Source organism: Lissotriton vulgaris, chromosome 9 (assembly GCF_964263255.1).
Source record: "Lissotriton vulgaris chromosome 9, aLisVul1.2, whole genome shotgun sequence".
NCBI classification, from domain to species: domain Eukaryota; kingdom Metazoa; phylum Chordata; class Amphibia; order Caudata; family Salamandridae; genus Lissotriton; species Lissotriton vulgaris.
The window spans coordinates 44966844-45038932 of NC_141697.1; positions in this window are offsets into that span (position 1 = coordinate 44966844).

The window sequence follows — 72089 nt, forward strand, 5'->3', positions numbered from 1 at the left end:
GTAAATATCGCCCCTGTTCACACAACACTTTGCGTGTTAGGAGCATGGCATGGGTGTTGCTGTGAGTGTTCCCACACCCCATGTCCACTGATGCAGTTCCAGATTTACCAGAAATCATAAATCTGGAAATGCGTCAGAATGCTACGCCACCCTAGGGGCGGCGTAGAAAAGTGCAAAAGGAGAAATGTTTTCATTTCTCATTTTTTTTCTCTTTCAATGCGTGCTGCATTCTACAGTACACATTGGAAGTGGAAATCACCTTAATTGATTGTTTTTGTGCAGGGAGGTGCCCCTTCCAGCACAAAAACAATCTCCCCATGACGCAGGCATCCTTGCACCATGATGCAAGGGTGACTGCACCGGCGCATGGCAACAGTTTGTGCGCCACCACAGGGGAAAGCACAGAGATGCAACATATTGTTGTAAATATGCTGCATCCCCGTGCTTCGAAAGTAACACAGCACAGCAAAATGACTTGCGGAGCTGCGTAGCGTTAGTTTATTGTGGATCTGCCCCATAGTATTTAGGGATGCAACAAATCAGTTTATCCCTACCCAGAGAACATTCTTCAACATATTGATTATATCTGCAGGAACCCACGATGACACCAGATGAAGAATTCTTATTTGGAGTCTGGTGGACGGGCATTCTATCAGAAACGTGACGTATATCCCGTCCATCTTCTTAGGAGATAACACACTTATAATAAGAAATACAAGCCTCAGAAATTTAAATCAGCCTTTTAAATCAAAGTAGGCCATGAATAGCCACCAAACCTGAGATAAACCCCTGTGCAGGTCATCTATTCATTTGCCCATCCACAGGGGAAAATACGTCCTTGGCAAAGGCGGGCGGTTCCAGCTTTGGTACCAGGGGCGGCTCCTCCGTTATGGCAGAGGAGTGCTGTCCCCCTGCTGAAAGCCAGCGAGGCAAATGATTAACATTTTATTTTTCATCTTGCAGGCTGCCAGCCAAGCTGAGGGCGTGGAGGGGTGGGGCCATCCATACTGACAATGCAGCAAGAGGGAGGAGCGGAGGGCACTGCTAAGTGATATGTCAGTCTGGCCGGCTCTCTGGGGGCCGGCCAAACCGTCATGCGCACTTATCCTTTCTCCACCTGAACTGTGCTCTACCGCCGCGTGGAGAACCAACACAGGCACCCAGTCCATGTTTCAGGGTCGAACCAGGGCACTCTGACCAATAGTATTCCTAGCATGAGAGCAACGCTGGGATTGGCTCCCGGTCACCTGCGCAGTGTGCATCCGTTCCTGAACATCCGAGAGGCAATGATTGGGAGCTAGGAGGAGGCCATCGGAGCGGCAGGTAAGTGCATTTTTATATTTTTTTATTTCTGTATTCTGTACTCCTGCCCCACCACTTCACAATGCGAGCTGCTGTCACTGTCTGGTACACTATTTATGTGCATACCACGAGACAAGATCACTCAGGTCACCATAGTTATCCTCTCTAAGAAGGTATCTATCTACAGAAACAAACCATTGAACTGTCAGCATCAGTGAGGTTTTCAGCCAGGAACTTCAAGTGAAATCATAGACAACATGCACAGTGCTTCATTTGCGGGCAAGAGGGTTTCCAGCAAGAGGCCTAGAGCCTGCCAGATTACTGAATGTACACGTGTGCTATTTGTGTAGAGCAAACCTAGCGTGAAGGCAGTGGGTGCTGTGTAGTGTTCAAGCCAAAGATACAATCAGCAAATGATTGGAGGGGTAACAAAGGGAGAAAGCAGGAACCTGCAAGAGTGAGATAAAAGGACAGGGAGTGTCTGGTAGTGGATTAAAGACTCATGAGGTGGATTTTTAATCGCGCCAGCCGCGGGCATCCGAACAGTGCTTCGGGCACCAGCACTCTTTTTTCTACAAATTAAGTACTGGTGTGAACACATCATCCCGGATGAAAGCGAGGCTCCTGCTGGGGTGAGATGGGAGAAATGTTTGTTTTGCAGAAACAAAAGGCCCTCTTTTCCCCTTTCCTGATTTCAGAGAGAAGCTGTCAGCCCTACTTTCACTCCTCTTTTCCTGCAGGTAATTCTCTTACAAATACCTCTCTGATGCATTCAGGGTCCTTATAAACATGATGTGCACCTACAAGGCATTGCAAATCGTAGAAAAAGAGCAGAAGAGAGCACTTGTTCGGTGTACTGGTGCATGCTGTGCAGCCTGCTGTGACAGCCAATAGCTAGAGTGTTACATCTGCCAACTACTTCAAAGTCTCATTTGCTTTTGTATTTGCTTCAGTTTGCCACCTTCATCAGACATTCTCGGCTCAGATCGAAATGCCCAATATTATTGTGGATAACAAAAACACATTGTCCCTAGAGGAAACATTTGAGAAATATTTGTAATTTGTAATGATGTCACATACATGAACATTTAGGCTGTATAACCACAGGGAATGTATGCACATATGCCTGAATGTATCAAAACAGTATATTTTTTATTCCACTTGGAGTATCATCAATAAATTAACATCTGGCAACAAACATACTACCGAAGGTCATACATAAATTCACAGTAGTATACATAACACCTTTTGCATGAGTTATGGATAATCAAAAAACCATATTGATGGAAATTAAACACAGCATATAATCATGTTTACAATCAGTGTATTCAACAAGTACGCGAAACTGTGCTGAGTGTCGACGTTTTGGTCCCCCATTGATCTAACAGATCCTTGGGACCATCTTCAGGATGGAAAAGTTGCACATACACATCTAATGTAGTAAAAAACAACATCAATACATGTCATCCCTGTGACTAAAAGAGGTTTTAGTCTGCTCAACACATAAGGAAATCAAAAGTGAAAAAAATACCACTTGTGTAAGCCCAACTACATGAATGTCATGCTGCCCAACCGATATCACCATAAAAGACACGTGTAGCTGGGCTGATCGGAATACGGATTGCGGTCAAGGCGAGGGCTCTACGGACTACCTTCACTACAGGACGATTTATTACGATCAACCTGACTGGCTACCAGTGCCCACATCCTTGCTCTAGTGGTTTACAGAATTGAACACCTTGAGGACAATACAAACCGAGACAGCCCTGAAGAAGCCCCATTGGGACGAAACGCATCGGCTGTAAGGTGTTAATAATTGAAAATAAAGAACTTTGAAAGACAAGAAAACATCATCTTTTTACGACTCATTATAGTGATCATATTGTTGTTTGAAGAATTTTGTGGTGCACCTTTGCGGTTGTTCACTTGAATTTAGTTCCCTAGGGAATAGGCACAGTAACGGTGGGTGCCAGTCAGTGTGCACCCATACCCCAATTGTAATTTGAGGGGAAGACACATTTTTATGGAAAGGAGGTCAGGTGCTGCTAGTAGAAAGGGTTCATCGTTAGGCCTTAGTTTTTACACGTTTGTAGTAGTTCAAGTAAAAAAAAGGAAGCCTTTATCAAACCAACAGAACTAAGAAACTTAGAAACTTAAGAAGCACTCACTCACTTATCGTTTTCAAGGATATCAATCCTAATATCAGTATTCAAACAATGCGTCTTAATGAAAGAGCAAGTACAAAGACATTCATGTGCTAGGACTCCAAAAGACACCTTCTGATAGCTAATAATTAACCAACCGGCTGTCCAGTCACCAGAGTTCCTGTGGGAGGGGTAGGTGTACAGAAGCCTGCCACCGGCGACACTTGAGGTATTCCTCAATCGCTGCTGGCCCCACCTGGACAGCTCGTGAGGCTTGAAAGAGGTATCCCAACGGGAGGTCCCTCATAAGGAATCATTTGAGAACGACACTACACAGGTCGTATACCAGTGTCCTCCCAAACCGGGGGATGCTAGCAATCATATGAGCACAAGGTCCTGATGAATCGCCCTTAGGGCGTGAAACATGTTGACCGTTTTCCACAACAAGGGTTGAATTAAAGGTTTGGTCTCATTGTTCACCACTCCTTAATACCCCTTTATTTTTTAATAAAGCAGTGAGCCTGATCATTAAAAACTTTCTCCACTTAGGACTCCACTGATTTTTTTTAAACACCCCACCACGCTCACTATTGCACCCCTTATAGGCCCCTCACACCCACACACCCGTTGGCTCGGAATAGAAGATCTCCGCTAAAGTGCAGCTTCACTCGCTGCCCGACGGGCATTGCACCGCCAGCCTGCCGTAGGAGCAGGATACCAATGATGACGCTGGACGGTCATCGGCTGGGACAACAGTTGTGGTCCTGCCGTGAGCCTGTGTGAGGTATCCTTACATTCTGAAGAGGGTCTACACCTATGCACTAAACCCCCACTTTTTTATTGAGTGAGAGAGAAGAGAGGCTGAGAAAAAAAGTTTTTTCTTGGCTCTCCCCTGGGGAACTCTGTACAACACTGTTGGTTGCAGCTAATAATTAACCAACAATAGTCACGTGTCTAGTAAATCAGACATCGCAGAATCTGTAGACATAACCAACCAAAAACAGAGATGTAAGCTAAAAAGTGACTTCTAAAATGGAGCCCCTGTTCGGTAAGTACACCCATGTGTGTTAAAGAGTGCAATGCTACTCATGTGAGAAACAAGCCAAAAGATCGTCTGTAAAGTAGCATATGCCATACGGTTAGCATCAAGATGCCTGATAAAGATCAGGGTCAATAACGATAGATACACCCATGTGTTACATAATACAATGCTACTCACGTAAAAGACAAGCCAAGAGATCGCCTGTAAAATAACATATGCCATACAATTAGCGTCCCAATGCCTAGTCAAGATCAGAGTCAGGACGATAACTTTAGAAGCGGACACATGAGGCGCTGGTTGCACTTACTTGTAGACGGAACCAGCCACACTTGGTCCAGGGACGCCCGACTGCAAAGTTCGAGAGTGGCATCTAATCGACAACGTTTCAGTAATAAAGACCAGTCTTTATGGGTATGATCTTTTGACCAATTTGGATTGCAGAATTTTCGCTTCCCTGAAATAATCCTCCCTTTTGGTGCAGTTGCGTCAAAAGGGAGATCATCCCGTAAGTAACGTGGATGGTGGCTGTTATATTTTAACAACGTGTTCCTGGCCGTGGGCTTGGTGTATAAACACATAGATAGAACACCTTCATCATGTGCAATTTTCAAGTCAAGGAAACTGATAGAGCTAGTACTGCTTTCCAAAATGAATTGTAGATTAGGATCTTTCTGATTCAGCCACACATGGAAGTGTATTAATTCCTCATGTGACCCTTCCCACACTATACATACATCATTGATATATCTTAAGTATTTGTGTAAGTGGGAACTGAAAGGATTGTCAACATAAATCACCACTTACACAAAAACTTAAGATACATCAATGATTTATGTATAGTGTGGGAAGGGTCACCCTTTTTTAACCTACCTGCCCCCCTAATCCTGTAACACACCTCACAACCTGACCCCAGATCATTGCCCCAACTCTGGCTACGTAACTGATCCATTGCCTCTGGGAAATCAAATAGAATTGGCAAGACATCAAGGGTCCCCCAATAATTTCCTAAATTAACAAAAAGACAGGGGGACTATGGGCCCGATGTAGGTAAACGCGATTTTCCGATTTCAAAATACCGAGGCGGGCCGAATCGGTATTCTGAAATCGGAAAACGAGATGTAGGAAAAAAATACCGATTGAAAACCGATTCGGTCGGCATCGGTAATGAGAATCGGTACGTTCCGATTCAGCTCGGTCCGAATCGGAAATTACCGAATCGGCCAACAACGAATCGGAAAACACCGAATCGGCTACCACCGAATCGGATATTTCCGATTCGGCGAATACCGATTCGGTAAAAGCCGATTCGGTAAAAACCGATTCGGCAATCATAGACCCATGGCGAAAAAGCCCATAGGAATGCATTGCATGAACCGAATCGGCTTTTACCGAATCGGATAATACCGATTCGGATTTTACCGATTCGGATTTTACCGAATCGGTAAAAGCCGATTCGGCAATAGGCGATTCAGCCAATGAGGTGGCTCCCCCTCCCCCACCCAAACAGGGAGTGGCAACCCTGGCAGGTGCAGCCAATTAAGAAGTTTCTAGAAGTTTCTGGAAAGCCTGCCTGAGCCCAACACACAGTTAGCAGCAGTGGGAGAAGGAGGTTGCAGACTGAGCAGGAGCAGGAGAATATGGCAGATCAGGCAGGAAGCCAGAAGTCCTCCCAAAAGAGGAAGCCCAAATTCACCACCACAGAACTTCAGGTGCTGGTTGAGGAGGTGGTGAGGGTGCACCGCCAGCTCTTTGGCAAGCTGTCCCTCAACGTGCCAGACAGCACCAAGAGGAGATTGTGTGCCGACATCGCCCAGAAGGTCAATGCTGCTGGAGTCACCCCCAGGTCCATTGAGGAACTTAAGAAAAGGTTTTATGACCTCCGCAGCCTCACGAAGAGGAAGCTGGCCGACCTCCAAAGGCAGGCAGGACACACCGGAGGAGGCAAGAACCCGGCGCCACCCCTCACCGAGCTGGAGGAAATTGTCTCCAGCACCATCGAGAGGGCGAGCATCGTAGGGATCGGGACCCTGGACAGCACTGCGATGGCCACAGCTACAGGTAAGAAGCATGCGCATCATGACACACCCTACCAGACACCTCCCCATTAGACACAATGCATAGGCAAACACCAGCACTGTACTGTCACCAACATACAAGAGACAAGCATCATGGTACATGTAGTCAGCAGAAGTTAGCCAAATATGTCAGTGCAGAATCACAAGACAGGAAACAGTGTGACACGGTGTAAGGAGATGCAAGGACATGTGGAATGCCATAATTGTACTGACTGTAATACATCGGCACTCAGTTTACAAATGCTTCTTTGTACCTAGGGGCACCATCAGGCAGCACCACTGTGGCAGCAGAGGGAGCTTCGACTTCAAATACTGCAGTGGCAGGGCCGAGCACCAGCCAGCCTGGCCAGGAGGAGGAGGATGAGGATGAGGAAGGAGACACCCCAGGGCTTGGAATGGAGGGAGTCCTGGTGATTGATTTCCAGGCAGTGCACTCCCCAGTACTGCCCAGCTCACCCCCCTTGCAATTTTCACCATACAACTCCCCTACAAGGCAGACCATTCCGCCGACAACAGCTCCTGCCACAACCGTGGCCTTGCCACCCGTCCAACCTGTCGTGGGAGCAGGGGCTCCGGGACCGGCCAGCACCACACCACCACCAGTGGCACCCCAGCCCACTCAGCAGGCCGGAGGCAGCAGTGCCAGACGCTGTGCCACCACCACCACCACTGCTGCACCAGCACGGGAGGGCAGTGTGTTCCTGGGCCTGGAGGGCCAGATGGTAAAAATCCAGCACCAACAGGCCAAATCCACCATGGCCTGCCAACGCCAGCTCCTGCAGCACAACCTGCAGATGGGGGAGTTGGTGAAGGGGTTCCAGGCTGTTGTGGACAGCAACAAGGAGGTGGCAGCAGGGTTGGGCAGGCTGACCACTGCCATCACCCACTCCTCTGCCAGGCAGGAGGAGCATGAGGTTGCGCGCAGGAGGGATGCCCGGGTGCTCAACCGGGCCATGGCCCGCCTTGCAGCGGCGACCGCACAGCTGTGCCATCGCAGCTCAAATCAGGAATCGGCACTCAGTCAGCATACAGCTGAGCTGACTAGGGGGATGGCCAGGATCACCACGGCCATGGAGGCCATGTTAATATCAAACGCCGCCTCCAATCCTGCCCTGGACCTGGGTGATGCTGGAGACAGCAGCAGCCGCAGCAGCCCGGCCAGCGCTGCTTCAGAGCCAAGGAGGAGCACCAGGCGATCCGCTGATGCTGCTGGCCATTCGGAGGGGGCCGAGGGACACCCCAGTGGGTCTGGAAAGCGGGCCAAAAAATAGGCTGGCAAGGGGGGATGAGCACACCAGAACCCTGGACTTTATTTTCGTTAACAATCTCCATTATTTGATGCACATCAGTGCTGTAACTGTGGTGCATCATTATTAAAACTTTTTTTTTCCAAGCAACATTTAGCTGTCTTTGCATCTGTACTCAGTCAGAAATAGTTCTCAGTGATCTCCTCACGTCTGTATCTGCCATCACATGGCGTACACACCCCAGCTGGCTGTGTCAGTGGCACAGCTTCGTCGTCGTCATAGTCCTCGTAGTCAGACAACTCCACCTCAGTGCCCTTCTTGACCGCAAGGTTGTGTAACATTGCACATACAGCTATGATCTTGCAGCAGGTGATGGGGGTATACTGCCTTGCACCTCCACTCTTGTGCAGGCATCTGAATCTACTTTTCCAGATGCCAAAGGTCCGTTCAACAACATTCCTGGTGCGTATGTGGGCCCGGTTATACCTCCTTTGGCTGGGTGTGGAGGGGTTGAGGTAGGGGGTGAGTATGAATGAGCGGAGGGCATATGCACTGTCGCCTGGAAGAGAAAGGGGTCACATTAGACACATGCATACATGTATTACACCTACCTACTATGTGTTATGGGGGTCTGATGATGTGGCTCACCTAGGAGGTATCCTTCTCCAAAATCGCCAGCCATCAGCCGTGCATATATGCCGCTCTGTTGGAATATATATGAGTCATGGGTACTTCCTGGAAATTTTGCTACCAGGTCTGTGATGGTGCACTTGGCATTGCAGATCACCTGCACGTTGATGGTGTGTGTAGATTTCCGATTGCGGTATATGTATTCGGTGTCCGCTGGTGGGCAAATCGGAATATGCGTGCCATCTATGCAACCGATGACTTGGGGAAAGTGTGCCATCTGGTAGAAGTCCGCTTTGGTTTGTAGCAGTTCTGCGTGGGTTGCAGGGAATGAGATGTATTGGTCCATCCTGTCTATCATGGCGTCAAGGAATATGTGGAAGAACCTTGACAGGCTGCTCTGGCTCACCCCTCCTGCTGCTGCTACTCCACTTTGATAGCTGCCAGACGCTACCAGGTGTAGGCTGCATAGCACCTGGACGTGCGCAGGGATGGCGTGTGCCCTTGGGGTGTGGTGGTCCAAGTATGGCTTAAGGTCCCTGATGAGCTCAAGTATGGTGTCAGAGTCCAGCCTGTATCTCTGTAGGATCTCAGCCTCAGTGAGCATGAACAGGGTTATCCTCTGTCTGTACACCTGTTCATTTCTTAGCCATTCCCTCTGTCCTTCCTGCTGTAGCCGTAGCCGCCTCGCAATGACATAGAAAGCTGCCATCCTGCAAGTTGCAATGCATTTTGGGACTGTTTATATGGGTTGGAGTTGGTTACCACCTGATTGCAATCCATGGTAAATACCGAGTGAATTCTACCGATTTTGAGCCGATTTCGGTGTTTCTGTGCCTCCCTACATCTCCCCAACTGTCGGAATCGGGGAATTTCCCGATCGGAGATTCATACGAATCGGCATGTTTTCCGATTCGGATCATGTCCGAATCGGTATTTTTTCCGATTCGGTACATGGACCGAATCGGTGATTTTCCGAATCGGTGTCACTAACGATTCGGTAGTAGGACCGAATCGGTGATTTTCCGAATCGGTGTCACTAACGAATCGGTAGTAGGACCGAATCGGTGATTTTCCGATTCGGTGTCACTAACGATTCGGTACATGGACCGATTCGGTCTTTGTAACCGAATCGGTGTTTTTCCGATTCGTTACATATCCGATTTTCGGTATGTACGTATCGGATTCTTTCACATTCGGTACACATTCCGATTCGGTTTTCTATCCGATTCGTTCTGTTTTTGGGTCCCTACATCTCGATGGCTGTTTACCGATCGGTAAGGGCCAAAAATCGGTATTTTCGGCCGATACCGATCGGTAAAGCCCTACCTACATCGGGCCCTATGTCTCTGTTGCCCTTCTATTAGATCCACCACTGGCATTTAGAAAAGGCAGTAGGGGCTGCAGGCGTACAATATAGTTCTTCTAGGCAGCTACGGCAGGTCAGTGTCAGGGGGCACACTGGGCAAGCAGCTGCGATAGGGTGCATTGTAAGGACACGGGGAACTTGGCAGAGTCTGCAGACACTGAGAGGTGCAATTGGGGTAGAAGAGTGAAAAGCAGTTTATTAGTTGTAGGTGACATCTAAGAAACAAAGAAAGGAGGCTGTTTGTTGGGGGACATTTAGCAGGGAGCATTTAGAGCTGAAATCCAGGGTTACCTAGAAGGACAACTGAAATTGGGGCTCTGTGTCTGCTAGTACTTGGTCAGGCTATGGAGACAATGCGTGAGGCCTAGAGAGGGAGGGACGTGGGTCAGAGGACAAAACGAGGTGATTAGGTGTTCACTAAGAGAAAGTGTGTGGGTAGCCTGTGCACACAGAGGGGTGCTACTGATGAGAAGGTGCAAAAAGAACAATTGTTCACAGAATGCAGAAAAATGTCATACATTCACCCCAGTACAGAGATCAGGGCCTAAATCCATTGTTTTTTGGCTCACCATACCATTCCCGTTGTGACCCTGCGCCCAATGGGAACAGTTGGGGTGACAAATGCAAAAAGAACAATTGATGGACAGAATGCAGAACAATGTCATACATTCACTCCAGTACAGAGATCAGGGACTAAATCTATTGTTTTTTTGCTCACCATGCCATTTCAGTTTAGATCCAGCCATATGCAAATCAGTCTTGACCCTGCACCCAATGGGAACAGTCCAGCCTGTACTGCCAGGTCCTCCCTAGACTGGAAACAAGCATCCAGGACCGGTTTCAGGCGTTCAGCCCTCATCAGCCAGGATAGCTTGACTCCAGTGGAATGGAGAGAATGGGACCCACTTCTGGGCTTACACATCCCATTCGGGGTGACAAATGCAAAAAGAACAATTGATGGACAGAGTGCAGAACAATGTCATACATTCACCTCAGTACAGAGATCTGGGACTAAATCTATTGTTTTTTTGTTCACCATCCAATTCCAGTTTGAACCCAGCCATATGCAAATCAGTCTTGACCCTGCGCCCAATGGGAACAGTCCAGCCTGTACTGCCAGGCCAGGTCCTCCCTAGACTGGAAACAAGCATCCAGGACCTGTTTCGGGCTTTCAGCCCTCATCAGCCAGGATAGCTTGACTCCAATGGAATGGAGAGAATGGGACCCACTTCTGGGCTTACACATCCCATTCGGGGTGACAAATGCAAAAAGAACAATTGATGGACAGAATGCAGAACAATGCCATACCTTCACCTCAGTACAGAGATCTGGGACTAAATCTATTGTTTTTTTTGCTCACCATGCCATTTCAGTTGGAACACAGTCATATGCAAATCAGTCTTGACCCTGTGCCCAATGGGAACAGTCCAGCCCGAACTGCCAGGCCAGGTCCTCCCTGAGGATTTGTGAGTGAGTACTCGAGACATCAGTGGTAAGAGTAAAGCTGGCTAAGGCTCTCATTTTGAGTCTCACAAACCAGGCAGTGTTCACGCGTGAGCTTTTTTCTTTCGAATCCCCAGCACACCACGCTTGAACCCTCGGTGTTATGCCAGAACACTCCCTGCAGATGCAGGCTAGGGGACGTTTTCCTGTGTGCGTCCTGCCCATGACGACTTTTACGTGCGCCTAAGAGGGAAAACATACAGTCATAGCGTGTGGTAAATATACATCCACGAGACACTCGCTGGACAGACTTCCAAAATTGGGAACAGAGATCTAAAATCATCTTGGAAGGAAAAAAACGACGCAGGAACTTTTTGGGGGTGAATGAACAGGCAGAAAAACTGCAGCCCTCAGAATGAGGATGTAAAGCCACCAATTCAAAAAATCAATCCATGATGCGTCCTTTCCATGGGTTTTCAGGCAGTTTCTGGACAGTGGACTTCTGACTGCTGCTGGACCCGCAGAAAAGGACTCACACAGGTCATTCGGTAAGACAATAATGTGCCTCAGGGACACAAATCCATAAGTCATTATCCTTCAGGGCAACAAGTAACCATGCTCAGCCTTTACTCCGCATCTTGGGCCTCATTAGAGGCCTTGCGTCAGTTTTGCGCTTCCGATGCGTCACTTTTTGTGACGCATCGGCAGCGTAAAACGTGCCTCCTGTTGCGCACTATTTAAAAAGTGACGCATCTAAGCAGATGCGTCACTTTGTAAACCCTTGCGCTACATTATACCTGCGTCAGGTATAATGTATGCAGAGGGGGCGTTCCCTCGCAAAAAGCTTCGTAATAGTGACGCAGTGAAATCTATGAGATTTCACTGCGTCACTTTTAGGATGCTGTTGCGTCAAAATCTTGCGCCTGCCTCACAGCAGGCGTAAGACTGACGCAAGCCCTTTCATATGGGGCTTGCCCCATGCGAAAGGACGCATTGCTGGAGTTGCGTCACTTTTGTGACACCCCAGCAATGCGTCACTTTTGCGCCATACAGATACGTCAGAAATACTGATGCATCTGTAACTCCTTGCGACATGATGCATCATACATTAAATATGATGCATCAGGAATGTCGCAAGGAGTGCGCACTGAGAAGTGACGCATCGCTGCTTTCACGCAGCGATGTGTCATTTCTCATAAATAAGGCTCCTTATCTCTAGCGGGGGTGTTGCTGCGTGAGGGACTTTTAACAGAAGTCTCTTCTTGCCTTCCTCTGGCGCCTCTCCGCATTTTATCACTTGCGATGATACTGCTTTCAGAGTGACATTTCAAGGAGCTCTCCTCGGGACTTGCTCTGCATGTTATCTCTTGCGTGAGTATTGCTGCGTGAGGGCCTTCTTCAGACCCTGCTCCGCATGTTATCTCTTGCGTGGGTGCTGCTGTGTGGGGGACTTTTAACATATGTCCCTTCATGGCTTCCTCGGGCGCTAATCCGCATTTTATCACTTGAGAGGATGCTGCTGTGACCGTGTCTGGCCATAGAGGTCTCCTCGTGCTGAGGCCCTGCTCCGCATGTTATCTCTTGCGTGGGTGTTGCTGCGTGACGATCTTCTTCAGGCGATGTTGCGTAAGTTATCTCTTGCGGGGTGCTGCTGCATGAGGGCCTTTTTTTAAAACAAGCATTGGAAATGCAATAGGTCTCTCAGTAGGAAAGTTAGAGCTATAGGTGTTATTTATTTTTTTGTTTTTTATTTATGTGTTGTTTTTTCTAAATAGCAAAATTAATAGCTTTCTTCTTTACAAAGCCAATAGTTATAATTTTTGTAAATGTGACACCTCTAGCATTTGTAAAGCAACATGTTTTGTATTAACGGGACTTATATGTGACTTATATGTATTGATATAAAAAAAATCAATGGCTTTAAAAAACAATTAATAATTAATACGTAAATAAAATGGATTTTATTTTATATTGCCAATAGCTTAAAGTTTATTAAATATATTTAGTGAAGATGCTGTGGTTGCGATGAGTGAGGGTGAGTGAGGGTGAGGGTGAGTGAGGGGTTGAGGGTGAGGGGTTGAGGGTGAGTGAGGGTGAGGGTGAGTGAGGGTGAGTGAGGGGTTGAGGGTGAGTGAGGGGTTGAGGGTGAGGGGTTGAGGGTGAGTGAGGGTGAGGGGTTGAGGGTGAGTGAGGGTGGGTGAGGGGTTGAGGGTGAGTGAGGGTGAGGGGTTGAGGGTGAGTGAGGGTGGGTGAGGGGTTGAGGGTGAGTGAGGGTGAGTGAGGGTGAGTGAGGGTGAGTGAGGGTGAGTGAGGGTGAGTGAGTGAGGGTGAGTGAGGGTGAGGGGTTGAGGGTGAGTGAGGGTGAGGGATTGAGGGTGAGGGGTTGAGGGTGAGTGAGGGTGAGGGTGAGGGATAGATCAAGGGAAGACCTATCCAGGTTTTGCAGATGGATTTTTCTAGTTCCTGTGTTACGGTGACAATGAATGCAAGAAACAACCTAGAAAGACCAGAGCAGTCTTTTGTACATGCTTGCTGGAGGTGCTGGGGTGTTGATGGCTGGGGAGTGGGTGATGGCTGCTGCAGGCTCGGTGGTGGATTCTGTAGATGGGGCTTGCTGGAGGTGCTGGGGTGTTGATTGCTGGGAGAGGAATGGCTGCTGCAGGCTCGGTGGAGGATTCTGTAGATGGGGCTTGCTGGAGGTGCTGGGGTGTTGATGGCTGGGGAGTGGGTGATGGCTGCTGCAGGCTCGGTGGTGGATTCTGTAGATGGGGCCTTGCTGGAGGTGCTGGGGTGTTGATGGCTGGGGAGTGGGTGATGGCTGCTGCAGGCTCGGTGGTGGATTCTGTAGATGGGGCTTGCTGGAGGTGCTGGGGTGTTGATGGCTGGCGAGGGAGTGATGGCTGCTGCAGGCTCGGTGGAGGAATCTGTAGATGGGGCTTGCTGGAGTAGAAATGCCTTAAAATGCCATGTTTTTAATGTAATTATTCATATGGGACGTCAATGCGTAAAGTAAAATACGGACAGAGTAAATGTCAGGGCGAGCTCCGTTATTTGGCCACATTGTGAGGTGCCCGTTAAATTGCTATGCTAGTTTGTGCATCTATATAAAGCTTGTCCGAGTTTAAAAACGTAATTATCGTCGTTGTCTGCATCCTGCCTGCGTCCACATCCTGATTAGATACCATTACTTTGTAGTAATCTTACCTTGGTTTTACGTTCAGGTCGTATGTTGAAGCGCCGAGTAGTGTTTCTTTTCCTGTTTGTGACCGTCTTCGCATTCCCGCCACTAATAAACTATGGGAAGCCGCCTGTGCTATGATAGAAACAAAAAGCGGACTTTGCCGTTAGGACTATCGGCATATGTAAGCTCGTAGCTGCCATTAGTGGAGGTTAAAAAATTGGTGTGTTTACAGGCAGAGATCTATGTATTTTCGATTAGTGTACTTATTGGGTCAAAGTTAATTAAGAGAAGTTAATTATGAACATAGTATAGTCCGGTTTAAAATTGTTTATAGAAAATTATTACGGCACAGATTGATTTAAAAAAAAGAACAGAAATGCTTTCTATTTTCTATCTCAGCAATACGTTGAATAGGGGATTCATTTTAAACTTTGATCAACGTTTATATCTAGAGATATTGTTCCACCAGCATAAGTCACGGACACAAGTAGTCTAGAGCAGACGCGTCTCGGCCGGAGCAGGGGGCGGAGCAGGGAGAGCGGGCTTTGAAATGCACTTCACACGGCCGGCCGGTCGTGAAACTGAAAGCATGGCCGGCCGGCCGTGAAAGCCTTTGATGCCACAGGGGGTGGAGCGACACCAGCTGGGAGAGTAGGCAAGGCAGGCGGCTGGGGACATGTGCACGCGCTTTTAAGCTCAATGTGCATGCGCATTGATCTTAAAAGTCACGGGCACTGCAAGGAATCGCCACGATTCCTTGCAAGTTGGATAAAGAGTGGATAAGCCACCATAGTCTCGCTTGCTCGATGCGCATGCGCATCGACAGGCGAGACCTAAAAAGGCCATCATGCCTTCGTCTGGCGCTGCTCCGAATTTTGTCACTTGAGAGGATGCTGCTGTGAGAGGGCCTGTTCGGAGAGGTCTCCAGGCGCCTCCCTCAGTCCCTGATCTCTTATGCGTGAGAGGGACTGTTCACAGAAGTCTCTCAGTTCCTCAACCTGGGTGGTCCTGCACACATCAAACAACCTCCATGGAATCAGCAGTTAACAATTGTTAGTATCAACTGCAAACAAACATTGACAAAGACAATCGTTCTTCATCATGGGGCCACTTGCTAGCGGGGTTACTGCACATGATGGGGCAAACCTTCGCTGGTTGCAGCAGCCACTCACAGGAAAGGGCAAGCATCTAAATCCAGTGGCAGTCAGAGGAGAACACACAGGTCCCACCTCCTCTCAATCAATCAATCAATCAAAGCATTTATATAGCGCACTACTCACCCAGAGGGTCTCAAGGCGCTAGGGGAGGGGGGGTCCGCTACTGCTCGAATAGCCAGGTCTTGAGCTGCTTCCTGAAGGCAAGGTGGTCCTGGGTCAGGCGGAGGTGGGTCAGGAGGGAGTTCCAAGTCTTGGCGGCCTGTGGTGGCTCTTCGGATGCGGGGGACGGCGGCGAGGGCGTGGCCGGTCGATCAAAGCTGGCGTGTGGGAGCGTAGAAGATGTTGAGGTATCCTGGGCCTTGGTTGTGTAGGGCTTTGTGTGCGTGGGTGAGGAGACGGAAGGTGATTCTCTTGTTGACCGGAAGCCAGTGCAGATCTCTCAGGTGTCTGGAGATGTGGCTGCGACGGGGGATGTCCAGGATGAGTCGTGCTGAGGCGTTCTGAATCCGCTGGAGTCTCGTCTGGAGTTTGGCGGTGGTTCCGGCGTAGAGGGAGTTGGTGTAGTCCAGACGGCTGGTGACGAGGGCCTGGGTGACCGTCTTCCTGGTCTCGGTGGGGATCCACCGGAAGATTTTACGTAGCATGCGCAGGATGTTGAAGCACGACGAGGAGACAGCGTTGACTTGTCTGGTCATGGAGAGGGAGGAGTCCAGGATGAAGCCCAGGTTGCGTGCGTGGTCTGTTGGTTTGGGTGCGCTGCCCGGGGGGGGCCACTAGGAGTCGTCCCAGGCGGAGGGCGAAGATCCCAGGATGAGGACTTCCGTCTTGTCCGAGTTCAGTTTCAGGCGGCTGTTCATCATCCACTTGGCTACGTCTGTCATCCCTTCGTGTAGGTTGGCTCTGGCGGTGGCGGGGTCGTTGGTGAGGGAGAGGATCAGCTGGGTGTCGTCGGCGTAGGAGATGATGTTGAGGTTGTGTTGGCGTGCGATGGCTGCAAGGGGGCTCATGTAGACGTTGAAGAGGGTTGGGCTGAGCGAGGAGCCTTGAGGAACGCCGCAGATGACTTCTGTGGCTTCTGATCTGAACGGGGGAGGCGGACTCTCTGTGTCCTTCCGGGGAGGAACGAGATGATCCATTCCAGTGCCTTCTCCTGGATTCCGACGTTGCTGAGGCGCTGTACTAGGGTACGGTGGCAGACAGTGTTGAAGGCCGCGGAGAGGTCTAGGAGGATGAGGGCCGCTGTTTCTCCGTTGTCGAGCAGGGCTCGGATGTCATCCGTGGCTGCGATCACGGCGGTCTCGGTGCTGTGGTTGGCCCGGAAGCCAGACTGCGAGAGGTCGAGGGATCCGTTCGTCTCGAGGAAGGCGGCCAGCTGCTTGTTGACGGTCTTCTCGATGACTTTTGCAGGAAACGGGAGCAGTGAGATGGGGCCGTAGTTCTTGAGGTCGGTGGGGTCGGCTTCTTTAGTAGAGCGCTGAGTTCGGGGTGCTTCCAGCTCTCCGGGAAGGTAGCGGTGTCGAAGGAGGTGTTGATGATGTCCCGCAGGTGGGGTGCGATGACAGCATCGGCCTTGTTGAAGACGTGGTGAGGGCAGGGGTCTGCTGGAGATCCGGAGTGGATGGAGTTCATCGTGCGGATGGTGTCTTCGGTGCTGATTGGGGTCCAGGCGCGGAGGGTGGTGGTGGGGGGCGGTGGTTCAGTCGTGGCTTGCGTCGGTTGATTGCTGAAGCTGTTGTGTATGTCCGCGATCTTGTTGTGGAAGTAGGAGGCGAGGGAGTTGCAGAGGTCTTGCGAAGGGGTGATGTCGTTGTTTCCGGTGTTGGGGTTGGAGAGCTCTTTAACGATGTTGAAGAGTTCCTTGCTGTTGTGTGCTTTGCTGTCCAGTTGTTCCTTGAATGCAGTTTTCTTGTTGGCGTGGATCAGTTGGTGGTGTTTTCGGGTGGCGAGCTTGAGGGCAGTCATGTTGTTCAGTGTTGGGTCTCTGCGCCAGGCTTTCTCGAGTGCTCGGCAGTTCTTCTTGGAGCTCTTGAGTTTGTCGGTGAACCATGGGGCTTTCTTGCTGCCGGGTCTGCTAGGCGGGGTCTTCAGAGGGGCGAGGTCATCTGCGCAGTTGCTGATCCACTTCGCGAGGTTGGTGGCCGCCTGGCTTGGGTTCGTTGCGCTGGTGGGAGGGTTCATGCTCAGGGAAGTCGCAAGCTGGTCGGCTGTGATCTTGTTCCAGCTTCTGCGTGCAACCTGTTGCTGGTGGTGGTGGATCGTGGTCCTTCTGAAGCTGAAGTGGACGCAGCTGTGGTCCGTCCAGTGGAGTCCTTTGGCGTGGCTGAAGGTGATGTCCTTGCTGGATGAGAACACGGGGTTGAGTGTGTGTCCGGCATAGTGGGTGGGGGTGGTCACCAGCTGCTTGAGACCGAGGTTGGCGAGGTTGTCCAGCAGGGTGGTGGTGTTGCAGTCGTTGTTGTTCTCCAGGTGGAAGTTGAGGTCCCCGAGGAGGGTGTAGTCAGCGGAGAGGAGGGCGTGCGGACTGATGTCGTCTGCGATGTCTTCGCTGAATTGTGTGCGTGGTCCCGGGAGTCTGTAGATGAGGGTGCCTCTGAGGGTGGTCTTGGGGTTGATGTGGATCTGGAAGTGCAGGTGTTCGGCGGGTGCGAGGGTGTCATCGGTGTTGATCGTGATGCGGATGGTGTTCCTGTGGATGATGGCGATGCCTCCTCCTGTCTGGTTGACGCGGTCCCTCCGTTGTAGCCGTGCGGGATGGCGATGGCGATGTCAGGTGCTGAGGAGGTGTTCATCCAGGTTTCCGTGAGGAAGGCGACGTCTGGGGCTGTGGTGTCGAGCAGGTTCCAGAGCTCGACGGCGTGTCTGTGGATGGAGCGGGTGTTGAGCAGGATGCACTTGAGGTGGTTGCTGCTGGTGCTCGGCTTGGTCAGAGCTGGTGTAGTGCAGGTCCGGATGCAGGTGAACTTGCAGGAGTGGCAGCAGAAGGGTCCGTGGGTGCGTATTGGGGTGGCTCGATAGCAGCCCGGGACACGACCGGCGTTGAGTGCGTAGAGTTCGGTGGCGTCGTAGGTCCGGCGGGTGGGCTGGTGTCTGCGGGAGCCAGGGGTCCTGGCACTGGGCGTGGTCCAGGCGCGGACGGGTGCAGACGGGCTTACCTTTGGCGCGCCTTCCGCGCACAATCGGCGCGCCCACTGCGCGTCAACGCTGCACGTGAGCACGGTCGCCATTTATGGCGAAGTGCAGGGAGGGAGGAGCAGCTGGGAGGCGGGAGCGGGGAGGGTACAGAAGGAAAGGGGGCGTGTCCACACTCAGGGCGGCGGGGAGCGGGGCGGGTGAGCGCAGGAGGCACTGCAGGGGACACTGCACAGGGGGGACAGCAACACAGCAAAAGGAACAAAAATAGGTATCAAAAAACAATTACAATACAATTACACTCTAAACAGAACAGCAAAGAAATGCAGGAGTACGAGCGACGGCGGGGGCGTGGCCAGGAGGAAGGAAGGCTCAGCGAGGCTGAGAGCAGCGACATGCGGGGGGCACACACGACAGCTGGTGGCCGTGCGGCGCGGGGGGTGTCCTAAGATTAGGTCTCTCCAGGCGACCAGTTGGAGTCAGAGGAGAACAAACAGGTCCCGCCTCCTCTCCAGAGGACCAGTGGGAGTCAGAGAATACACAGGTCCGCCTCCTCTCCAGACGACCAATGGGAGTCAGAGGAGCACACACAGGCCCCTACTCCATTCCAGAAGACCAGTGGGAGTCAAAGGAGAACACACAGGCCAATCTTCCTTTCCAGAAAACAGTGGGAGTCAGCAAAGAACACACATGTCCCGACTCCTCTCCCGACGACCAGTGGGAGTCAGAGGAGAACACACAGACGCCTCCTCCTTCCAGAGGACAGCTGGGAGTCAGAGGAGAACACACAGACCCCTCCTCCTTCTTTCCAGAAGACAGGTGGGAGTCAGAGGAGAATACACAGACCCCTCCTCCTTTCCAGCAGACCAGTGGGAGTCCGAGGAGAACACACAGGCCCCTCCTCCTTTCTTGACGATTACAGAGCGACAAGCAGACCACCAGGTTTATTTATGCATTTATTTATTTATGCATTTTTATATAGCGCGGACTTTACCCGAAGGTGTCAGAGCGCTTCACAAAAGGAACAGAAATTAAACATAATAAGAAACATTACAAAAGAACAGATTACAAAAGCATACGTTACGTTACATAAGGTAATAGTGACATTTGTGAGCAAACAAAATACATGAGGTAGTAAAAATTGTGAGCAACCAAAAATACATGAGGTAGTAAAGGTAATAGTGACAATTGTGAGCAAACAAAATGCATGAGGTAGTAAAAATTGTGAGCAACCAAAAATACATGAGGTAGTAAAAAGTGCACAGGAGGAAAAAGTGACAAGTGTGCAGTTACAAGAGAAAACAAAGTATAATATGAGGTATAATACTGCAATAGGTTCTAGACACTCAGGCACAAGAACAAGCCTTATGTAGGCAAAGGTGGCACTTGTGCAAGTATCAAAGGTAAAAACATGTGAGAGGTAGCAAACTGTGTGTTACAAGGGCAAAGTGGTGTGTGCATGTTACAAAAGGGAACCAAACACAAGTACATGGAAAATACTCCAAAGAGGCAGACACTCTAACCCCAGGAATACACTGGGAAGGCACTTCCATGGTCATGGAAAATAGAAATTATCAGTAGTGGGAAGTCTTCCTCCAAATAACAAGAGGACGTGAATTACTTTTGGAGGTGTCTCTGGAGGAGGAGAACTTTGAGGTCCCTTTTGAAAGCCTGGGAGGAGGCGGTGGTCCGGAGCTGAGGCGGAAGGGAGTTCCAGATTCTCACTGCGTTGCCTGAAAAGGATTGGACCCTTGTTCTCTCCTTCTTGAAAGTGGGAGGTTCAAGTAGTAGATTCTCCGCATTGCGTGAAGGTCTAGAGCCTCCAGAGAGTTTCAGTTTATTCACCAGGTAGCGAGGAGAGGAGGAGTGCAAGGCTTTGTGGGTGATACAAGCGGTCTTGTAGATAGCTCTAGCCTCGAAGGGAAGCCAGCGGAGGGTGGATAACATCTGTGTGATGTGATTGCTTCTTTTGGCCCCATAAATGAAGCGAGCTGCTGAATGGAAAACAGACTTAAGTGGGGACAGGTGAGATTTGGGGAGGCCAGTAAGAAGAGAATTGCAGTAGTCTAGTCTGGAGAGGACCAGCGATTGCACCAGGGTTATAAGGTCTTGCTCCGGGAAGAAGCGTCGGATTCCCCAAAGAAGGCGCAGTTGGTAACAAGCAGATTTTGCAATAGAATTGATGTGGGGAGTTAGATTGAGTTTTTTGTCTAGAATGACTCCAAGGGATTTTGCGCTGTCAACAATGATGGGTTTATTGTTTGGTAGATTCATCTGATCCATCCATGATTGAACCGGGGGAGGGGAGAGTGAGGAGGAAAAGAGGAGGAATTCAGTTTTGGAGGGATTCAGAATCAGTTGATGAGTTGACATCCAGTTTTGGATGGAGTCCAGAGTAGAGCTTAGGAAGGAGAGATCATGAGTGGAGGCAACCTTGAGGTAGAGTTGAGTGTCATCTGCATAGAGATGATAGTGAATCCCGGATTTGCTTAGGAGGTTTCCCAGTGGTTCTAAGTAGAGATTGAACAATGTGGGTGAAAGTATAGAGCCTTGAGGAACACCCTGACCTACCGCCACAGGAGAAGAAAGACTGTTCGCTATTTTGATCATTTGGGATCTGTCAGAGAGGAAGGATGCAAACCATTTAGGCACAGTGCCCTCCATGCCCATTCTCTGTTGAAGGATATTGAGGAGGGTGTTGTGATTGACAGTGTCAAAGGCTGCAGAAAGGTCAAGGAGAATTAGAAGACAGGACCCCCCCGAATCGAGTATCCTCAGCGCGTCATCAACCACTTGCAGTAGGGCTGTTTCAGTGCTGCAGTTTTGGATGAAGCCAGACTGACAATTGTCAAGAAGATCATTGTCCTTGATATGGCGAGAGAGTTGTTTTGCTACACATCTTTCTGTTATCTTCGCAAGGAAGGGAAGGTTAGTGATGGGGCGGAAGTTGTTGAGGTCCTTCGCATCAGCAGTGGGCTTTTTAAGCAGAGGGGTGACCTGCCCAGTTTTGAAGGAGACAAGAAGGGAGCCTTGCCAGAGGGAGAGGTTGATCAGAGTGGTCCAATAGGAAAGGGAATGGGTATAGAAGTCCAAGGCAATGGCACTGGGGATAGGGTCAAGAGAATGGTTGGAGGGCTTTGTTTCGCGTATGCACTTGAGAAGGGCATCTTCAGATATGGGGTCAAAGCTCTGCCAAATGGGTAAGGATTTGCGCTCCTCTGGAGGTGTAGGATGAGCGACCTGATCCACAAGTGATTTCACTTTTTCATCGAAGAAAATAGCGAAATCCGCTGCTCTCTTAGTAGAATCCTCCACCTCGGAGGATTGGGGAGAGCAGCTCGGAGTCTTGATGAGATCGAATAGTTTTTTGGGTCTATTTTTGGCGGAGTCAAGGAGGGTTTTGAAGTGCGCCGCTTTCTCAAGGAAGATATGCTTGTGGTACTTGGATCTTGCTGTGCGAAGCATGGCTAAATTGCCTGTGGAGGGCACTTGCCTCCATTGCTTCTCCAGGAATCTTAGCTGCTTCCTTTCCTCATAAAGGGATTTGTTGAACCAAGGTGCTGAGGGAGTGGGCCTTATCCTTTTGCTTTTGAGTGGAGCAACGTTATTAATTTCAGCTGCAAGAACTGTCAGGCATTGGGAGGTGAGATCGTCAACAGCTATGTTCCGGGCTAGCCTTGGAAGTGATAGCAAAGCTGATTCACAGAGGGGACCGACATCAATATTTTTGGCATCACGGAACCAGGAGATGGCCCTCTTGGGTTGGCCAAGAGTTATAGAGTGTGAAAGTTGAAGAGAGAATGGGATGAGGTGGTGGTCAGACCAATCTACTTGGATTGGGGTAGAGGTAGAAAGCATGCCTGCTTTAGAAATAACAAGGTCCAGGATTGCGCCCTTGGAGTGGGTTGGTTCAATGCAGTGTTGGATAAGATCATTTGTAGAGAGGAAGGTGGCCAGAGAGTTAGCAGAGGAGTCTTGCGGTACGCCCCAGTGGAGATTGAAGTCACCCACGAAGGTCTGATTGTCACTTTGTGTGTATTGGTCGCTGATGAAGTCAGTGAGATCTTCTATAAACGAAGGGCCACTACGAGGCGGGCGGTAAATGATATGGAATCTGAGCGGTGGACGGTGTTTCAATTAAAGCTCAAGAGAAAGGCATTCAAAGGTGAGGGAGGAACTGATTGGTGAAGCCTTAAGTTGGAGGGCGTTTCTAAAGATGACTGCAACACCTCCCTCCGTGTTGTCAGTTCTCGTCATTCCTAAATATGGAATAACATGTGGGTAATAGGATATCAAACATAGAGTGAGAGGTATCTTTGAACCAGGTCTCGGTGAGGAAGAGCATGTCAAGTTTGTGAAGGGTGATGGTATCGGAGATTTCAAGCTTGTGTTTTACTGCAGATCTGCAGTTGTGAAGCATACAGCGCAGCTCTGTCAAGACTCTTTTGGTGACGGGGGCACTGGGGCTCTGAAGGGTGATCGGGATATTGTACTTATGTGGGGGTGCTCGGGAAGGTTTAGGTGGATGCTTTGTTCTGACAGAGGTGATGGTCGGAATAGTGTAGATAGTGGGGTTGCTAGGGTATGTCTGTTGAAGGAGGGTGGCGTTCAAGGGCTTGTGTGAGTTAAAGACGTTTGCAGACGAGAGGTTGGGCTTGGCTGTAATGGGGTGAAGGGCGAGGTGCATCTCATGGGAAGTTGGGAGGGAGTAGAGGTGCATGGATGGGTGGAGATCTTAGAGCATAAAAGTGAAATGGCAGCTGTAAGCTGGGAGATGGAGGTGATCAGAGAGCCTAGCGTATTTTCCAGTGAGAATGAGGCAGAGCACGGAAGGTTGGGTGGCTCGATTGAGACAAGGGGGGTGGTATTGGTGGTGGGAGGCAGGGAGAGGTGGGGGACAGGAGGTAAGTTGGGGAGAGGTGGGGGGCAGGGGGTATGTTGGGGTGTGGGGTTCACAGGTGGAGTAAGTGAATTGGGCGTTAAGGGAGAGTTGTCATTGTTGGTGTTGCAAGACGGAGAGGAGTTAAGGACAAATTTAGAGGGAGAAAGGTGCGGAACACGGCGGTAGGGAAGTAGGAGGGGGGAGGCCTGAGTGGCATCATGGGAATGTAGGAGGTTTGGGAGGAAGCGAGGTGCAGTGGTTGTGGAGGTCCTGTCAGTTAGGAGAGGTGGCAGTGAGGGAACGGTAATCTGGCAGAGTGAGGGGGATTGAGAGAGAGGGAAGTTGAGGAAGGGAAGTGGTCCTGCTGGGCCCGAGGGAGGGAGATGGGAGGGGTTACTAGGAGGGGAAAGGGGGTAGTGCAGCAGTACTGGAGGAGTAGGAGGGAGGAGAGAGATGCAGTGGGAATGTGGCGAAAACGGGATGAATGGCGAGGGGATGAAGGGGTGGAGAGGAGGGATGGAAGGAGGGATAAGGGGAGCATAGGGAAAGTTAATTGGGGGAGAGGGTTGGAGGAGAGGTGGACTAAGAAGGGGGGTGATAGGGAGAAGTATGGGGGAGGAGAAGAGATTTGAGTATCGCGATAGTGCAGATGGGACGAGGACGTATTAGCTAGTGGTAAGGCTGAAGTCATGTGGGAGGGGACATACTGTGAGGGGGGAGGAATAGGAGATGAGGTAAGTTGGGGCGGGGAGGGAAGAGGGCCGACCTGTGCTTCTCGAGAGTGCAGCCAATTGGAGTGGGGTGGGGTTGGCGGGGGAGAAAGGGAGTAATGGGTGGAGCTGGAAGGAGAGACAGGGGGAAACCCGGTTGCAGAGGAGGGGAGTAAGGAGGGGAAGAGGTGGTCAAAGAGCGAGAGGCAGGTATCTTTGCCTTGGATCATGACAGTACCGTTGTTATAGAGTGAGATAGTGAGGTAGCCATTGAAGCACTCAGAGGGGGAGATTTTTAGTTGTTTCCTATAAGGGATAGAGGAGGAGGAGGTGACGTTGAGGGAATTGTAAAAACTGTTGGACCAAGAGGGGGTGTCGCGAGTGAAGAAAATGAAATCGTTTTTGAGCCTCCTAAGAAAACCATTGTAAATTTGATCAACAAAAAGGGAGTCCAGGAAACGTTCAAAAGTGTTATGCTTCAGTCGTTTTATTGTAGCTTTAGACTAATCGGGAGGATAAATGATTTTGTAGCAATTGGCTCCAGACTTAACTCGAGAGGTGGCCATGTTGGGAGGATGAGGCGAAGAAGGGTGGGGGAGGGATGAGAGGGGTGTTATTGGGAAAGCGGTGGTGAGGAGAAATAAAAGGGCAAAAAGGGGGGCGCATAATCCAAGCGTTTATGGTGAGATAACCGAGTTAATGTGCCGTCAGGGAAGTGAGGTGGGAATTTGTTGGACCCTTCATCTAGGAGCAGGTTCAAAGGCATGGAGATCCACCTCCTCTGTTGGGGTAGAATTCTGAGCGGCCATAAAAACAAGTAGCCCCAAATGCCAATTCAAGAGTCAGCAGATAGTCTTTCTTCTCTGTCCATGCAATGCGTCCGGTTAGACCCAGTTTCAGTGTCGTCCATGAAACCAAGACATTACAATGTACTGGGGTAACCTATAAAAAAAAAGGGTATGAGTACAATACAATACAATAAACAATGGTCCCAAAGGAAAGTGAGGATAGAACAATTAAATGGCACTACCCTGAGTTAAAATTCAAACAGCAAAAGCAGGGAGAGAACATATGAGTCAATAATCATCACACAAAACACAATGCTATTCCAAAACATAGATTTCAATTTATATTCATTATTTTCATACATAAGTTGCACCAAAAAGCCATAACAATGTGCTCAAGAAAAAAGAGAAGGAAGGCAGGGACCCATAACATCAATAAACGTATTTAATCGCAGTCTGTCCGTCAAACATTTTTTACATCTCAAATATTCTGCGGCAAAATTAAGACAATCCATGCAATTCAAAATATGTCCAGGTATTGACACATCACTGGGGTGAGGCGGCCAGTTGGTGCCTCACTTGTGGGCCTTCTTCAGGACAGGTAAAATATTACCGACAGGAGCAACCTATCAAAAAGGAAAGGGTATACTTTAAAATCAAATAAAATGTAATGCGCATGTAAAATAACTCATCTCTGCTGTTTACCTGCAGAACTTTGTTTATACACTCTAGACTCGTTTGCTTACAAGCAGTCCTAAGCCTGGAGGGTGGAACAGCCACAAGCTGTGTATGTTTTTCCAAATTACTGTGGCAATTTCTTTCTAAAGAAAATTATAAATCAGCATTGGAACTTGATATCTTTTTTGTAGATTAATTCCCAAGCCTCCTTTGCTGAGTGGATCCTGGGTGTTGTTCAACACGAGAACTTATAACATCTATCACATGGTTTGCTCTAATTTTGTGAGGAGCACAACAGTTCTTATAATACAATATGTATTAAATTGAGTAATGCATGCCCTTCAAAGCTATAAGAATTCACAAATTGCACATTCGTCATAACTTGCGCGTTTGAGTATGTTTACTACTTTCCGCATCCACAAACTACATTTTTGTAGTAACTTAAGTCCCTACCTGCATTATTATCAGTGGTTGGCCACATGTAGAGCTGGACTTTCTACAAAAGTGTAAGTTACTACAAAAGTGTACATTACTAAAAAAGTAGTTTGTGAATACAAAAAGTAGTAAACTTACTCAAAAGTATAAACTTACTCAAAAGTGTAAACTTACTCAAAAGTGCAAGTTACCTTTGTGATCAAGTAACTAAGGGGCATATTTACAAAGAAATGATGGAGCACGGAGCTGCAACAAATTCGGCAGCACCATGCTCTGCCTTTCCAAGCCGCAGAGATGCGATGTATTTACAACAATACAGTACACTCCTGTTTTTTCTCTAGCACTAAAAATAGCTGCATAACACCAATCCAAACACCCTTGCGTCATAGTGCAAGGGAGCATGCATGGCAGGGAATGATTGTTTGTGTGCAAGAAGGCAATTTGCTTTTTCTTTGTATGCTACTTTCTGCAGAATATTTAGAACTAGCAAACCGTCATCATTTAATTATTGTTTGTGTGCAGGAAGGGATACCTTTTTGCACATAAACAATTGTTAATGGAATTTTGCTCTTTTCATGTCTGCTGCAGCACACATAAAAAAGCAAAAACGAGGAGGAATAATAGTATTCCTCCTTGTTGCGTCATTTTAATGCCTGCTATTGCATGTCGTTAGTTTTTGGAGCTACCACAGATTTACAGATCCATTTAAACTGGGGGCAGCATCAAAATGCCATTGGTGTTGCGGAGGAACGCCCACAGCAACGCCCATTGCATGTCCCTTTCACGCATACACCTATGTGAATGGGTACCATATTTACAAAGCACCTTAACGCCACTTTACAAGTATGATGCAGGACATTACGCCACCGGAACTTCAAAAAAAGTGACATTCCGGTGGTGCAATCGCCTTGTGAATATGCAACACCCTTGGCTTGCAGCCCACTGGGTCATTCACCCAGTTGGCACTGTGCTGCTTCCAGCTCCATGTTGTCTCCAGCTGCTTTTTTCCCTGGCCTACCTCATAGTTTCCAAGGGTCAGTTTTCTTTTCCTCTCAGTGACCTCACTTGCACTTGCATTCTGTCCCCACCTGTCAAGAGGCTCTTTCCTTTCCTTGGCCTGCTCGTGTTGCGGCCCTGGACTCGTTAGTTACAGTGACTCATGCATGCCCGCTGGGCAACAGAAACAGCGAACCAGAGTATCACTGATTGAGATGCATGTCATCTGCATATTTAATGAAAGAAAATCTACATGAGCAGCCAATGTACTGGGACAAGTAGAAATAATAGAACCAAAAGTAAAAAGAGGATTTAAAGGGTAGAAATCTACATGGTTGAACGTAGACCTTCGAAGAGCGCACTGAAATGACTGTTTCCCTCTAATAAGTTGATCACTTACCATTCCACGTCCATCTTCATCCCACATACCCTCTCCTCTACTCCATACTGTAATAGCTGCTCACGTTCAAGTCCTTTCTCCCTCTCCACCTCCCTCCACCATCCCCGTTGCAGCCCCTGGGTTTCCCCTTCCACCCTCTTGAATCCCACTAGCTTATACCCCCTTCCATCTGTATATATATATATATGGGAGCAAGGGCACAGCCTGTGCCGGAAACGCGTTTGACGAGGCTTTGCACCCTGCATGCACGAATAAACTTCATCACGTGAAACTATTGCAAGTCTGGCTGTGGCGTCATTTTGGTGTCCCGTTTTTCTTGTCTGCACGGAAAGTGCTTTGGAGACAGATTGGAGTTCATTTATTTATATATATATATATATATATATATATATATATATATATATATATATATATATATATATATATATATATATATATATATATATATATATATATGCAAATCCAACCTGTCACCAAAGTGCTTCGTGCACCGAAGGGTACGCAGACTACAAAATCAGCACTCCAAGGCGATGTCGATACTTTAACTGCTGGTGTTTATATATATATATATATATATATATATATATATATATATATATATATATATATATATATATATATATATATATATATATATACATATATATATATATCCTAATATAATAAAGAGAGAGCCCAAACCTTTGAGGCGGGTAATCTCAGGAACCACAGCACCAATCACAACACCCAATACAGCGTTGGAAAGGGAAGTTGCAGCAGAAGGACATAGGCTATGCAGACGCCCACCATATACATTTAAAAGGTAAAAGAACCGTGCCAGCAAAGTAGTCCCTTGTGGGTGTGTCTGCGTTGTGCTGTGGGCTTGTGCTGGGGGCGTGACAAAGGCGGGGGGCGTGTGGTACGTTCCGCTCTTCACGCCATGTCTCATATCGTGTGCTAATCCCACCCTGCTCCCTTTAAATACCCCTGCACCCCATAATCATAACCCACCCTTACTCCTTAAAATACCCCAACACCCTTAAACACTAACCCATCTTAACCCTATAAATATGCCCTGTACCCCAAAACCCAAACCTATCCCTAAACCCTAAAAATACCCCTGTACCCCAAAACCCAAACCTAGCCCTGAACCCTATAAATACCCCTGTACCTCAAAACCCAAACCTACCCTTGAACCCTAAAAATACCCCTGTACCCCAAAACCCAAACCTAGCCCTGAACCCTAAAAATACCACTGTACCCCAAAACACAAACCTACCCCTGAACCCTAAAATACCCCTGTACCCCAAAACCTAAACCTAGCCCTGAACCCTTAAAATATCCATGTACCCCAAAACCCAAACCTACCCCTGAACCCTAAAAATACCCCTGTACCCCAAAACCCAAACCTAGCCCTGAACCCTAAAAATAACCCTGTGACCTGAAACCCAAACCTACCCCTGAACCCTTAAAATATCCATGTACCCCAAAACCCAAACCTACCCCTGAACCCTAAAAATACTCCTGTACCCCAAAACCCAAACCTACCCCTGAACCCTAAAAATACCCCTATACCCCAAAACCCAAACCTAGCCCTGAACCCTAAAAATACCCCTGTACCCCATAACCCAAAACTATATCTGAACCCTTAAAATACCCAAACACCCCAAAACATATACCTCAGTACCCCAAAACATATACCCCTATACCCATACTTACCATATCCAAACATTAAAAAAATCTATGCTTTTACCATTCATGCATTTACAACGAATTTCGTTGTAAATGTATGCGTGGTAAAAGCATATAAAATGTAATGCCATGCGTTATAATGGCATTGCGGAGTCATGGTACTTTCGTAATTAAAGTATGAGGAGTGATGGTATGCGGAAAGAAAGTTGCGGAATAATGGGTGTTTACTCTCCCCCAGTAAGTACATTGGTGGCACGGCGGCCCACATCTCCAGCAACATACTCATATTTTTTCACCACCCATTTGAAAAATGCACAGGTCTCTCTCATTGATGGTGGGCACTGACATATACTTTTAGACACACCTCCCGCCACAAGTTCTAGAATTGCGAACTTTCGAGCTGGGGAGCTACGTTCGAATCTCGGCATCAGCTCAACATCCTGTGATTCCAGGCAAATCGCTTTGGCTCCCCGTGCCTACCACAAAAGAATGTGTTCTTCTGAAATGTAAATTGTGCTCATGCCATGTTGTTGAGTTCGCGCTATATAATATTGCAAGGACAAATAAGGTAGGGAAACTCAAGTTCACACACTACTGAACGCGCACTCTTAAGTGCATCAGCAGTGCACTGTGACAGATAAGAAATGCCATCAAAATGAAACCCTACAAAACAATATACTACTGGCCGGCAGCAATTCATACCCAGACAACGTCGGGACGGGCTCCTAATATATATATCTATATATAAATATGTATTTTAAATGCCCTCCAAATGTTGAAAGCTGTACAAAACATCTCTGGTTGAATATTTGTTGCATGTATGAATTAATCGAAGATGTTCAATAAAAAGACTTATAAAAAAAACATAGAAATTCACTGAAAAAGCCAGAAGTTACAGGGACATTGTAGTTAAGAATTAGCATTTAAAAAACCTTCAATATTCACTGAGAAAAACAAAGTTTGCAGGGACGTTATAGTTAGGCTCAGGTGTCACTCGTACAAAACCAGAGAAATTCAAACGTAATAATTAGAGAGCTAACTATAACTCATGACCCCCCGCAATATACTTCTTATGACCTCATCGGAGCGTTTCACAGGCCTGTCACAAAACGAAATCCTACAAAACAATATACTACTGGCCGGCAGCAGTTCATACCCGGACAACGTTGGGACAGGCTGCTAGTATATATATATATATATATATATATATATATATATATATATATATATATATATATATATATATATATATACATATATATACATATATATATATATACATATATATACATACATATATATATATATATATATATATATATATATATATATATATATATATATATATATATATATATATATATATATATATATATATATATATTGCGAAATACCGCATCTCAATGTCAGCAATCAGCCTTTCCTTCTCTGCCACAAAGATTCTTCAGACACGGACCAATTCAGTGCAATTTCTGTTTATTGAAGCAGAGTATGCTGCATTATATATAGATATTGAATACCAGTCCAAACTTTCAATCAAGAGCAGCGCTGACTCCGTGAATTCATATCCAAAGTAAGATTTATTCTCAGTTGCTGCTCAGACATGTTTCGGCGGTTAGCCCCCGCCTCGTTCACTACATCTGCTCAAACACATATGTCAGTTTCTATATACATACACACAAGCAAATACAACTGGAATCCGTTGCCATAGTAATTCTGTCATGACACTCCTGACAGACATAGAAGAGTTCTTTACATTTTTCACGAGTCATGGTTCACTCCATTACTATTGGTCACAGTGCCTCCTGTTTAGCACATATGTTCCTAGGACAAATCTATATACAAAATAATATGCAACAAGACAGATTAAATTAAATTAAATACACAACCGGAATTAAAATAATACCGTAACAATTAAAAGTCATTGTATGAAAATATTTGATTTGTCAAAACCGGGTGTCTACGCAGAGAACAGACACTCAGGGGTCTAATGGCATTAATGGGATATTGATTAGGTACCCCAATAAATTCCTCATTTGTAGAGAGCAACAGATATGAAATACACCTTCACCATGTCAGTGACATGTAGTTACCCAGTGTGGTATTTGCGCAGTCGTCTATAGTTACGCCACGTGGTCTAGCCACATTGCAAAGGTTTGAATACACTGGAAGGTTATGTAAAGTCTGTAAGCTTGATTCCTCTTGCGGTCTATTACATAGAATGTATATTACCTCATCTCCAAGTGGACAAGAGAGGCTAAGCTAGTTGTGGACGGTTTGTGCTAAATATGTAATACTGCATGTGTCGTATGTCTCGTGGTGCTCTCACTCTACGTGATTCATATAAAACATAATAAAGTTATAACTGTGAGTTATATTAAACAAAAAAGTGTGTTTAACCATGACAAATTTAGAAAGTGCTCATATGCACAAGTGTTGAAGGTTCAATTTACTAGTGAATCGCAGATGTTTCTAAGAGTTGTACACGGGTTCGGGACAAGCAGACTGGATTTACAAGTGTACATTAAGCGCCTCATCTGCGTTCAACCCATTAGGTATCTTAGAGTCGAGCAAGATTATGTATCTTGACTCTAACCATCGCAATGCTAGTTGATGGTTACCTCCCCTGATGTTTTTGGGTATGTTGTCAATCACGAAACATGTCAGATCTTGAGTGTTTCCTTCGTGTTGTGAGTTTATATGTCTGGCTACCAGGTATGCCTGATCATCATTGGTTATCTCCGGAGGTGCTGAAGGATTCTCACGTGTACTTGGTGGATTGTACTTCCCACGTATATATATATATCACAGCTTCGAACATCCACGGACCATCTGTCCGTAAAGAAAGCAGCACACGCAGGGGGTAGTTCCACGTTAGATTTTATTCGGGAACTTCACAGCATACGACGCGTTTCGCCAGAGGGCTTCGTCAAGATATGCAAAGAGCGGAGGCGCTCAACTCATTTAAATCAAATGTCTTATGGTCTATAGGACTATTGTTGCCCATCATGGGGGGGATAACAAGCTTCCATGCTTCACTGACTGTGAAATTTGTAATTATGTTCACTGATTGTACATGCACTTAAGATCGGGCTAAACAGGGATTTACCGCTCCATCTTAAGATGGCCGATCCATTTGTAATTATTGTTTAGTCCTTTTTTGATCTCCATTGTAATTGCGGAAGTAAGACATTTGATTTAAATGAGTTGAGCGCCTCCGCTCTTTGCATATCTTGACGAAGCCCTCTGGCGAAACGCGTCGTATGCTGTGAAGTTCCCGAATAAAATCTAACGTGGAACTACCCCCTGCGTGTGCTGCTTTCTTTACGGACAGATGGTCCGTGGATGTTCGAAGCTGTGATTAATACAAACGGGCACACCCCCGTTCGGCGTGCACCCGCTCACGTGTGCAATCGGCTGGTGTTTGGAGCTCTGGAAATATATATATATATATATATATATATATATATATATATATATATATATATATATATATACAATAAAATCCCAAGACTCCCCAACCTCCGAACGGCGATGGAGAGACACACAAACTCCAACTGCTGTGATTTTGGTTATTTTTTATTTATTCTTTTATGCTTGCTGTGCTCCCACATCCTGTCATTACGTGTTTCGGCCAGCCAAGCTGGCCTTGATCACATGTATGTATTTATATATATATATATATATATATATATATATATAGAGAGAGAGAGAGAGAGAGAGAGAGAGAATACATAATGAGCTATCGTGCAATATGGTCCAATATTTTAATTTGTGCACCACAGTTGCACCACTTTTTGTGATGGAGAGGCAGCATAAACAATGCGTCACATTGCGGCCCATTTACAACGTGAAGCATCCAGGGAGATGTTTCACATTGTAAAACCCTGCACCATATTAAACCTGCATCAGGTATAATATATGCAGGGTGGGCGTTCACCGCATCAAAGTCTCGCAGAACTGATGCAGTGAAATTTACAACATTTCACTGCATCACTCTATGCCTTCACTGTATCAAAATCCCTATGCCTGCTAAGACCAGGCGTCAGGAATGACAGAGGGCTTTTTGAATGGGACTACTATGAGACCCCACGCAAACGTTGTATTATTCCTCTTCTTCGGCAAATGGGCCTGAGAAGATGTAGGCCCGCGCTTTTGGCTTTACAGTTTTTAGAAACCCAATTTGTTGCTAAGTCAATAGCCTGTTTTTTAAAAGCATGTTCGAAAATCCGTTAACAATTACCTGAGTTAACTGCGTAATTTTCATCAAATAGATATCAATTTGTCTTTTTTATACTGAAATGTTCTTAACTCATTTGTGAAAAATGCGTATGTGACAATTTGTTTTATACGTGTTCCGATGTAACGTTTTTTACTATGCACTTTTTATGATTGTAAAAAAAAAATTCAATCGAAATAAAGACTTTTGATTATGATGAATGGGACTCACCTATCTGTTGTGATGCAGTTGTGTCACTTTCATGAGCAACTCCAGCAATGTGTCACTTTTGTGCCAACAGATGCGTCAGAATTCCTGACACATCTGTTAATCCTTGCGCCATGGAGCACAGTATTGTAAATACAGTGCATCCATGGTGGTGCAAGGACATTTGGCGCAAGGAAACTGACACATCTATGCAGATGCATCCGTTCCTTGCAAATGAGGCCCCCTGCCGCTCCACATAGATTGTCAAACAACCTGTTTGCATTTCTCAGGAGGCGATTATTAGTGTTGAAGAGGAGCGATGGTATAACCACTAGCAGGCTTATATTCAAGCGGTTCCCTTTGACCTTAGCGAGCACTTGGTATGCGCGCGGCAGTGTATCCGGCCTTCAATAATGCCGTGAGGACAGATCGATAATGGAGGCCACAGAAGAAGACCGCGGCGTGTTCTGCTGACGGGCCCGCTCTACAGAGCTTCGGAGACGGGCTGCTCATCAAAGGGTCTTCTGACCGACCATCCAAAGACAGCCTCGTGCTATTGGTTGTGACAGTTCTGAGCGGTTCCACCGTGGAGTGTGAAGACCCCGTGGGCGTTGAGTCTACGGGTCGCTTTGAAATGCTGATGGTGTTCTTTTGCAGCCTGCATGGTGTGGGCTGCTTATATCTCAAGGACAGTCTGTCTTCTCACATGTGATCAATGCTCTCCCGTGCCTGGGAGTGTGAGATTTCTCAGCCTAGTTCTACCTTCTTGTAGATTCTCTGTAGGAGTTGCGCGGGCGATGGAGTCGGGCCTCCAGGTAGATGCTGACACAAGGTAAATGTCGGCACACCATTTTACATTTCCTCATCAAGCATTTTTTCCTGTTTACTGTGCTGGAGGAGAAGCAAAATTGGTTAGGGTGGAAATGCAGCAAATGGAACGAGAAACTGGTTGGTAACGCATAAACAGAATTAAAAACAAGCATTGGCAAAACCAATAGGTCTCGGCCATGGTAGAGCTCTGAGCTATTGCCACTGTCAATGGTATAGGTTGCATAGAAGCTCCAACAAAGATCACATGTTCCTGTGCATTTCACTGTAGAAAAGCAGATATTTGATTGCCCCAACACAGTCTATACGGGCGAGCACGCTGCTGGCAGCAGAATTTTCACCAGGACATTCTGTTATTGTTGTGGTTGTCACCTACAGCTGTAGATGGTGTTGTGAGGTCAGAGGAGAAGCTGGGATGTCACTCAGAGGCATTCGAGCAGCCCCTGCTGTATACCAATGGGAAGTGATGCAATGCACTAAGACACACGAGCCGCTAGAGGGCAGTGGACACGGCTAGCAAAGTGAAAAATAAACAAAGAAGTATGCAGTATGGGGAGAGGAGGGGCCGGCAAGCAATAAAAGAGTAGAAAGGCTGTGAGTAGACCGGTGTAGGGGGGTTGAAAGAGGCCTCAGGGACAGTGCAGGCATGGGGGTATGCGGGAGAACAAGCATATGACTGAGAGACCAAGGAAACATGCAATTCATTGGAGTGCTGAAACCTAAAAGAAAAAGTAGTTCTATAATGTGAGTAGTGGAAGGATACAAGTCATCCAATCAAAACATGGTAACAAAAAAAAGTAGAAGAAGAAATGCTGCAGGAGCAGAAGAGACAAGAATGAGGGGAAAAGGCATCAAATAAGGACCAGTAAACTAAGAAAGCCATCAATCATGAGCAAGAGGCTGGCCCAAAGCCCACACTGTACTGCAGAAAAAAGGTCTTCAAAGAAAGTCAGTTGAAGTGGTCTGTATTTGATATTTATAAATGGCACCAGCTTTCAATAGCGCACAGAAATCACGCATTTTGTCTCTTTTACGAATCTCTGGACCCTCCTGTTTGTGGACGGAAAAGGTCGCCTGCATGGCTCTGAAGTCTGTGCACCTCTGCTCTGCATTTCCTGCAACACGTCTAATGGTTTTTGGATTTTTGTCCTGAGCCCTCACCAATTGTATGTGCCCCGGAAGCCCACGGTAACATGGACTGCAACCAGAGCGGCCCAGTGGTCAGGAGGGACAAAGCAGGAGCATTGGCCTTTTATGAACACAACTACTGTCAGCAAACCAGGCTCTGGAGGACCGACAGTGGTGATACCAACAGACTGCAGCCGCAGAACAGACCTCTGCATCAGCCACCTGCAACGCAGAATTGACTGGCCTCCTTGAAGCTGGTCTGAGAGTCCAATGCGATCAGGTAACGCATTGGGCAAGGGTCTAGGCAAAAACAAAGAGTACAAATGGACTCAGGAATGTCAGCAAGAATTTGATGGTTTGAAATTCAATGCTACATTTACTCAATTTATGTGCAGTAGATGTGAGTGGGAGTGTGTGCTATGTGTGAACCCATTAGGATTCCACGCACCTGTGGAGTCACTGACAAAAGCTGGCAACATCTGCTGTGCACCCAGAGTGGAGGCAGGGACTGTGGTGAGCCTTTGGTGAATTCACTTTCTAGATGACTTTACATGAACAAGCATTGCTAAAGCCAATAGGATGTGCCTATTTTGGCCAACATGCTTTGCAATGCTTTTTCCCAATCCTGTGGAGCTTCATCACAAAAAAATGTATGATGACGCAACATGTGTATGAGCGCATATGCGCCATGGTGCTCCTGGTATCACATCCCACAGGTGCATGCATATGTGATAACATATGAACGGGCATGAGTCACGTCACATGCTGGGCCCTAAAGTGTAGAGATGGAGAAGATGCTGCAGCACCCCAAAAAAACCTGCCAAAAGGTAAAAAAGAGCAAAGAAGCAGCCTTTAAAAAGTGTTTTTATCTCTTGACTGTGTTGTGCTTCAAAGACTCAGATCAAGCGTGAGGCAGTGTCTGATAAGTTGTGGCTTATTCTTTTAACATGGAGATTGCTGTTCACTTTCCCTTTCTCTAACTTTAAGGGGCGTGGAATTTGTAACGCAAACCAAGTGCCAGGTTTGCTGGGTAGAGGGGGTGTGAAAGGAATGGCTCTCAAATATTTTCTAACACACAATATCCTTTAAATAGTTACATATGAAGTGCACAAATATTTCAAAGCATATCAGCAGTAAGGAAAGCATAAATGAGGCATGTTGGATTTTCTTATTCTAAAAGAAACAAAGATTTTAATAGGATCACAAAGCAAACCAGACACTTTACTTTACTGAAACCCAATTCCCCTATGTCTGATGCAAATTTACTGCCCATTTCAGGAGGCCTTTTCATTGGAAGATCTGAAGTCTGTGCATGTCAGTACTCTACCGCACCATGCATTAGTCATTTATACAAGATAATGTGCTCCAACAGATACTTCTCCCCTACAGCTTTCCTACTGAACGGCCATGGCTCATTTGCTAAACTGCGTAACACTTGGATTTTTCACTGTTCCTTTGACCTCAGTGAGGTAACATTGATGGCTGAAGCCCCACTCTGAAAACTGGTGCATCACTATTGCTGGCATAACATGTCTAGGCAATGATGCGGCCACCATTGTATTCTTTTTTAGGTCGAGGACTGTAGGCTGCGCTTGCGCAGTCTTGGTCCGAGATTTAATGTTTCTTAGTATGGGGGCTTGAACCCGCCCCTCTTTTTCATTGGCTGGCTTCCTAAACGGAGGCCAGCCATTGGAGGAGAGGGGTGTCACTCTGTTCAAGCCCCGAATTTTTCCGATTCGGGGGCGTCTTTTTTCTCTTCTTTCTTGTTTTCTTTCTATCCTCTTCCCATTGGCTGGAATTTTACCTTCCAGCCAATGGGAAGAGGTGAGAAAGAAAACCACGCCCCCGAATCAGAAAATGACGATGCTTTCTCCGAGGCATTTCTGCCTTGCCTCAGAGAAACATGGTGGTGCTGCTTGGTTTCCCGCCCGCCTCTCAGCCACAGGATTTCACACAGGCAGCCGAGGAAGTCTCCGAGGGACTCCCCCCCTGAGCCGGTAAGTTTTTTTCTTGCCTCCGGTTCCCTGATTGTGCCCGTTTTCTAGTTTTTGTGCCTCTGTTTCCCTGCTTGTGATCCGGTTTTTTTGCCTCTGTTTCCCTGATTGTGCCCGTTTTCTTGTTTTCGTGCCTCTGGTTCTCTGCTTGTGATCCGGTTTTTTTGCCTCTGTTTCCCTGATTGTGCCCGTTTTCTTGTTTTCGTGCCTCTGTTTCCCTGCTTGTGATCCGGTTTTTCGTGCCTCTGTTTCCCTGCTTGTGATCCGGGTTTTCGTGCCTCTGTTCCCTGCTTGTCGTCCCGGTTTTTCGTGCCTCTGTTTCCCTGCTTGTCATGCCGGTTTTAACTGTGCCTCTGTTTCCCTGCTTGTCATCCCGTTTTTCTGTGCCTCTTTTCCCTGCTTGTCATCCCGGTTTTTCTATGCCTCTGTTCCCTGCTTGTCATCCCGGTTTTTCTGTGCCTCTGTTCCCTGCTTGTCATCCCGGTTTTTCTGTGCCTCTGTTCCCTGCTTGTCATCCCGTTTTTTTCTGTGCCTCTGTTCCCTGCTTGTCATCCCTGTTTTTCTGTGCCTCTGTTCCCCCGGTTTTTCTGTGCCTTTGTTCCCCCGGTTTTTCTGTGCCTCTGTTCCCTGCTTGTCATCCCAGTTTTTCTGTGCCTCTATTCCCTGCTTGTCATCCCGGTTTTTCTGTGCCTCTGTTCCCCCAGTTTTTCTGTGCCTCTGTTCCCTACTTGTCATCCCGGGTTTTCTGTGCCTCTGTTCCCTGCTTGTCATCCCGGTTTTTCTGTGCCTCTGTACCCCCTTTTTTTCTGTGCCTCTGTTCCCCCGGTTTTTCTGTGCCTATGTTCCCTGCTTGTCATCCCAGTTTTTCTGTGCCTCTGTTCCCTGCTTGTCATCCCGGTTTTTCTGTGCCTCTGTTCCACCTTGTCATCCCGGTTTCTCTGTCCCTCTGTTCCCCCTCGTCATCCCGGTTTTTCTGTGCCTCTGTACCCCCTTTTTTTCTGTGCCTCTGTTCCCCCAGTTTTTCTGTGCCTATGTTCCCTGCTTGTCATCCTGGTTTTTCTATGCCTCTGTTCTCTGCTTGTCATCCCGGTTTTCTGTGCCTCTGTTCCCTGCTTGTCATCCCGGTTTTTCTGTGCCTCTGTTCCCTGCTTGTCATCCCGGTTTTTCTGTGCCTTTGTTCCCTGCTTGTCATCCCGGCCTGCTTGTCATCCCGTTTTATTTGTGCCTCTGTTCCCTGCTTGTCATCCTGGTTTTTCTGTGCCTCTGTTCTGCCGGTTTCTCTGTGCCTCTGTTCCCTGCTTGTCATCTCGGTTTTTCTGTGCCTCTGTTCCCTGCTTGTGTTCCTGGCCTGCTTGTCATCCCGGTTTTTCTGTGCCTCTGTTCCCTGCTTGTCATCCTGGTTTTTCTGTGCCTCTGTTCTCCCTTGTCATCCCAGTTTTTCTGTGTCTCTGTTCCCCCTCGTCATCTCGGTTCTTCTGTACCTCTGTTCCCTGCTTGTCATCCTGGTTTTTCTGTGCCTCTGTTATCTGCTTGTCATCCCGGTTTTTCTGTGCCTCTGTTCCCACGGTTTTTCTGTGCCTCTGTTCCCCCGGTTTTTCTGTGCCTCTGTTCCCTGCTTGTCATCCTGGTTTTTCTGTGCCTCTGTTCCCCCTGCCATCCCGGTTTTTCTGTGCCTCTGTTCCCCCTCGTCATCCCGGTTTTTCTGTGCCTCTGTTCCCTGCTTGTCATCTCGGTTCTTCTGTGCCTCTGTTCCCTGCTTGTCATCCTGGTTTTTCTGTACCTCTGTTCTCTGCTTTGATCCCGGTTTTTCTGTGCCTCTGTTCCCCCGGTTTTTCTGTGCCTCTGTTCCCTGCTTGTCATCCCGGATTTTCTGTGCCTCTGTTCCCCCGGTTTTTCCGTGCCTCTGTTCCCTGCTTGTCATCCTGGTTTTTCTGTGCCTCTCTGTTCCCTGCTTGTCATCCCCGTTTTTCTGTGCCTCTGTTCCCTGCTTGTCATCCTGGTTTTTCTGTGCCTCTGTTCCCCCGGTTTTTCTGTGCCTCTGTTCCCTGCTTGTCATCCCGGATTTTCTGTGCCTCCGTTCCCTGCTTGTCATCCCGGTTTTTCTGTGCCTCTGTGTGTGTGGCTCTGTCTGTGTGCGTGGCTCTGTCTGTGTGTGTGCGGCTCTGTCTGTGTGTGCGTGGCTCTGTCTGTGTGTGTGCGTGGCTCTGTCTGTGTGTGTGCGTGGCTCTGTCTGTGTGTATGCATGGCTCTGTCTGTGTGTGTGCATGGCTCTGTCTGTGTGTTTGAGTGGCTCTGTCTGTGTATGTGTGTGCGCGGCTCTGTCTGTGTGTGTGTGCGTGGCTCAGTATGTGTGTGTGGGTGGCTTTGTATGTGTGGCTCAGTGTGTGGGTGCAAATGCAATAGGTCTCGCATTTGCGAGCGATTAAGCTATTGGCATTGTAAATGACAATGCCATTTATTTATATGTTTTAAAAACAAAAAAATAAATAAAAATAATGTCATGAGCAGTATCAATAGCTCTAACTTTAAAAAATGCCGAGACCATTGCATTGTAAATGCTTGTTTACTTACTGAGCCAAGGTGGCTGATGCTACTTGGAAAGGTAAATAACAAAATTAAACTTTACTGTGCAAAAGCGCTTTACGGAAAGCAGACTCGTCCAGCCGCAAATGGAAGCTGCCGGACTGCAAGGGATGAAGGAGCAATGGAGCAGGGGGTGGTGAGAGTGGGTGGGGGAAGAAGCAATGGGAAGTAGGAGGGTGCAAATAAAGACATTTAAAAAACACAGGGTTGGAGGTGGAGGGAGCAGCACAGTTCATGGGGGGTGCGGACAGGTTTTAAACAGACTAGGAGGCACACAAGGGATGCAACAAGTGGGGGAGGAGGGAGTAACAGAGAGCCCTAGGTGAGTATTTGGGGGGTATGCAACACACGAGGCACTGCCAACAGGGTACTGACACAGGCAGATTTGTGAACTAGTGATGCAAGGACCCTGACAGGAGGAAACAAACAGGTACACAAACACGCATGCAATAACACTGACATGGGGACACTGACTCAGAAACACTGATAGATCCCTCTCCAGGACTAGTACACTTACACAGTGATGTTTCCACACATGGATACTGGCACTAACACTAGAAAGTGACACAACACAAGGGCACCAGCACAGAAACACAGAAAATGTGTCGTTGACACCATTCAATTAATAACAATAGTTGTTATAAAAATGCGCTAAGAAATACATCTGCCACACTTTTATCGAAAGCTTCTCTGAGGAGGCATGCACACCCCCATGCATTATTAGTTGTATGTTCTATTTAACATTCATCAAGATTTCTGGGCAAAGGTCCTTTAAAAACACCATTTGACACACATTCTAAAAATTCCAGATGTTCCTGACTTACTGTGCTTTAAAAGGCAACATTTCATGCTAATCAATTATCACGAATCTGCATAAAGGGAGAATAATACCAAAACTTTAAAAAACACAAAAGGTGTTGTATTTTTCAACACCTCACATTAGCATGGTATTTGTAAAGATGTTGTGCTGGGGAGGAGACACATACTATATCGCTCCTTTTATGCTGTATGTTTGTGCTTGAGCTCATCTCCCCCAAACATCTGCCTCTGGCACAGGAGACTCTGTGAACCCATCTTCCTGTTTTCTTCTGGAACATTTACCCCTCAATCTGCCCGCAATAATACCCACTGTTGATACTTATCTGTCTCGCTCAGAAGCTCTCTTACACCATCATATTGTTTGGGCGAGGCTGGCCATTATGGCTACATAACATAACACGTGCACGTTCACCCAGAAGGGTATCTTGGCACTGAATAACAGATGCTTATTGTTACCCAATCCAAGGGTACCTATTTTATCAACCTCAGAAGGATAAAAGGCTGAGTGGACCTGCCGGGATGTGAACCTGTGACCATGCGGTCGAACCCAGGTCCCTATAGTGAACGCATTGGTCCACTAGGCTACCAGACCCAGCAGGTTAACTCTGTTGGCTGCTCTTTCACATATGTACCTCTGGTGCCAAGCATCATGTGACAGACACATTAAAGGGTTTTGCTGCACTTGAACTGAAGTGAAAAGAAGACAGTGGCTGGGATTGTATCACTGTGAAACTTTGCAGATTCTAGCACATGTCCACCTGCACCTATACTGTAACCAACGACCCACACCGCAACTATAAATGGGGCATGTTATGAGGACTTGGACAGCTACACAGCTATTGTCAATGATAGTGGCCCCACAGCATATGGGTGAAAGTGGGCGTTTTCTAATGAATTGATACAACCATTTCCAAAAGCATGTCTCACCAACCCTAAAAAAAATCTAAAAAAAAATTGAAGCGGAGAATATGAATGACATGGTTAGAAATTCTTCTAGCTGTTCAAGGAGTTGGCTGGGCCGATAAAAACAGTCTGGGCACACACACACCTACCTAGAGAGAGGAGGTGTTTATTACAGACGTTATACTCACTTTGGAGAAGGGTAAGTTATAGCAGAAATGGACCTAAAACCTGGTGACATGTGACAGCCGCCTCACCTTCACCCACCTTCGTACCTCAGCTCCCTCACCCAACATACCGACCCTCACAGCACCCAAGCCTCTCAAGTGCATCCTACTCAACGTACGATCCCTCTGCAAACACGTCACTGAGATCTCGGACCTCCTCAATGCCGCCTCGCCCGACATCGCCTTCCTGAGGGAAATCTGGACAAACTCCAGCTCAGCGCCAGACATCGTCACCGCCATCCATGACGGCTTTAAGAGCATCCGCAAGGACCGTCAGGTGGAGGCATAGTCATCGTTCACAAAAGCTTCCCCAACCTGACCACCCACTCAGACAAACCAATGTCCCAAGTGGAACATCTCCACTTCCAGATCCAGACCAACCCGAAAACCACCCTCCGCGGCACCCTTATCGACAGATCACCCGTTCCCCGTACCTCTTTCTCCAACGCCATTGTCGACCTCATTGCACCCCAAGCCCTCGTATCCACCAACTCCATCCTTTGTGGAGACCTCAACTTCCAGCTGGACAACCAAAACGATCCCAATACCTCCTCCCTCCTTGAGAACATCGCCAATGTATGAGTTAAACAGCTAGTCAACTCTCCCACGCACACAGCAGGACACACACTCGGCCCCATCTTTCCCGCAGGAAACAGCATCTCCTACAGCCACAATACTGGACTCCTCTGGACAAACCACCAATGCATCCACTTCTCTTTCAACAAATCCACCGTACAGTCGCACACCCACCATTTACCCTGCAGAGGCTGGAACAGAGTCACAGATCAACTCACCACCTTCCTCAACAACACATCACCACCGACATCCTCTGACGTCAACACCACAGCACGCAACCTCCACCAATGGATGGCAAACTGCACCGGCACCCTTATCCCCTCATGATAGCCACTGGCAAACAACATGTCAAGAAAGCAAGCTGGTTCACGGCAGGGCTTCAAGAGTCCAGGCATACATGTAAACGGCTTGAGAAGACATTGAGGAACAGCAAAACCATGGAAGCCCACGCCGCCTTCAAAGCAGACACCACCGCACAACACCACCCCATGAAACCCATAAGGAATAAGGCCCTTCAAGACAGGATCACCAACGACGCACACAGTAGCAAAGAATTCTTCAGCATCATCAAGAGTTCGCCAAACCCAACAGCGAGGCCCAGACGTTCCACCCTCCCAAGACCTCTGCAACAGACTCAGCACCTTCTTCTACCACACGATCAAGATATCTACTACAACTTCGACACCCAGGACCTCAACAACCCATGCTAACCCACCACGACGACGCTGCACAGCTGGTCCCAACTCACCACAGATGACACTATAAAGACCATGAATAGTATCCACTCTGGAGCACCTTTGGACCCTGCCAGCACTTCCACAGAGCCGCCTCCACCATTGCACACGATATATCTTGAACCATCAACTGCTCCCTAGAGAGCGACACCTTCCCGGACGACTGGAAAAATGCCGAGATCAACTCCCGCCCGAAGAAACCCTCAGCAGACCTGATGGACCTCAAGAACTTCGTGGCCATCTCACTGCTCCCCTTCCCAGCCCAAGATGTTGACGCATTTGCGTCCTAGAAGTGACGCAGTGAAATCTCATGGATTTCACTGCGTCACTTCTACGAGGTTTACTTGAGTCAGAACGCCCACCCTGCATACATTATACCTGGTGCAGGTATAATGTGGTGCAGAGGTTTACAAAGCGACGCATCTACCTAGATGCGTCGCTTTGTAAATATGACTCGACATGGCGCATTTTTTACCCTGCAGGGGCGTCACAGTGACGCACCGGCGGCACAAAGGTGACGCAAGGCCTCATAAATAAGCCCCTTAATCTCTCCTAAAATAAAATGAATGTGTCCTTGTGTAATGCAACAGGTGCTAATGCTAATGTAAAGCGCCCTGATAACTTCGGGTCGAGTTCACGCTATATAAAACTGCAAAAAATGTTTTAAAGAGAAAAACAGTTTCATAACGAGAGTCTTCCTTAAGCTGTGATTAATAACGACAAACAAATGCAGTGTAACCGGCTCAAAACGTGAAAAGAGTCTGGGCAGGCAAGGCAGAGCAGGCAGCTGGTGCCGGGGTGGCACGTGCCCCTGGGAGGACTTAGCCCACTTCATCATGTCGTATCTATTCCCGGCCCAGGGACGAACGAAAACAGATTATTGCAATCATAACAATAGCAAAAAATAGCATCCGGGCCGCGAGGGAAGCCGCGAGATTCCTGCTGCCAGGGGGCAGGGGCAGCGGGCAGTTGTTGGTTCCATCCTGGAGGCGACGGGAGACGTGGCGCGCGCACGAGGATTGAGGGAACGGGGAAGGGAAGAGGCGCGCGCACGAGGATTGAGGGAACGGGGAAGGGAAGAGGCGCGCGCGCTCACAGGGACCCATGAAGCATATGTGAGTCTGCACCGGGGGCGCGCGGAGCCAGACTGCATATTCGCATATAGGGCAGAGCTGGGTTCGTGAAATTGCATCAAAGTTAAATACTTTCAGATACATTTACTCCAATAGGAAAATATTTCTCCCGTTAAAGATTCCCTTTGCCTTCTTCTCCCCTACCATTTTTTTGGCCTGGGTAAAAGGATTTACTGCTGCCCTCCATGCCAGCGAATTTCTAGGGTCATAGCTACCAACTTTTCGGATGATTCATGTGTGAAATTTACATGGTTTCAGCCTGTGAATGAGTGTCGTTCCACTGCCAAATGCGTGACACTTAGAGTGACACTTCCTCGTGAGTAAATCAAAGCAACGACTAGCATTTGTATGTCTGTGTGAATTTTATATTATTGCACCCAGACATATAACACAATAACCAATGTACCTCTAAAGTCAGAAGAAGTGAAAGTGAAAGGACAATTTAAAGAGTGCACAGCTACCCCTGGGCCTCTCCCGGCGCTAAGGACCCACAGCTACAAAGAAAACACCATGGCACAGTGGAAATGAACGTTTCCAATGCTTTCCGGAACTGTGCATCGTTGTGGATGCCACAAACTTTACGGGGTATCTGGCGCGAGGCATGAGCGGCGAGAAAAAAGGACAAGCGCCTCTCTTCAAGCGTCTAATTCTAGGGACCAATGGGAAGAGCTCAAAGCCCTCTGGATGGGTGTAAAGGTGATACAGGGGGTCTGACTCATAAAATAATTGATGTACCCAGTGCTTACGTTGTAAAGGAAAGAGTGTTGGTGCCCAGGCAGGGGCAGTTAAATGTCTGCATGCTGAACACCCAGGCTGAGTAGTTTTAGTCCACCTCATGCCTCTTTAATCCATTGACAGACACTCCCCGCCTGTCGATCTTACTCTTGCAGGTTCCTGCTTCGTCCCCGTGTGCCACTTACTTCGTCTTTCTTTTCTTCCGTCTTTCCAACCCATGGGCCTCATTTATGAGGCTGTGCGTCAGTTTTACTACCGTTGCGTCACTTTTTGTGACGCACCAGTGGCGTAAAAATGTGCCTTGTTGCACCATATTTACAAAGTGACCCATCTAGGTAGATGCGTCACTTTGTAAACCCCTGCGCCTGGTATAATGTATGCAAGTGGGGCGTATTGACGCAAGGAAGGGTCGTAGAAGTGACGCAGTGAAATCTATGAGATTTCACTGCGCCACTTCTAGGACACAAATGCATCAATTTCTTACGCCTGCCTCACAGCAGGCGTAAGACTGAGGCAGGCCCTATCACATGGGCTTTCCCCATGTGAAAGGGCGCATTGCTGGGGTTGCGTCACTTTTGTGACACACTGCAGCAATGCGTCACTTTTGCACTTACAGATACGTCAGAAATACTGACGTATCTGAAACTCCTTGCGACATGATGCGTCATACTGTAAATATGACGCATCATTGGTATCGCAAGGAGAGCACAATGAAAAAGGACGCATGGCTGTTTTCAAGCAGCGATGCGTCACTTTTCATAAATGAGGCCCCATGTGTTTTCCCTCTTTTGCATTTTAAAAACAACTAAAGCAGAAAAATAAGGTTGGTCCTCAAAAATGTGTGCCAGTGTCCCCCATCGGCAACCAGCAACTCAAATTAAGCCCTGGATATACCAGCACCAACGGTTTAAATAATATTCTCTTCTTGATTGGTAACCAATGCAGTGACGTGAGGTGGGACGAGATGGATATCGGATGGGGCAGTTTAAGCTCAAAACGAGCAGCCGCATTCTGTACCACTTGCTAGCGCGTGGTAAGACAACTCATCAGACCCAAACAAAATGTTAGCGTAGTCCACCCTTGAACTAATCAAAGCATGGGTCAGCCTTTTCCGAGACTCGAGTGGTAGCAGAACGAGAAATTTCTTGATGGAACTAATCAGACCAAAACATGAACCCAACACTGCTGAAACCTGCGGCTGGAAAGAGTTGTTGGTCGAAGCTGACTCCCAGATTACCGGCCACCACGGCAGGCAGGTGACGATGGCAGCGCATCTGGCCAACAGCTCTCCCACCACAGGGTAGGATCAGTCCCAAACAGAAGGATTTCCGTCTGACCGGAGTTACATTGCAGGTTGTTGTTCCACATCCAGTTCATCAATCAATCAATCATTTGTAAATCACACTACATACCCACGAGGGTCTCAAGGCGCTGGGGAGGGGGGGGCGCTACTGATTGAACAGCTCCCAGGCAGGACTTAGAGGACTCCAGGGCTGCCGAAGAACAATTCTCACTTGAGAGGAAAAGCTGTGTATCATCTGCATAAGAAACTATCTTAATACCAAAGGTCTGCCAGCGGGGAGGGCCATAGGAGACATATAGATATTAAATAAAGTTTGGCTCAGACATTAGCCCTGATGCACCTCGGGGTAAGAGCCGTGGAGGCAGATGAATAGGGAGCCATCCAGACAGAGTGCCCTCTGTTTTCAAGGCAGGAACAAATCCGCTCCAATGCCGGCCTCCCTCTTCAACATCTGAGAGGCGCTGCGGAAGGATGGCATGTGCGACCGTGTCAAATGCCACAGAGAGGCTTAATAAAATCAAGGCAGCATGTTTTACTTAGTCCAAAGTTAGCTTGATGGAATCAGATACCTTCAAGAGCGCTGTCTCAGTACTATGTTGTGGCTGGAAACCCTAATGGGAAGGGTGACATAGCCTGAATTTCTTCAAGTAATCTGAAAGTTGGATAATATTCGTTTTCCCAATATTTTGGAGGTGGTCAGTAGAGGAGAAACTGGTCTACGTTCGGATAGATGACATCTACCTGCTCTAGGCTTTTTAAAAAAAGGAATCACGTTGGCCTGTTTCCAAATGAGTGAGGCCTGTACCCTCTGACGGGGACGTTAAAAGTTGATTATCGACTGGATGAATAATGTCTATTGCCTGAGCTAGTATAGAGGGAGGACAGGATTGGTTTGCTACCCTGACTTACAGCTCAGGAGGAACTTTTTTTACTCCTGAAGGGAGCCTGATTTAAATTCGGAAAGAGCACAAGTGGATGACAAAGTCCAACTGACCATGGTGGCCTCCTAGAAGATGACATAAGCAAAGGCTGAAGATTAAGCTGTATTTTTATGTTTTTTTCTTCAAACAAATCAGCTAGCTTGGTACTCCGGTCCGAACAGGCCATAATCAATGGAATACATGCAGTAGGCCGTAGAAAGTTTATATTAAATTTAATAATTACCCACGGCCTGTTAGATGCTGCAGAAATTTTGTTCTCAATGTAGGTACTTTGGGCTACCCAAATCGACACATGATATTCTTGAAGGCTTCTTCATAGATAACCATTGCATCCTTATTTATGCTGTCTACAAAACTCAGAATGGATTAAGAGGGCAGATTATCCATCTCAAGGTGTTTGTTTTAATTTCAGGCCTGACACAAACTGGATGGGTTGGGAATCTCCTGCATGGGTGCATCCTTACTGAGTCGGTGGAAGGGAATAAGAAAGTGGTCTAACCAAGTAACTAACCACCATAGGATCCCCGATTACTATTGCGATATTAGAGAAAATATGGTTAGTGGCGTGCCCTGCTGAATGTGTGGTGGCAGAAATACACAAAGTTAGATTGATAGAAGCTAATATCTCTATTAACCTGATAGTTAAGTAATTGTTAGAGTTATCAATAAGCCAAACCTGTTTGTATTGCCAATGCTTGTCAGTAGCATCAAATGAATGAGTAAAAAAAGGTTTTGTTCTGAATTAGAATTACAAATGCTTTAAGTTAAAAGTATTGGACTGTGAATTAAACATTCCTAAGGTCTGTGGAAGGGGCGTGGTCTACAGAGCGCTTCCTTCAGCCATGTTTGTACATCCATGCTGTCCTCTGCAGTTTCTCACTCTGATTGCGACTTTCCTTCTTTCTCTCCCCACAGCTTTCTGAAATTCTCCATCTGCATGTCTCACGCGTCATCTCTTTCCTCTTCATTATTGTCCTCATACTCTGTCCTTCTGAGTGCACTTCCTTCCGTGCCCCTCCCCCTTCAAAGTGCTCTCGCCCACCCATGACCCACACTCTCCTCACCTATAAACACATTTCCTTTTCCTTTGGCGTTGTCAATGTTTCAACAGCTCTGTACCTCCTCCACATGCTTTCAGTAAAATGGTTCTTACGTGTTGGTTTATGAATTCCCACAAACTTGGAAGCTCAGGTATTCATTATCCACAGGAGTAGAATAGCACACATGGAGACTTCTGTGTGGGTCAGTCTATTTACAAATGCTCAACCAACTTTCCTGGCCTGGAAGCGGGGTCTTGCACTAAAAAATCGGGCTTTTTGCACTTATGAGTCTGATGATGTACACTCGCGCAATAAACAGACCACGCAGTTTTAAGCGTAAAAGGCCATTTATTAGACCAGAACTGCGCATAACAATAATCAACAATAACAGCAAATCCCCCAATCATACTTCCCCCCATTCGTTTCATTCATCCATGTCATCACTGAGCCCTAGCGGCTCCAAACACCCTTCTCTTGTCCGTCAATCACCCTTCCAGCCCCCAGTCATTGCAAACTTCCAATCAAACTTCGGTCCGTCCTGCCAAGTCCCCCCCCAAGGGATGGGTATGCCCGCTCTTGACCCCCTATCCCTTCGAAACCTGCCTACCGCAACTCTGGCCTAAACTGGCAACGCAACAGACCGTCCCAAGAACCACCTCCAATTGCCGGGTGGGTGGGCGGCCTTTCGAGCTCCCTCCCGATGGTGCCAGGCGCAGAAAAGAGGAAGATCCCTTCCTCCCCCGCGCTTAAGTACCCACCCCCTAACTCCTCCCCTTCCCCTGCCTGGACTATCCCCTGCGCGAAAGACCCCGGGGAAAGACTAGTCTGCGACTCTGCTTTCCCCGGGGCCCGGCATCGCGCAATAAACAGACCACGCAGTTTTAAGCGTAAAAGGCCATTTATTAGACCAGAACTGCGCATAACAATAATCAACAATAACAATAACAGCAAACCCCCCAATCATACTTCCCCCCCATTTGTTTCATTCATCCATGTCATCACTGAGCCCTAGCTGCTCCAAACACCCTTCTCTTGTCCGTCAATCACCCTTCCAGCCCCCAGTCATTGCAAACTTCCAATCAAACTTCGGTCCGTCCTGCCAAGTCCCCCCCCAAGGGATGGGTATGCCCGCTCTTGACCCCCTATCCCTTCGAAACCTGCCACCCAGTGGACCCCCTGTAGGGCGGTACACTGCCCCACCCCCCCCACCAAGGGGCCGTCCGTCCGTCACTGCAACGTCACTCCCTCCGGCACCAAATCGACTCGTTCCACAACTTGCTCACCACATCCCTCAGCTCCATCATATACCACGCATTCCCCAGTTGAGACAGATGCACACCGTCCTCCCTAAAAGCTAAAGGCTCCTCCAGTCGAATCCCAGGATGCGAAATGACTTTCACCCCCCTGTCCACACAGTACAGTCTCATTGCCCGATTCAGTTTCCTCCGGGCCTTTTCAATAGCCCCGTGTTTCATGGCCCCCCTCCAAACTTTCCGGGGGACCAGCTCCGTCCAGGCAATGCAGGCCCCCGCCATCCTTGACTTCAACACATCCAAGTCCCTCTGCATGAGTTGCAACAGAGCCAGTCCAGACAATTGCACCAGGTCGTTCTCGCCCAAATGAATGATCAACAAATCCGGGCATCCCCTCTGTGGGACCATCTTCGCGAGCCAGGGCAGTAGTGCCCCCATCGCATTCCGCTCTTTCCCCACCATTTCACCTCGTGCAATTGTCCTTTCAGTCCCAGGTTACGGCCGTAAACCTGTTGGTCAGCGTACTTGGATGCCCAGTGCACAAATGAGTGCCCAACGATCCACGTCACCGTCTTACCACCCGGGCCACCCACGCAACCTACGGAGAAAAAAGATGTTAGAACAGGCAAACAAAACAGTGCAACACCAACAAACCTGCCTGGGACCCCAACTACTTCCTCACATACCGCTCGCAACAGCGCGACTTCCAACGACCAATACTCCTGATCCTGTCCCAGGACCAACCCAGCCGGGCTGCCGCAGTCGCAGCCCCAATACGGAAAGAATGAGTACCAAAACCAGCTCCATCCACCCCCAGGCGTCCCAAAGCCATCCGCAACACCGCCAGCAACTGGCCAGCCGACACTCTCGCACCAGAAGCATGGCGAAAAATCTCACCCCCCCCCCGCGGGCCCCCCGCCCCGCAGAAGGAGCGCCATTCCCGCACCGGGCAATCCGCCCCACCAGATTCATTCAGCCACACCCACGCACCACGTCCCACTTGATCAGTCTTCGAGCGGCCCAGCCATATCCCCAAACGCCCCGCATCAACCCGCACATCCTCAAACAAACGTCCGGCCCCCCGCCTTGTGCCCAGCAATTCAGACACCCGAAACGCCCCAAAAAACATCCACACCATGCACAGGCGAAACAGGCCCACCTCGGCCCCGTCATAGCAACACTCCGGCAACACCCCAACCAGCCGGACCAACAGGTCAAACGTCACAGCCTCCCGCAGGCGCCCCCTCCCAGTGCCCCTCTCCCGGCCCCACCCCCGCAACATGCGAGCCAGCACCACATCCTTGGAGGGATCGAAACCCAAAAACAAAACGCAATAAAAGGAAATGCCTACCAATTTTCCAGAAATCGTAGCAGCAGTCAGGCCCGGTCCATACAAGAAAGCACATAGCCCCTCAAACCCTCCAGCACATCCGACTCCCCACTCACCACACCATCCACCATCCAGCCCATAAAAGAACTAAATTCAGACCATGCCAGTCGATATGTCCTCCTCGTGGACGGGGCCAACAAACCCTCCACCAGACCAATCATCCTCACTCCCCCAATGCCCAGATGCCGGCCGGAAGCTCGGTCTTGCAGGCGTCCGCTCCCGGCGCCAGATGTCGGAACCGCTGCCACTGCGAACGAGACAACGCATCCGCAATGTCATTATTCGCCCCAGGGACATGCTTGGCCCGAAACACCACATTCAACTGCAGACAAGCCAACATGAATCTACGCAACAGCCTCAGCACTCGCAGGTCCCTCGCCCTTTGGTTATTCACAAGGTCCACCACCGTCATGTTGTCAACGTGAAAGAGCACTGTCCTGTCCCGAAAGCCATCCCCCCACACCACCAGAGCCACCAGCAAGGGGAAGAACTCCAGAAAGGCAATGCTCCTGCCTTGCTTGATCCAGGAGGCCGGCCAGCTCTCCGCACACCACCGACCATCCCAAAAGACTCCAAACCCCGCTGACCCAGCCGCGTCAGAGAAAATCTGGCATTGCCACACCGCCCTCTCCTCATCAAACTCCAAAGGCACCCCATGGAAATCCTGCAGGAACGTGATCCAAGTCCTCAAATCCGTCCGCACCCCCAGCGAGATCCTCACCCGGTGATGCGGAAGCACTGCCCCCGACATGGCCATGCCGAGCCGCCGACAGAACGTGTGCCCCGCCCGCACCACCCTGCATGCGAAGTTAAGGAAACCCAGCAGCCTCTGAACCGCCCGCAAAGGAATCCGCCGTTCCCCCACAGCCCACTCCAGACACGCCAGAATCTCCTTCACCTTAGTCGCCGGCAGGCGCGCCAACCATTCCACCGAGTCCAGTTCGATCCCCAAAAACGTGAGGCAACAGCTGGGACCAGCCGTCTTCTCAGGCGCGAGAGGCACTCCAAATTGCACAGCCAAGGCCTGGAAACGCGACAGAGCCCTGCCGCAATCCCCCGACCCCGCCCTGCCCAGAAAAAGGAAGTCGTCCAGGTAGTGAGTGACCTCGCGGCACCCGCTCACCCGCACCATGACCCACTGCAGAAACGTGCTAAACAGCTCAAACAACGCACAGGAGATGGCACAACCCATGGGAAGGACTTTGTCGACATAGATGGCACCCCCGAACTGCATGCCCAAGAGCCCAAAATCCGCCGGGTGAATCGGCAAGAGCCGGAAAGCCGACTTGATGTCACACTTCGCCAGCTCCGCCCCAGGACCACATGAACGCACCATCCGGACCGCATCGTCCACCGACGCATACAGCACCCTCGAGTCCTCCTCTGCAATGAAGTCATTCACCGACCTCCCCTCCGGCCAGGACAAGTGGTGAATCATCCTGAACTCCCCCTCCTCCTTCTTCGGTACCACCCCCAGCGGGGAAACGAATAGGTCCGGCAGCGGCCAATCAACAAACGGCCCCGCAACTCTCCCTTCCGACACCTCTCTCTCCAACTTCGCAGCCACCACACCCGGCAACTCTTTCGCCGACCTCAAATTTTCGGCCCACCGCCGCTCCCTGGGACCCTGGTAACCCACCCGAAAGCCTTCGGTGAAACCCCAAAAGAGCCGCGCCGCGGCCTCGCGGTCAGGATAGCACATGAGCCACGGGGCCATCGCCTCCACCTTAACCGGAGTAGGCGCCCTTCGGGCCAGGCTGCCCCCGTCCCCTAGCATTCCGCCACTGTTCAGAAGGGGTGGCGAGCGAGAGACATTGAGTAATGGGGTGCTTCCCTCCGCACCTAGAACACTCATGTTTGAATTTGCATGGGTACCTTGAGCAGAAACCCCCGACTGTAGCTCCAACACACCCCCGTGGTGGCCCCGCCCGGTTTGGGCGGCTGACCGGACACAATGGTGCTGGGCACAGTTCCGCCCCCCGCCCCGCCCTGGGCGGGACGCGTCGGAAAAGACCGATACAACACCGGTAAACCGCTGGCCGTATGTGTAGAGGCAGACGAGTGAGAAGACGCCATCCACTGCATCCAAAGCTCCTGATCCACCTCCCCCCAGCTCTTTTCCGGATCGGCGCTGACACGGGCCCGAAACTCCTCATCATAGCTTAGCCATGCAAAACCACCAAACTGCATCTGGGCCTTACGAATGATATCCATGTATTTGAACAGCGCAATCGCCCGGTCAAGATACTTCTGACAATAGACGCTAGCATATATCAAAAAGGCCGAAGTCCAGTTTTCCATAGTGATCGGCACCCTAGGCCGCCTCGTCAACTCCCACTCCTCTTCCTTGGAACCCTCCTTCGCCTGAACATCCCGGTGCAACAACTTAAAAACATCCACAAACTCATGTTTCCAAATCTTCTCCCTCATTTTCTCGGACAAATGTGACCCCAACGGCATCGCCAGCCCCATGTAAGGCATTTTCTTCGGGACCTTCACCCCCTTTTCATCTGTCCCATCACTTTTGTCAGTTTGCACCCCCAAAGTCACCGACTTACCATCCACCTTCTTACCATCCACAGGTGGACCGCCCGAAGGCGCCCCCCCTCCCTCACAGACCCATCCCCCACTCCCACCGACCTGCAGGCCCGCTTCCTCCCCTCCCCGCCCCGGGGTGCGTCATCCCAAACCGCCCACCAGGCACTCTCACCTGTTGGTGCCTCCGTCCGCTCCCGGGGCCGTCCTCTGGACTCCTTTCCACGGGCCTTCCCAGTTCCAGTCTTCTTCCGCGACCCGGGGTTGACCTGCAACACACCAAGGTCGTCAACCCCTGCTGCGCGGCCTACGCCTTCCAGGTCATCCCGCACCTCCCCTTCTTCCAACTCCTCGCTCTCTTCGCTGTAATCCAGTTCAAGCATCGGTTCCTGATCCACACCTCCACTCGAGACACACTTCACAGCACGTTTCACACCTTTAGGCACACACTCGCGGCCACGCGATCCGGTGGCGCCACCAGTAGCCGTTGCCCGATCCCGCGGAGGAGGGACAGCCGCCGCGGACTGCCCTACTTCTTCCGGCCTGCGTCTCGGAGCCGTGGTGCGCCCCGCAAGGCCCCCCTTGGCTCTGCCGACAACCGCCGACTTGGATCCCCTCCCGCCCCCCAGGTCGCTCGAACCTGGCAGGGCCCCGGCACCATCGGGCCTCAAAGCCGTGCTGGCCGTCCCTACCCCGGCCGCGCTCCTGGTAAGGTGGGCGGCCGGGCCTGACTTCCTCAACCTCGCCTGCCGAATCTCCTCCTCCTGCCTCTCCGCCTCCCTCTCCTCCTCAGAGGTGGGGGTGGGAGGCCCCTCAATGTCGGCGCCCCACACCGAGCCCACTCTGGCCCTCGTCTCCTCAGCCCACCTGACCTCCTGAATCTGTTCCAAGATACGCTCCCCTCTGGACCTCTCCTCCCAGGAAACGGAACCCCAAATCGGGGGGGGAGGGGCTGCCCGTGGCCAAAGAAGTCTCCCCCCCCGGGGGAAGAAACCCACCTGTTGGAAACCCTGTACCCAACCAGGGCCGCCAATGGGAACCAGAGCGGGGGAAGCGCTCCTGCCCACCGTAAACCCAGGCACCAGCGGCCGAACCACAGCCGGTGTGCCCGCCCTAGAGCCCCGGGACAAGTCAATCGGGCCCCCCCCGGACCCCACCCCTGAGTGGCGCAAATCAAGCCCAGGCCCATCCCCACCAAAAGGGGCCTCCCCCAAGCGGGCCAAGGGCCCGGGGGCCCCACCGCCACCCACCGTCTCGTCCAGGCCCGAAGCAAGCCCGGCCTGGGCGTCTCCTAGCTCCATCCCCCGCGCAGCGCCGTCCGGCGCCAACAGGGGACCGTGGAGCGGAAGCGCATCAGGCACGCCCCTCACGGCCGCCCCCGAGGCCCCAGGCAAAAACTCCAACTGGGGGAAGGGGCGCGCGGAAGTCGTCCAGCGCTTCCCGCCCCGCGCAGTATCCTTAGGAAGACCCCCCCCCTCCTGACCCCCGGGCCACCCTCCTGAACCTGGTCGTCCTCCAAGCAAGCGAAAACCGCCGCATGCACCCCGGCCGAGGCAGCCCTCGTGCCTCTGGTGGCCTCCACCCAGGCCTGGTCCATGACCCCGGGCCTAATCAGGTCCTCGCGGCCGGCCCTAGCGAGCAGTAACAAGGCCTCACGGACCTGTTCCGCAGACACACCAGACATTCTACCCGAATCAGCAACAAGAACAGGAAAGCAAGATAAACCCCAGCTGCCGTAAAACAGCTCCGAGTACAACTCCAAAAGTAGCACTAGGCCTCAAACTACACACTAACTACAACTCCTTTCGAGCTCCCTCCCGATGGTGCCAGGCGCAGAAAAGAGGAAGATCCCTTCCTCCCCCGCGCTTAAGTACCCACCCCCTAACTCCTCCCCTTCCCCTGCCTGGACTATCCCCTGCGCGAAAGACCCCGGGGAAAGACTAGTCTGCGACTCTGCTTTCCCCGGGGCCCGGCATTGCGAGACGTTTTCGAATGAGGTCGAGCGACAGAAAGATGGTGCAGTGAATAGGAAATGGTGGGTAGTTTAATCGAGCATCAGGCCACACGCAGCTGGGATAACGGGGCACAACAAAGTGCAAACTGAAGGGGCATGAGGAGAGTGTAAATGGACAAGAAAAGAAACATTTTAACAGACCGCAGGTCAATTTACATAGAAGGTCTTTAATCTGCAGCTAAGAGTTTCTAGAACTTACAAGCACTTAAGGCAAGACATCTGGGAGGCTGTGACAGCTGCAGGCTTCCCATCGAACTGCACAGACATGTTTATGAATTATTTTTTCACTTCTAAGTGCTGTCAGTTATGTAAGGTGAAATTCCCTCGCTTTTATGCTTTGGCACATTTGTATTTTATTTCTCCAAGGGGAATTTTTGCTCCCTTGGTACAGTCCTTTGGGTTACATCCCCCCAGTTGTTTTTGGAGGTTCTCTCACCTTCCCACCCAGGAAATTCCTGCTAATGCAAATGCTCACCATTATGGGGAGGTCCTGGAGAAGATTATGAGAATTCCTAAACTTGCCACCGAATGCCCGCCTTGGAGCGCCCACTCCCACTTCCTGAGTTCATGTGCAACATTTCCCCAGTGTAGGGTAAACCAAACCATTACTGAGTGAAAGTTGTCCATACGTGCTTACATGGGTGAGTGAAAGGGCCCTCAAGAGTGGAAGAGGAGAAACATGAAACATTATAAGACTGGGAAAAGCTACATGTAGAATAGGAGGAGCGGTAGCAGAGTACCGGCTGATAGGAAGGTAGGGGGGGGTCATCTATGGACCGGCTTTAGCACTGGAGGTGCCTGCTGCGACAGTCAATCTTGCCCCCCTCCGTGCCGCCTCCTTGCCCCCCTCACTGCCACCTCATCTCTCTATAGCTCCTCTCTCAAATATATATATAATTTGTTTTCGAGCTCTGGTAAAGGCTGGCTTTACTAATCCACTCAGCTATCCACATAAAATACAGATCTGTTCTTTGCAGCCGGCATATTAACCCTCTGTGCTACCTTATGGTAAGTTAAAACTGCCAGCAGACAAAACTCTGACCTTTCTCTCTAGCAAGAACATTAATCGAAAGCAATTGTATTGCAGATTGAAAGCTTGACACACAAAGGACTTTGCAGCTGCTGCTTTTAAATGGTAAGTTTTGCTAAACACAGCCCCCGTCTAAGTTCTGCGTGCCCTAAAGCCAACCCTGGGTTGTTTTGAGTGTGGCAGATGCTGGCCCAGCCCCAAGAACGTGAACATCTAGTTGAGGGCGGGCCTTCCGGCACTGATTTGTGTCTCTCTGGGCTTGCTGTGTAAAATGTTCGTGCGTACAGTGAAAAAGCTTCCCCAAAATGAGAAGCTTTTTGGGTTGTTCGTTTGGGGTGATGTTTCTAAAAAATAAACACTTGCCCTGTGGGCCATCATGACTTGGTCCCCCACCACGCTTTCCAATTTCACCATAAGTCGCTCCACCGTGTCATGCTGGAGCTCTTACTCTGAAAATATCTTGCCAAAGCCGCAAGGAGGCTGGCAACGGTGAGTCTTCCTCTAATGGGGAAGGCTTGGCAGCCCGTCCTTCAAAGTTTAAACGACTCCTCCAGGGTCTATAGGGTGCCTCTTTAGGTTCCCTGTGAAGATGGTGAATGAGGGGGTGGCCTTATATTTGAGGGGACAGCGGTCCATACTTTAGGATCCTTACGCTGTGAAATTCTTCTTCAAAGGTGGAGTCTTGTTAATGAATGAGACAAAAGTGGCCGCTCAATGCCGTGTTCATGCCTACAAGCTCTAATGTAAAAAAAATGTAAATCCAGTATTTGTAAAGCGCAAACAGCTACCCAAAGGCATCCTGGCGCTGGGGGCCGTCGGGAAGATTAAGCGAGCTATTGCCCAGAGTCACATGGTGCCGGGCTGACCTGCCACCGGTGCTGGGGATCGAACCGTGAGCCCCAGATTCCAGCAGCAGTTGCCCTGGCCACGGTACCACACCTCTTTCCCTAACCTTGCTGAGAAAGACGTTGGCATGGCAGAGCACATCAGAGCACCTGTCCCCCACCCCCAGGTTATCGGAATTGGTTTCCCACAATCTTCAGTTGAAATTGGTCCTGATGGGGTTTTAAAGATCTAAGGGGTGCTAAGGTCTGTAGTGGCCTCAAATGTCTAACGTGTACTCAAAAGGTGAAAGTATAGACTGTGAGGGTGAGAGAGCAAAGCAGAAGTGAACCCATCAGCCCACCCATTGGCGGAACTTCATCATCTGGGTTTTAGAAACACCAGCCTGGTATCCACTAGGTGTCTCACCTTGAGAGGAATGTGAGTACAACAGCTAGTGTATGATACACCAGTGATGGACATCTGGGTAGTAGTGTATAAAGGGCTGTGGGAAGTGAAGAACGTTGCAGTGTACAAAGCATATGTGCTATTGAGAAAGTGGTGAGATAAAATTGACTAGCATGGTGCCTAATAAACCTTTATTCAGACGGTCACCATGGTGCCAAGATTAAAAGCAGAGTGTGAATGGATGTAAGCATATATTACCATTCATAGGTGAATCAATCAGTCGACATGTTTCAGCCTAAGAAGGCTTTTTTCAGGACCTAATTAGACACTACTGCAACTGTGGTAGTAAAGAAATATCTGAATGTCTAAATATAAGGGTACATACCATGCCAGTGACAATAACCTACCATTCTTGTGTGGGTAAATTGGTAGGAGATGAAGTCATGGTATATTGAAACTAACTTCTCCCGCAATTTTGCTAGGAGATGGCCTCACCTCGCCTGGCGCTCGCTCAGGACAATGAGGCCCTGCTCTGTCCGTCGGTACCTCGAATCCCTTCTGAGTCGAGGGTCAGGGAGTCAGAAGGGATTCGAGGTACCGACGGACAGAGCGGGGCCTCATTGTCCTGAGCGAGCGCCAGGCGAGGTGAGGCCATCTCCTAGCAAAATTGCGGGAGCAGTTGGTTTCAATATACCATGACTTCATCTCCTACCAATTTACCCACACAAGACTGATTTTCGCAAAATGGTATGTATCAAACAATTTGGGTGCAAAATAAGGAATCGCAAAATTTGCCATTCCTTATGTTGCAATTGCATTTAAGGAATCGCAAATTTTGCGATTCCTTAAATGCAATGTATCAAGGAAAAAAAAAATCAAAAATGCCCTTAAGGAATCGCAAATTGCCACCAGCTTCTAGTTGGTGGTAAGTTGCGAATTCTTTAAAAAAAACATTTTTTTGAAAATCCAATGGTGCCATGTGACGCTCATACATGCCCTTAGGGCATGTATGTGCGCCACATATGCACCCATGCAGATTTCAGGGGTGCAACAGGGTGTCCTTTGGACACCCCCGCACCCTTGAAGATATTCTCAATTTGCGATTAGCAAAATTGCGAATCGCAAATTTCTCCCTTCATTCCTTTGGGCCTCCTGGCCCATAGAAATGAATGGGAAATTATTCCTTAATTGCGATTAGCAATTTGCTAATCGCAATTAAGGAATTTTAAGGAATCGCTAAAAAGAAGCGAATTTCTACATACATACCATTTTGTGATTTCTAAATAGCGATTCCTTAAAAAGCGCTATTTAGAAATCGCAAAACGGGATGTTGATACATGGCCCTTAGTCTTAAGTTAGTTCTGTGAATCGGGCCCCGTCTGTTTCACTCCCCTTTTCTGGTTTCACCCTGTCTGCCTCACCCTGTCGTGAGGCAAAAAAGGTTAGCGAGGGTGTGGCAGGGTCTCTCCTTGCAGAAGCTGAAGGCGGAGAAAGGGCAGGTTCTGTCTGATGCTTTTTGCCTCCATATTTGTGCGTGCGTTGGCGTGCGTGAGAGAGAGAGAGGGCTCGTGGTGCTCAGGAGTTTCAGCTGATGTAACTCTGAGTCAGTGCAGGAGTCTTTACTCCCACAATGGTGCATTCGGCATCAAGGTCCCGTAAACGCCGTCTTTCGGTCGGCCATCTTCATTCACTGCTCTCTTCACTTGTGTCAGTTGCTTTTTTACATCTGTTCAGCAGCAGAGATGTTTTAAAGCATGGGCAAAGTGGGGTCTGGCCCGGGGCCCCCTCCTTCCAGGGGAGCTCCTGATACACCCTGCTCTGTTCTACAGGGAGTCCTCCCCAGGGGACCTTGAATAATTCTTAAACAGATTGTTTTAAATACCGTTGTATTTAAAATACCGTTGTCTCTTGTATCTTTTTAGACCCCTGGCAGAGCCTTGCGCTCTGCCAACAAGAACCTCCTGTCCACTCCCCGGACGAAGCAGGCTAGATGGGGAGGGAAGGCCTTCTTTGCTCTTGCCCCGAAGCTCTGGAATCTCCTCCCTGACAAGCTCAAGGGCCTTGCGTCTCTTGATCAATTCCGCAAAGCCTTAAAGACCTGGCTCTTCACCAAAGCATACCTCTAGTTTCCTCCCTGATCTTTGCTCTGCTTTCAGCCGTTCCATCTGATGCGCCTTGATGCCCTTGGGCAAAGTTGCGCAATACAAAACTTTTTTCATTCATTCATTCATACTTTAATTTACTTTTAATGTGGGTGGTGTCTACTCCAGGCATCTTGCAGAGAAATGTTGTGTCCGTTTCATGCAGCATCCATAAAAAAGTTCCTTTTAGATCAAAACGGAATCTTATATGTGAGAAATAGGAGGTTGTCACAAAGAATATTTGCAGTAATATTAGTGCACTGCCGCTGTTTTACAATATTAAAAACACATCATTATCCCTGAATATTAGATGTAAACATATTTAAAATGTGGATGAGTGTGACTGTGCACTGTCAGTGACCTGGCCGAAGAGGGCACGAACGAGCTGAAACTGGATAATGAATTCACAACTGTTCCAAACAGGGGCCCCTTAATATACGTTTGGCCCAGGGCCCCCAAAAGCCTTAAGATTCCCCTGCTGTGCAACCTAAGGCACGGGCACTGGGTCAGCTCACTTCTGCCATTGACTGCGAGTGAGGGATTTGACAGGAAATCCTGAACTTTGCTGCATGACACAAATAAGAAATGAAACAAATATGGACAGCCCTATCCAGGTCCAAGTGCAAAACCTACAGATGACGTGTCACCCACACCCAGGGTGGGTCAGGGATAGAAAATAAGCCCACTCACCAGACTAAAAGTGGCAACCACTAGTGAGTTAGATTGCAAAAGCAGTGGCCCATGTTTGCATATCAGGTCAGCTTTAAACTTGCAAAGAGATGCTGTATGGGTGATTTGCACGGAATGGTAAAATGCATGCCTTGGTGCTTGTTGCAGGCAATGTTTGTGGTAATATCAGTAAAAACAACTCTAAAAAGCAGCCCACTGACCCTGAAACAGGCCCGCAAACAGCCAAAAAACAGGCCTGATTTCAACCTCCCCCCCCACCTCTCCATTACCAAAGAAGGAGCTTTCGGAAACTTTTGAAAACTGAGAAATGACAGTTTCACTTCACTCTTTTTTATTTTCAGCACAAACAAGATGATTACTCGGTTGTTGGGAGAAAAACCATCCCCCACACGCCCACTCAGAAAGCAGAGCGTGCTTTCATGTGCTTCTAGAGGCAGCATCACTCTGTAGCACCGCCGCAGCGCACAACGCAGGGGAGCACGCGGCAGGGACTGCAGTGCCGTGAGGCGGCCAGGGAATAGTGCCGACGAAGAGGCCACAGAGGGGAGGGCCTGCCTGTTAGTGTAAGAAACACTAAACTACTAATAGGGCACAGAGGGCCTTAGGACCTCAGTAAAGACCCAGCCCACACTACCAGCCGGCACCAACAAGCACGCACAATCACTGGTTTGGAATGAACCAGTGAGCAAGCATTGGCAAAGCCGATAGCTAACACCTTTGAGACCTATTGGCTTTGTCAATGTTTTTTAGTCACGCTGTACGTCATCCACAGCAGGTTGAATAAAAAAAGAAATGCCTATGATGATGTCATTGTGTACGCCTGCCACCACGCACACGCTCCTACGCAACGATGAGAGCGTTTTGTATTTGTATTTGCTCATCCAGTTGGATCAGCAAATAAAAAGAACAAATGCAAGAAAATGTTTTTTTTTTTGTAAGCACGGGTGCGGGGAGCAACACAGTGGGGTTGGGTGGGGAAGAGAAGAAACAGATGATAGCAGAGAAAAGGGCTTGTGTGGGGGAAGTATTACAGAGAGAGCAGGGTTATGGAAGCAGCATGGAGGAGGTGGGGAGGCCAAGCAACGGGCGACAGAGAGGTGGGTGTGGGTAGGGAGAAGCAACACAAATGGTGAGGGTGGGGAGGAGAGAAGGAACTGCTAAGAGAACAGCATGGAGCAGGTGTGCAGTAGCACAAATGGTGGTGAGTACACTAGGGCCAGCGCAACATGAAGGGGTGGTGGGGTAAAGCACATGTGTGACCGACAATAACATGGATTGCAGGGAGAGTGAAGAACATGAGGGAGACCTCTGGGAAACACATGCGCTCCGATGGAATGTTTGACCTTCAAAAAATGTGGGGGCAGATTTACAATTACTGGGCATGCATATCGGCAGGGATGCGCCAGTAATTGTGCGCCGCAGCTCCGCCACCCTTGATGCGCCGCATTTACAATGCTGCGCACCATGGGGCAAAAACGACACAGATGCGTAACGCATCTGTGCCGTAAAAGCGGCGCATTGCTGGAGTTGTGTCGCAAGCGCGATGCAGCTCCAGCAATGATCAGGGGGGCCCTATGTGCACAATGCTGCGTCAATCCTTTCGCCTGCTTCAAGCAGGCGCAGGGTTTTGACGCAGCATGGGCCCAAAAGTGACTGAGTGAAATCTTGTAGATTTCACTCAGCCACTTTTGGGAGGCATTCCTGCGCAGGAACACCTCCCCCTGCGATGGTACGCCTCTTCTGGTGCAGGGCTTTACAATGTGACGCTTCTGGGAGATGCGTCAGGTTGTAAATACCCAGCACCATGGTGCGTCTTTTGCGCCGCCGCTGCATCACAAAAGTGACGCAACGGCGGCGTAAAAGCGCCTCAAGGGGCTTGTAAATCTGCCCCGTGGTGCTTCAAAAACAATCAGAGGTAGCATAGAAACCAGACAGTCAAAAGAGATGGTAAAGAGGCTGTGCTCCGTGGGCGGGACAAACACAAGATTGACAAGCTGAAAAACTAGAGTTACAGGAAAGGCAACCATTGCTAAGCACAAAGGAAGGGCTCCTGGCCCCTGTATGTTCGTGGTAAACCCCTCCCCCGTATGTTTCGCAACAGAGGCAAGTAGTTGAGACCTAAAAATGAACTAGCTGTTAACACTAGAGTATGGATTGCACTGTCAATCTCTGATAGAGGTCCCAGTCTGGAGATAAGATGTAAGTGACCTGCTCCACCACCCAGCAGACCCTTCTTCCTTTTAAATTAGTGTAATCCTTGCTCACCTTGGGTAACAAGGCCTGATTTACAAATGGAGTCTTGGAAGAGGTGTGCAACAGTGGCACTCAAAGAAAAAAAGATCTGAAGCTCACCCCAGGTAAACTACTTTAGAAAATTAGCATCGGAGGTATACTAATATGAAGAAAACGTAACCCATAAAGGAAATGATGCAGCACACTAGCAACCAAAAACAATGTGAATCTAAAGTCCAATGTAGAAGCAGCAGCGCACCGCGAATATTCACGAAGCCTCAACAACGATGGATGAATGTGTTTTCTAAAACAGCACCTTAGCTGGGGGTGGAGAGAGGGCCTGGCTCTAGTTCTGTTTCATGGGTTTCAGGTTGATTAAAATTGAATGTTTTCTGGGGTGGATTTGTAGGGTGTTTTAATTTGTCTTTGGCGAGACAGCAGCTGGGAAGATTTAGACATATCCCATATCATCACTAAACAACTCCTGCTGATGAGGGACTGTGGACCACTCCCAGAGATTTAGCATCATATCCTGGAACATTCATGGACCTAAGGACATGATCACGTGGAATGATGTCCTAAAGGTGATACACCCATCCCGTGTCTTTATGATACAATAAAAAAGAGCCACCTATTGGACACCAAGGGGCAGATTTACAAGCCCCTTGCAACACATTTACGCCGCCGTTGCGCGGCGGCGTAAACCATGCACCATGTTGCGCCTTATTTACAACGTGACGCATCTAGGGAGATGCGTCACGTTGTAAAGCCCTGCGCCACATTAAACCTGAGTCAGGTTTAATGTATGCAGGGTGGGCGTTCCGTCGAAAAAAGCCTCGGAAAAGTGACGCAGTGAAATCTACAAGATTTCACTGACTCACTTTTCCGACGCTGCTTGAAGCAGGCCTAAGGCGTGACGCAGCATGTTAGGTATGGGCAGTCCCTGAATATTGCTGGAGTTGCATCGCGCTTGCGACATGACTCCAGCAATGTGCCACCCTTATGCCATCAGATGCGTCACGCATCTGTTTATTCTTGCGCCACGCCATTTACAATGCGGCGCATTTTGGTGGCACAAGGGTAAACTTGCATGACGCATCTTACCTGGCGCATCCCTGCTGATATGCAGGGATGCGCCAGTCCTTGTAAATCTGCCCCAGAGTGCACATTTCATGACGCTACTACAGCTGCATGTAGGTATCTCAACCCAGGTTCTCTATAGGTCCTCGGAGGGTAGATATGACACTTTAGAAGTCCTTCATTCTTACAGATACTAAGGTGTCATGATTGAAGGTGTGTTGGGGGTACACCCAGTATATTCATGAATGTTTTGTTCCCTCTCTGACGTCACAAACCATCTTGACGGACCATGATCATTGGTGGAGATTTTAAGTTGATTTGTCCGATCTGCCTTATCAGTGTTGAGTTACTCTGGCCATCCAAATTATTAAATACCCTAACATGTCCTCATCTAAATGGCTGCAAGTTGCAACAGGTGATATAGGGCCAGATGTAGGTGGCCCATTACCGGTCGGTAAACCCGAAATTTGGTAAATTTCAGGTTTACCGACCGGTATTGAGCCATTTGCTATGTAGATGAGATTCAGTAAATACCGAATCGGTATTTACCGATTCTGTATTTACCGAATCATCATTTACCGATTCGGTATTTACCGAATCGGTAAATGACATGTAGGAAGCACTTTGAAGAGTGCTTCTGTGCTTTAAGGATTCGTTATTTACCACCAACTATTAGTTGGTGGTAAATAAGGAATACCTCTGTAAATGCAAATCTGTGCATTTACACCAGTGCCATGTGGCAGACATACATGCCCTTAGGGCATGTATGTGTGCCACATGTGCACACAAGCACTATTCAGGGGTGCAACAGGGTGTCAATGTGCCACCCTGCCACCCTTGACTCTTTCCCTATTTTACTGAATCGGTATTTACCAATTTGGTAATTCACATTCATTCCTATGGGCCTCCAGCCAATAGGAATGAATGTGAATTATCGAATCGGTAAATACTGATTCGGTAAATACCGAATCTTAACGATTCGGTAATACTTACCGAATTTGTTGTCCTACATAGCATTTACCGATTCTAAAATACTGAATCGGTAAAATTCGGTATTTTAGAATCGGTAAATGTCCTTTACCTACATCTAGCCCATAGTCATAATCTATGCAAGCTAGTCTTGCACTTGCCCACACACACAAACTTCCTGTTTCAGCTGCTGTTATCTTCTGTTGAATTCAGAAAAAGTCTTGTAAATGTAAATAAAGAATATAAATACATAAAAGCTGGATTCCAGTCCTGGGGCTAAGGTTCAAGTCAGAGAGAGGAATCCTTCTTTCATTGGTTCTCAAACCGGTGGTTGCAAGACCTGCTGCAGCAGCTGTGCTTCCCCTTTTCCAAGCTGGGTCTGGCACAAGTTATTGGATAATTGAGTTATCCAATTATCCATCCCTCGAATGGCACTGGAGAGTGGCCTGGCACAGCCTATCGTCCTAGGTCTCTTTAGCTGTCCTGTAAGCCTGGCCCTCTCAGCTGGGGCTGAGGCTGCCACATTTATGTGACTCTCTTGTGTAGGAAGGTGGAATCTGACTATATGGTTACCCCCACTTTTTTTTCTGGTGTTTTGCTGGTTTTGACTTAGTTGGCCTGGGACCCTGCTATTCAGGGCCCCAGACTATCTGTTTTCTCTATAAAATGGACTCCATGTGCTTTAGTTACATACCAGATTGGTTACTGGGTCACCCTTGTGAGCCCCTGTATAGTGTACCATAGGTACCCAGGGCATAGGTGCACCCCAGGCCTACCAGGGGATGCAGCATGTATTGTGCCACCCCTGGTTTGCCTTCCAAACTAACACCACATGTCTGTTCACACAGCCTGGGTAAGGTGGTATAATCACCCCTTACTTAAATATAGTATACCTATATCTACCTTTACATATAGACACATATACACCTATAAGCCACTCCTATGGTAGGCCTCGACAATCCTGGAGGCAGAGTGCTTGGTTTTATGTGAGAGGGTGCCCTAGCATGAGCTGAGCCCCTCTGCAGCTTTCGGAACCATCTCCTTATAGCTATTCAATGATATACCCATACCATATACTCTTAAGTGCATTATAATCATCGCGGTTAATGCTAACTTTGGTTTGGCTTTATCAAAACATGTCGTGTAAGGTGTCAAACACTTTGGAATACTAACCCCCCCCCCCACCAGTCCTGGTGGCGGGGTTAGCATTCCACCCTTCTAGAGGGAGAAGACATGTAGTTACTGCTTTACCCGGTTAAAGTTAAACAGAGCCTCAGCATCACAAAATGGATGTTGCTGCCACAGACACGAGTCTGACCGCCTGTTGCTGGATGAAACTCCAGCAGGGGAGGCCTGGACAATAGGTTTCCTGTCCAGGGAGGTGCTGGCACCTCCCCAGACAGGGGTTTTGTGTATTGGGGCAAAGAGGGCTGCATTCAGTGAATGCTTCTAGACACTGCCTGGGGCACACAAGGTGCTCCATGCATAGCCCAGTTCAAACCGGTTGCTGGGGCACACAGCCCCAGCTCTGGTGCAAAACTGGACAAAGGGAAATGGGTGTAACCACCCCCTTCTCAGGTCCACCCATAGGAGGGACCGAGCCAGGTAGTCCAGCCCCCATCGTTAGTATAAGTATAGGAGCTGTTTATTACCCTGGATGAATCTTTGAAAGACCTATCCTGGACCTTTGACATTCCATTCTGATTGGAAGATGGGAGCTATCTCCCTTGTGGTCAAGGAGTGACCCCCCTGTGCAAACAGGCACCAACAGCAACTTCGCCGGCCTGCATTGTCGAGGCTCCCGTCGGATCCTGAAGACTCTGCAAAACAAGAACTAGACTTCCAGACTTCTCTGACCCCGACCCACATCCACAGCAAAGCTGAGACCCGTGGTGGACATGAGAGATGTGGGACCGGACATCTTGGACATTCTGCATTTTCCTACCTGCACTCCTTTCCTGAAGCCTCAGTAAGTTGTGCATTGGGGTACGAGAAGCCCCAGCCCGAGCACCATTTGCACCGAAGCCCAGGCCCCAAACTCCGCGAGTGTCCCGTGGGCCCCGCCTTTGCATTTTAGCTCGACATGTCTTTGTGGTTCCTTGCACGTTGGCTAGTGAGCCCCCTGAAGACCTTCCTTTAAACTTTACTTGCTTTCCTGGTTGCTCCAGGCTTGCTCCAGCTTCCCTAAAAAGGAAAAGCGCCACAGACCTTGCGGGTCTGCAACTGAGCCAATCTCGACATCCTGCATGGGTTGCACTTGCCAAGGCTTGTTGGGTCCAATCCGGATACCGATACCGCAGTCATCTAGATCCATCCTGACACAGCTCGAATCCAGCGCCTGGTCATCGTCGATGCCTCCTGGACCTCGTGACTGAAGAGACAATTTGACTACTTCACCTGAAATCACCCGACATCGACTGGTTCCTTCCTGGTTCCTTCCTGGTTACTGGCTAGTGACCCAGACTCTGTCCCTTCTGATTTAAGGTTCTTCACATCTTCGATCCATCCTAGGATCCACCCGGACACTGTTCCTCTGGTGCCTGCAGCACTTCTTTGCAACTCTCCATAGAAAACGATGACGAAACCCGGCAATAAAAGACACAAATGCATCCGCTTCCCTAGGTGAGGTAACAGGAGTACTCCGGTGCTCCCATGGGTCTTGACTCTCGAAGTAACCTAGTTTAAATGGGTTCCATCCTAGTCCGTTCTGAAGTGTCCGTAAAATTGTATATTTGTAACTTCTACGATCTCCATATAAAGTCAATAGTAACCAGCGGCTGTGTTAAGACACTGCACGTGTCTCCCGTGTGCCTCCTACTTTCTTACCTTTGGTTGATTAGTGTAGCCCCAGCGATTCCAAAGGCCCCAGGCCTGCTTTCTAATTCTCTGGTGGTACTTATACCACTTTCTTAGTATATGGTTTGTGAGGTCCCTAGGGCATAACGCATACTGTGCAACTTATCGTATATTAACTGTGTGACTTGTATTGTATTTTTACCTCTGACCTCATAAAGAGTGCAGAGGGGTTGTGTTTAGATAAATACATATATATTTGATACATACCTTGTGTCGTGTCCTTTCATTTGGTATTCAAGGGATTATAAATGGTAAAACAACTTGCTTAACTCGCCTACTAAAGTCTTAGCCTGAAGACTGCTGGTTCATGCTACCACTAGGATAGCTTTCTATAAGGTTGACTTTACAACCACCATCAATAAGGGTCGATTAGACTGGTGCAAGGTGCCCACTAGAACTAGTGGACATCATATGCCAGGCTAATATCTCACATCTTGCACCAGCTCAATCAATCAATCGATCAATCAATCAAACAGGACTTGTATGGCGCAGCTAATTAATCGTGAGGGTATCCAGGAGCTGTATGCCAGCTTGCTAAGTACAAAGTGATGTTTCCAGCACCTGACACACACTTCTTCTTGTTACACCTCTCTTGCTAGCCCAGGTCATCTCTGCGCCCTTCGAAGGCATTTATAAGCCATCAGAGATGTCTCCCAAGGTCTAATCTCACAGCACAGAGAAGGTGTGACGTTTGGTGTGAGACCACCTCTTGTGGCGGGCGCGTTGGTAAGAGCACCCCCAGTCAGAGACAGGTGTCGGTCATGGCCCATCATTTGTCTCCCACCCCCCACTACATAGTCTGGTGTAGAATCCCCCCAGCCTGGCTTGTGCCTGTCAGAGTTGGTAGGAAGTGACAATGGAGGCAGGGCGGCCTCCAGCAGCAGCTTCAGTATGCACATTGGTTCCCTGAGCTGTCAGTCAAGCAACATCCCATATTTCATACCAATGGGAAACAGATTCCGCCCATATCTAAACACACACTGGCATCCTGATGGAATCTACTGATAGTATTGGGGTTTATGTTTTCAGCAGCCTCCAAAGCCCACTGGAGCTCACCCATTCCTAATGAACAACACCAGCTTCTATCCAGACTGAGGATCATATTCAAGGTCTGCTCCTCGAATGTAAAGGGATCCATATAACATTTGGAAGGGACCTCTGCCCCGAAAGTACGTTCGAGCTAGAACCACATGTACACTCAGAAGAGTTAGTGTAACCATTCCCAGCCAAAGTGAGGCTGGTGCCGCGACTCTTGCACCATTCTCCAAATATATTGGCGCTTCTCACTCAATCATTCAATCGGGACTTGAGCTCCTTTCTTTTTGGCCTGGTCTGGAATGAGGGCTGGGGTAAAGTTGCGCTTCATAAACTCCAATTATCATTGGCCACCTCTGTCCTAGGTCCAATTCTGAGCTATACTCAAGGCAGATGGAATTATGCAGCAGGGAAGGTCCAAATTATGTGGCAGGGTTGAGTAAATTATGCAGCAAGAAAAGACAAATTATGCGGCACATTTTGAGATAGTATTACCTTATCATTTTGTCATTTTTTTGCTTATTAAAAGTATCTGGGCATTGGTTGCACCTCAGCTTAACACACAAATATAACTTAAAAGTAACAGAGATCTGACCAGTCAAACTTCGCAAAGGGCCTTCCACTGTGCAGCAACTCATCACTGCGTTTTTAGCAACTATTGAACGATTTATGCTAGAAACAATTTTTTGGGTGGTAAACATCTGCAGAGTATTCAGCAGATGATCGATTATGTGGCAAATGCAGCAGATCTATAAGTATGTGAAAAAACACCACACCCGCACTATCACATCATTCCAGTAGCCCTGGCTACACTGTCACTCCCATATGGTGCCTATCCAGAGTTATAGGCGTGGACTCTACATCAACAGGCCTACATGGTCAACACCGTGTGTTCTCTTTGTTGGTGACCTGTGTGACTCTGAAACTCTACACACAATCTATGGCTTTATAGGGAACCATGACATGCTGACAGGACATTCTGACGTCCAGGCTGATCGCACATTTCACACGATTGACGTGGACTAATTAACGCTGAAAGCGGACTAAGGCGGCGTGCAGTGAACAGTGCTGCGAAGGGTGTGGCGAGGATAAAAACAGGTACTCAGCGCAAAGTGTGATGCATGGTCCAAGGATGTAGAAGTAGATTTCTTCTGTTGAGGAAAGGGTTAAAATAATGCCTAGCCTTGCAGCTGTGTTCTGCAAAGCCAGGTTTAAGCTAGTACAATGTTATTTCCTCTAGGACGTAGTCCTAGATGGGCCTCTGAAGACCCTGTCTTCTTTCACTCTGTGTGGGGGTGCCCCAGTGTTCACCCCTTGTGATGGAGGGCAGAGGGTGGGGCTTCAGCCCTTTCAGGTGTATTTCATGCCACAGTCCTGAGGCATGCCTGCTGGCCAGTAGCGGCTCCTCGAGGGAGTGCTGCGGGGAGGGCGGGGGAGGGCCAGGGTGAGGGGTAGTAATCTCCGGAATGCCACCGAACGGAGTTGAGTAAAGAAATAAATAAATAAAATGAATTACAATGCGCGCTGTATCGCCAAATTGGCGTTGCAGCACGAGCAATGTAATTCGTTCGGTGGCATTCCGGAGTTTACTACCCCCATCCTGGCCCTCCCCCGCCCTCCCCACCACCCCGCAGCACTCCCTCGAGGAGCCGCTACTGCTGCTGGCTATATTCAATCACCCTGGAATAGAGGCTGGTCGACTTTGTTGAAAAAGCGCAAGATTGACAAGGATTGACCTAGAGTTTTGGACTGGATGGTTGGCTTGGGTCTACATCCAAGTGTGAGCCTCTCAGGGCCCTCAGAACCTGCACAGGAGTTCTGTGTGTGGCTAGAACTCACTACACACAGGGGTGATAACCAGAGGCCCAACTAGAGCCACATATCGGTGGGGAGGGCTAATACAAATTTCGGAAGGGGGGGCTAATTCTTCCAGCAATAGGCAGAGTGGAGATGCAGGTGCTCTAAGAAGGGGTGAAAGCACAACAGAGCCTCGTTAACAAGTAAATGGTCTTTGAAAGACCAGTGAAGTCCCCGGTGCAGCTGCGATAAGACCGACGCCAGACCAGCCAACCTACAACAGCTCAAAATCTGTCGGTGTGTGTGCCTGGGAAGCTGTCTCGTCTGGGCTAACAAACACGACGGAGGCGTGGGGCCGAAGCCCTTTGAGCCCTATGGGCGTTGTGCGCCTGGTGATAACCCCCATGACATGCTAGGCCTCTGTGCATGAAATGTGGAAGCTTTTGCAAGGATGACCACTATTGCGACATATAGTACCGCGTGCAGGTATCACAAGGCCGGTCACATGATGCGCTTGGGTGATGCTGCAGAACCCCCATTCACCATAGAGCAAGAGCGCGGGTTAGGAGCGTGTAACAGTGTTGGAGCAGTCTGAGGGGGCTGGTATGTGCTGTACTGAGTCGAAAGTGATGTCATGTCTGTGGGTTGTTTGAATGATATAGATGTGATTACTGACGCCCCAGAATTAATCCCGCATTGTTAATGTGATGCATCCATTAGTGAATAATTATTGTTTTCTCCTGCGTTGTTCTTTCTGCTGTTGTCTGCTGGAAAATAAAAGAACCCTGTTTAAAAATACATTGCAAACAGTCATCTGTGTTCTACAGAAAACATGTTCGTGTTCGTCTCAGAAATCGTGAGGCAGATCTACAAGAAAGTGCTGCAGCGCGGCACCGCAAGCCCTTTGGCTGCGCCACGCTGCGGCACTTTCGGAGCACAGGAATGCGACATATCTACAATGATATGTCGCATTCCTGTGCTTTTCCCTGCGCTGGCGCAGAAACAGCTGCCATGCACCGGCGCCCTCTTGCACCATGGTACAAGGATGCCTGCGCCATGTGGAGACTGCTTTTGTGAAGAAAGGGGCCTCTTCCTGCACAAAAGCAATCACTGCAGACATTTTCCTCTTTCAATGCGTGCTGTAGAATGCAGCACGCATTGAAAGAGGAAAAAACAGAGAGGAATAAAAACCTTTCT